At 58.9% G+C, this 68,093-nt stretch overlaps 3 protein-coding genes across 10 annotated transcripts; 2 read left to right on the forward strand and 1 right to left on the reverse strand.

Moving 5' to 3' along the window:
* Positions 1–8,803: 8,803 nt before the first annotated feature.
* PSCA (prostate stem cell antigen) lies at positions 8,804–10,378 on the reverse strand. Its single transcript, XM_061123906.1, has 3 exons — positions 10,336–10,378; positions 9,994–10,051; positions 8,804–9,756 (listed from the first exon to the last, which is right to left on the reverse strand). The coding sequence occupies exons 1-3, from the start codon at positions 10,376–10,378 to the stop codon at positions 9,462–9,464; spliced, it is 396 nt and encodes a 131-aa protein (XP_060979889.1). The 3' UTR covers positions 8,804–9,461.
* A 10,733-nt stretch (positions 10,379–21,111) lies between these two features.
* JRK (Jrk helix-turn-helix protein) lies at positions 21,112–32,145 on the forward strand. 8 transcript variants are annotated; one of them, XM_061123070.1, is made up of 3 exons: positions 21,115–21,163; positions 22,151–22,449; positions 23,298–32,145. In XM_061123070.1, exon 3 carries the CDS (start codon positions 23,659–23,661, stop codon positions 25,243–25,245), a length of 1,587 nt encoding a protein of 528 aa, XP_060979053.1. In that variant the 5' UTR covers positions 21,115–21,163; positions 22,151–22,449; positions 23,298–23,658; the 3' UTR covers positions 25,246–32,145. The 8 variants fall into 8 exon arrangements, 5 of the variants coding, with proteins under 5 accessions (XP_060979055.1, XP_060979053.1, XP_060979056.1 ...); XR_009689499.1 differs by lacking the exon at positions 21,115–21,163 and having other exon boundaries at positions 21,170–22,449; positions 23,298–31,602; positions 31,941–32,145; XR_009689498.1 differs by lacking the exon at positions 21,115–21,163 and having other exon boundaries at positions 21,170–22,449; positions 23,298–31,253; positions 31,471–32,145.
* Positions 32,146–42,052: 9,907 nt separating this feature from the next.
* Positions 42,053–44,636, forward strand: ARC (activity regulated cytoskeleton associated protein). Its single transcript, XM_061123077.1, has 3 exons — positions 42,053–43,868; positions 44,120–44,246; positions 44,445–44,636. Exon 1 carries the CDS (start codon positions 42,074–42,076, stop codon positions 43,241–43,243), a length of 1,170 nt encoding a protein of 389 aa, XP_060979060.1. The 5' UTR covers positions 42,053–42,073; the 3' UTR covers positions 43,244–43,868; positions 44,120–44,246; positions 44,445–44,636.
* Positions 44,637–68,093: the final 23,457 nt, after the last annotated feature.

Genomic DNA, 68,093 nt, shown 5'->3' on the forward strand with positions numbered 1-68,093 from the left:
AAGCCAAGTTAAAATCAAAATGGAAAGTCACATTATGTCCATAGTTACATCAGTCCATCCTAAGGTTGTTAGATGTCATCAGTTTAAGAAGAGGCATCACATGTGATTGTTGTTGAAGGTATTTGCAGACTTGGAGAAAGTCTTTTCCTTGAAGTGGAGATGCCCACCACAGGAAGCCTTCCACTGATGAAGAGGGGAGTGCTCTACAGACCCAGCAATTAGACTGATTATTAAATGCAGTGTAGGAGTGAGCCCAGGACAGGAAGGCATTGTCTTGAGAATCAAACAGCAGACTCAGGATCTTTGGAGTCAGTAGAAGTAGGCCCACATAGATTATCAGGCCCATCTGAAAAGTACAAAGTCAGAGCATAGAAAGTGAAGACAAAATGAAGTCACTTAGCTCTGGTCAGGGTGCCACCTCTTAACTCGAGTGTGATGCACCCACAAATCAATTCCTGGCACTTTGACAGGTGTGGGAGAAGAAAGAATAACCTGGTAAGGGCCTTCCCAGAGGGGCTCGAGGGATGGGCCCCCAGACCCCAGTGTTTTTATGAGGACCTCGGTTCCTGGCTCAAATAGAGGCTTGCTTGACTCAGAGCCTGGATCAGAAGTTGTCTCCCGGAGTTCTGTTAATGCCTGTTGAAAAGCTGAGAGCTGAGTTACATAATTAGTTAATTCCAAGGCTTCAGGATCTATAACAATGTCTGTGTGTAAGAAAGGCCTTCCATAAATACATTCAAAGAGGGACAGTCTCTCCTTTTTGGGGGCAGTTCGAGCCCTCATTAAAGGTATGGGTAGGACTTTAATCCAATTGTCTTGCGTCTCTTGAGTTAATTTGCGCAGATGTCTTTTGATAATGTCATTAGCTTTTTCAACCTTTCCTGAGGATTGGGGTCGCCAGGAACAGTGTAAGTGATACTCTATTCCTAGAGCTTTAGACACCCCCTGAGTTACAACATCTTTAAAGGCGGAGCCACTGTCACTCTGAAGGCTCTGTGGCAGTCCAAACCTGGGGATAATTTCATGGATTAAAATCTTTATAACCTCCTTAGCCTGTTCACTACAACACGGAAAAGCCTCAATCCATCCAGTAAAAGTATCCACCCAAACTTGTAAGCATGAATATCCATTAGCTTTTGGCATATGAGTAAAATCAATTTCCCAGTCCTCTCCAGGATACTTTCCACTTCGTTGTAATTCAGATTTTGCTAGCTTTTCAGTCTTTGGGTTATTTTTCTGACAAATCTCACACCTTTTGATAATGTTCTTTAAAGTTTTCATTACATTTTTACCTTCAAACTAACGAGAAGCCATCTGGTAAGTACTCTCTGCACTCAAATGAAAACTCTGCTGTAAACCCGTAAGAATTTTCCATTGAGTACTTTCAGGAATCCTCATTCCTCATCCATCCTCAGACTGTAACCATCCTTTATCAGTAATCTTTGCTCCTCTTTTCTCGTATCCTTCTAATTCTTCCTCAGTATATTGTGCTTTTTCCTGTTCCACAGGACCTGTCCAGATCAAAGGCGTCTGTAGTGAAGGGGTTTTGTAAAGTGCTGCTTTTCTGGCTTGACAGTCAGTCAGCTGATTACCTTCAGCTACTTTACTCCCATCCCTGTTGTGTCCTTTGCAATGCATAACAGCTACTTCTTTAGGACAATATATAGCAGTTAAAAGTCTCTCAATCTCCCTGAAATGTTTAATAGGTTCTCCTGTTGCTGTTTCAAACTGTCCTTCTTTCCATATTGCAGCATGAGCATGTAAAGTAAAATAAGCATACTTAGCATCAGGGTAAATATTTACCAGCCACCCTTTGCTTAACTCTAGGGCTTGGGTCAGAGCCACAAGCTCTGCTAACTGTGCACTGGTTCCCTGGGGGAGAGATTTTGCTTCTAAAACCTGTTCAGCAGTCACCATGGCATAACCTACTTTACGCTTTCCATCCCGAACAAAAGAACTGCCGTCTGTAAATATTTCCATGTCAGGATTGTCTAATGGGGTATCCATTAGATCTTCCCAAGCTGCATAGTTTAAAGTTAGGAATTGGGAACAATCGTGATCAGGTGTTTCACTTCCCTTGGAAAGTGGCAGGATTTAAATTTCCACAAACTTTAAGCTTAGTTACTGGTCCTTCTAACAACAATGACTGATATTTAAGAAGCCTACTGTCTGTCATCCAAATATTAACCTTAGAATTTAAGATTCCACTCACATCATGAGAAGTCAGTACAGTAAGGTTTCATCCATTAATTATTTTTAGAACTTCAGGTGCTAATAAAGTCGCTGCCCCAATTACTCTTAGGCAGTGGGGCCACCCACGTGAAATTACATCTAATTCTCTGCTTAGATAAGCAATAAGTTGCTGGTGAGGCCCTCGGGGTTGTGTCAAAACTCCCAAGGCCACACCTTTTCTTTCAGTGACAAACAAATTAAATTCTAACCCCGTGGGCAAGCTCAGAGCAGGATCTTGCAGGAGAGCAGTCTGAAGAACCTTAAAAGCCTTTTGAGTATCTGGAGACCAAACCAGTTCGTTGGTTTGAGCCTGCTGAGTTTCAGCTGTAAGTTTATAGAAAGGCCGGGCAAGTTCCCCATAACCCGGAATCCAAATGCGACAGTAGCCTGTGATTCCCCAAAATCCTCTCAATTGTCTTAAAATCATAGGTAGGGGATGATTTAGTATAGGTTTAATTCTCTCGGGGCCTATGGCCCTAGTCCCTTCTGATATGATTAGGCCCAGATATCTAACAGATTGTTGACAAAGCTGAGCCTTTTCTCTTGATGCCTTGTAACCGCAGCCTGCCAGAAAGTTTAAGAAGTCTTCTGAGGCTCGTGAACAAGCTTCCTCTGTCTCAGCACAGAGCAAAATATCATCTTCATATTGTAACACCACTGCTTCAGAGCTATTAAAGTTTTGTAGATCCCGTGACAAACTTTGCCCAAATAAGTGAGGACTGTCACGAAATCCCTGGGGCAAAACTGTCTAGGTTAACTGAGAAGCTGGCTGAGTAGGGTCTTCAAAGGCAAATAGAAATGGACTTTCCTCCGCCAAAGGCACTGAATAGAAGGCATCTTTTAAATCAATTACTGAGAAATATTTGGCTCGTTCAGGAATTTCAGACAATAGAGTATAAGGATTAGGCACCACGGGGTGTAAAGGAACCACAGCCTCATTTATTATTCATAAATCTTGAACTAGTCTCCATTTACCATTTGATTTCTTTATACCCAAAATAGGAGTGTTGCATGGACTGTTACAGGGAACTAATAGTCCCTGCTCCTTTAAATTCTCAATGATGGGTTTTAACCCTTCCTTAACCTCAAGTTTCAGTGGATACTGCTTCTTATGTGGGAATAAGTGTGGGTCTTTGAGCTTGACAGCTACAGGAATAGCATTTTGTGCTTGACCCACAGATTTTCCACCAGCCCATACTCTAGGATTCACATTTTGTTCAATTAAAGGGAGAGAAAGGGAGGGCTCCATATTCATGAAAACAGAGGCATGGACCTTGCTCAGTATATCCCTCCCCAAAAGGGGTGAGGGAGACTCTGGCACAATCAGAAACTCGTGTGAAAATAGCACAGAATCCCAGTCACAACTGACAGATACACTGAAGTAATACGTTTTGACTCGTCCAGACAGTCCCATTATGGAAGCAGGTCGGGAAGAAAGTGGGCCAGGGGCTTCAGTAAGCATGGAGTAAGTTGCCCCAGTATCTAAAAGGAAATCAATGGATTGGCCCCCCACAGTTATTAATACCCGGGGTTCCTCAGGTGTAATTAGGACGGGAGCTTGTGCGGGGACCCCCGGGCACCTTCAGTCCTGATTGTCTTGAGAGTCCAACCCCTGAAACCTATGCCTCTGGGGGCAGCCTCTCCTCCAGTGTGGTCCTTTGCAGACGGACACGGAGCCGGGAGCAGCTTAGATGCCTGAGGGCAATCCCGCTTGAGGTGCCCCTCCTTTCCACAGCAATAGCAAGCCCATCCCTTTTCACCTGGGTCCCTCTGGGCATTTTTCTCAGGCTGTTTAAGAACGGTTTTCATAGCCATTGTGAGGGCTTCTGCCTGTTCCTATGTCCTTTTCTGCCTTTATTTCGTTTCCTCATATTCCCTTCCATAATAGACTGAGCCAGTTGTAACAGATTATCTAAAGACTGATTTCATCCATACACCCGTTTTAATAGCTTACAGCAATATCTAGAGCTGAGTGAGTGAGAAATCTATCCTTTAAGATCACTTTTCCGTCTTCACTTTCGGGATCAATCTCAGTGAATTTGCGAAGGGCTTCTCTCAGTCTATCTAGGAATTTATCAGGAGCTTCCTTCTCCTCCTGTTCTATGTCTGCCAATTTGCCATAATTTAAAGGCTTAGCACATGCCTGCCTGAGTCCTTCAAGAATACATCTGACAAAATGACTCTGATCCCATCTTCCTTTAGCTGTGTTGTAGTCCCAGTCTGGTTCTGTAGTTGGGACCACCTGGTTCCCAGTGGGGAGGGCAGTTATCTCATCCTCCCTCTTCCCTACTGATTCATTACCAAACCATCTCCATAAGCAACCGCTTTTCCCAAAACTTGAGTCTTTGAGTCGGGAGTCAGCGTTTGTCCCAAGATATACATCACATCCTTCCAAGTAAGGTAATAAAGCAGAGTAACACCTTTAAAAGCTCTAATATATTTTTCTGGGTCCTCTAAATAGTCTCCAGATCCTCCTTGATTTTTTTTGTATTTCTTTATAAGAAAAAGGCTTATTAACTCTCACAGACTGATTATTTCTCCCGGTGGGTGCTTCATGAAGAGGCAACAGCTTGTGTGGCTGTTCCTCAGTCTCTCTGACTGCTCTGCGCATATGATCCCAGGGATAGATTGGAGAAACCTGCTTTTCTTTATCCCTTTGTCGCCTGTCCTCCATCTCATCTAGCAAAGTAGGAGGACAGGAGGGACCTGAATGTGTTACACCCAAATCTATACCCTTAAGACATAAGTCTGGCATATTTCGCAGAGAGAAAAAGGGCAACACATATGCTACTTCTACCCATTTTCCTTGTTTTCTAGAGAACCAGTCTAATTGTAAAGCAGTGTTATACTTAAGAGACCCTCCAACCGGCCACCGTTCACCGTCCTCCAATGGATACCGTGGCCATGCAGGATCACATAGGAAGAGCAGGTGTGTCTTCCTTAAGCCCTGGGGATCAAATCTTTCCCAGTTTTTCAGGATACAGTTCAAAGGAGTGAGGCTGGAATTGTTAGCTCCCATCTATAAGAGAGAAAAAAAGTGACCAGCTCCATCTTTCTACTGGAGGCATCCCTCCCTGCCCTAGAGCTCCCATCTATAAGAGAGAAAAAAAGTGACCAGCTCCATCTTTCTACTGGAGGCATCCCTCCCTGCCCTAGATGGGGGTGTAGACAGACTTTACACCAAAAGCTTTTCCTTCCTGGTTGGACTTAGTCTGTCCCTTACCAACACAGGCGACATACTGGCCCCTTCTGGTTCTACCACCAAGACGGGGTGGGGATGCACCAGGAGTAGACCTGATGGCATCCCTGACTGATGTCCAGCTCTTCACCATTACCTCTGATGCCACCCAGGGTGCAATCAGAGTAACCTTCCGGAATGCCTCCCAGGCCAAGACCGCTGGGGGAAACATTCGTCACCTGAGTGCCTGTGCACAACCCTGAGTATATTCCTGACCACAATAAGACAGATAAAAACATAAAACTGAAATGTTCCTTCCAAGCGTCACCACACCAGTATAAGAATCTCCTAAGCGTCACCACACCTGTATAAGAGTCTCCTCTGGTCCACTAAGAGCCAGCATTACCAAAGGGAAAAATAATCCCTTGTAGTTCCAATCTGAGTAACCTTTAACCTCAGAGATGCTCTTGGAGCTAGAACTCCATCTAGCTTCCAAACTTTCCATGCCTAGCAAGGCTAGGCACTTCCTGACTACCAATCCAAGTTTGGGATGTAAGTAACAGTACACAGTAACAGCATAGATCACAAGTCCCTTGACAGTCTATGATCCGACAGATTAGGTTAGTACTCCTAATTCCAAGGAGTTATGAAATGGTCAAAGAGAAGGAAAACTTTGACTGAGAAAGGAGAGTTCAGTCCACACGCTTTGCCCATTTCTGGTCAGTCCCTAAAGGAGACATGGGTGCCTCTTGGCATTGGCAGGTTGGTATAAACCCCCGACAGGTTTCTGCCATAAGCCTTATGAGATCACTGTGGAACCGCAGAGCAGGGCTCCTCACTTGCTTTGCGCAGGGCATGTCATTCATTAACACAAACACACCATAGAGTTAGTAAAGTACAGCAGAAAACGTGTTCGCTAGGAGAACAAAGAACTAGAGCTCCAAGCATCCTTACCTTGTCCTGAAGAATCCCAGATGAGCCCCCAAGATGAAAGGTTGTTGCTGAACCCACGAAAAGATGCTGGGATTCTTGGCCTCTGGAGGAGAAGAATTCAATCCAGGGCCAGAGACGAGGCTTGATCGCTCAGAGCTTTTGTGTAATAGAGTTTATTTAAGTATAAAAGGGATAGAGAAAGCTTCTGACATAGACATCAGAAGGGGCCAGAAAGAGTAACCCCTTGCTAGCATTAGTAATGGAGTTATATACTCTCAAATTAGTTATTACAGTGAATCAAAAGAATGTCTGGAGGTTGTAAAGACCTCACCAGACCTACTCCCATGATTTACATTTTGAGATAACAGAATTAGCCAGAAGGTTTTTTCCAGAGACTGTCCTCAAGCAGGATACATTATTGTTATATAATCTTAAGGAATGTAGAGGGGAAAAAAAGTTTGTCCTTTCTTCCTCCTTGATAATTCCAGACCCCTCTCTCCTTGGGGACCCCTAAACTTCCTATCAACCTGCCTAGGAAAGGACTCTCTCAACCCCGGCCCCACCTGGACCCCGCCCCTGGGTCCGGACCCCAGCAATTCCATGCGGGGGTCCTGGATCCCAGTGGCAGCAGCTCTGTGGGCACTTTTGGCCTAGCCAGTCCCAGTTTGGGGCTCACATGGATCCACACACGCCTTGGTCACCACATTGCCATGAGGAGGTAGCCTGCAGGCTGGACAGAACCACGGAGCAGACCTGTTTGTCTGCAGTGCCAGCTGGGCAGCCAGTCCGCTGTGGAGCAGGAATTCAGTTCTATAAAAATGGGGTGGTCGCCCTGGCAGAGGGCAGCTCTGTCAAAGTGCAGGGGTGGACCCTGGGAGACTCTGGGGGGACTGACCAGATTACTCCCAGGGCTGGAATTCTTTTCTGGGTGCTGTGTGCCCAGGCCCAGGCTGGGGGCAGAGACAGTCCCTGAGCATTCAGCAGCGAGCCGGTGACTCACCTGGGGGCTGACCCCCACAGCCTATGTGGGCCGGATGATGGGGTCTCCAGGGTGTGCTCTGCAGTCCTGGGGTACCTCAGGGGGCCCTTCCTGAGTCAGGAGAGACACCCACCGGGCGTGGGGAAGCACTGGGCATCTCTCCTGACTCAGGAAGGGCCCTTGAGGTGCCCCAGGACTGCAGAGCACTTCCCAGAGACCCACACTCCCTGCTGTCCAGCCTGCCTCCTTGAGCAGCTGGAGTCAAGTGGGAAGGGTGGGGATATCCCCAGGGAGTCAGACCAGTCATCAGCCTGCGGGGAGCCCACCAACCTCAGCCCTGCAAGGGCCAGACAGGTGGTCCAGTGCAGCCAGAGTCCTTGGAGGAGGATGGCCCGGGACTGAGTGTGGCTGGGAGCTGGGGCCAGAGCAGGAGATGCCCACTGGGGGGCCTGGTTTGCGGTGGGCAGGAGCCAGCTGTGTGACCTCAGGTCAGCTCCTTCACCTCTCTGAGCCTGTTTCTACTGGAGTTCGAATGTGCAGCCTTGCCAGTTCTAACTAGCTGACTGCGTGATCTCGGGCAAACTGCCTCACCTCCCTGCTTCAGGTTTCTCCTCTGTGCAGCCCCACCTCTAAGTAGGGAGGAATGAATGAATGATTGTGCGGGAGGTGGCCGAGAAGAGCCTGATGTGTGGTGAGGACTGTCATGTCTGCTGGGTCATCACCCGCTACTGGAGATGTGAGCGGATCAGACAGCATCTCCCCCGTGCAAGGTGCAAGGGTCATCTTAAAAACAGAAACACGCCGGTCCATGTGGAGGACCACTTTGGCCACTGCAGGGTTTCTATTCCTCACCAAGGAGAGACAGAGGGTAGAAACAAGAGTGGTTTCCCTGAGAAGTGTGAGCAGGTGTGTCAGCTCACAGAATGCGCCTCGTTCCTGCACAAGAACCAACACCATAAGGGTGAGATGGGGGCAGGTGTCGTCCTGGAGCTTGGGGACAGGGGTTTGCACTTCCTCTTTGCCCCTCCCCGTGGCCTCTGTGTGGGGACAGGGGGTGGGGGGCTGCCCCTGCAGGTGGCCCCGTGCTGCCCGCACCCTTGTGGGGGGCCGTCAGCGCCCTGTCCTGCAGGAGGGGAGACCTCTGCCTGGGGAGCCGGGCTGGGAGCAGAGCTGTCGTGGAGGCTCACGGCTGCGAGACCGCAGGGACGGCAGGAAGTGGGGCAGGACCCGGGTCGCAGGCATGGAGGGTGCAGCCAGGGCTCCCCTCTCACGCTCGCCTGCGGAGTCCAGAGCAGGGTTTGGGGGCCCTGAGCCTCGGCCCGGGGCGGAGCGACCCCCACGGGGAGGGGCTGACGCGCGGGCCCCGAGCCCGGAGCCCGGCTCAGTGGGCTGGCTGCTCTCAGCGCCGCAGTCCTTCCCTCTGGACCTTGGGTCCTTCAGAGGCTTTCCGGGCGCCAACGCTTGGGATCCTCATCCTTGGCTTTCTTTCTATGAGCTCTAAACGTGCTCCACGTTTCCATGTTTACACCCGCACACTGGGCCCCGACCCTGACCTCCTGACCTCCGCGTGGGGCAAGCAAGGACAGAGGCTCTCTGCCGCCAAGCCCACGGGCTTTATTAAGAGCCTACTGTGTTTATGGCGTTGCTGCCCCCCAACCCCCATGAACAAGCCTTGCCCTCCGAGCTTCCTCTCTTGGGGCTCTCAGGACCTCACACTGCTGACTCTAGGCCTACTCAGAGCACTTCCTCTCAGCCTTTGCAGGGCCCTCCTGAGAGCCTGCTCTGTGCTGGGTGTGGAGGACACTGCAGGCAGAACTTGGCTCAGCTTGTGGAGGGGCAGGCAGGGAAGGCTTCCTGGAGGAAGACATGCTTTAGCAAGGGTTAAGGGTGGGTCGGAATATTGGGCAGGGGTCTGGGGGCCATCTGCTGGCTGTTTCACATCATGAAGCCCAGCCTGCTGGGCAGTGGGAGCTGGGCAGGAGTCCTCGAGGGAGCCGCGGAGTGCTGGGAAGGGCAGGGGGCATCACCCGACCTGAGTGAGGTTCTCGGAGGGTCTGTGACGGGGCCAGGTGTGTCAGGAGTGACCCGGGCCCTGGACACCGCTGCCTGGCATGGGGCACAGCAGGGTCCTCCTGGATCCTACAGCTGGGCCCGGCCCCAGAGTGGCCGACAGCCGAGAGCAGCAAGCAGCGCCAGGGTGACGCCGGCCAGCTGCAGGGTGTGGGCCCCGCTGGCTTTGCTCAGGTTGGTGCAGCAGCACGCGTTTTTCTTGCTCCCGAAGGAATTCCTCGCGTCCTCCACACAATGCGAGCTGCAGCCTTTGCTGGTGACAGTCAGGAGACCGATGGCTTCTGGATGGGGCGGGGGCGTGGAGATGCTGGGCAGGGCTGGGCCCTGGGCACTCACCCACCTGCCCTGGCCCAGCTCCCGCGGCCTGCCTCATGTCCTGATTCTGACTGAAACTCCAGAGTCAGCTTGGGTCAACCCCAAGATGATGAGCCCTGTGAGGGTGGGGGCCTGGTCTCATCCATGTCCACATGCTCGGGCATCCAGACCCTCTGCCGGCACTGGAGATGCTGTGAATGAGTGGATATAGGATAGAGGGATGAGGGCCAACGGGTGCGCAGAGGGTGAGTGATGAAAGGGATGGGTTATGGGTGAGGAGACAGACGGATGGGTGGATAAGGGGTAGGGTGGGGGTGGACGGATGGGAAACGGAGTGCCCATATCTGTGCGGGGATGGGAGAACAAGAGGGCCGGTGGGCGGGTGGTCAGAAGGATAAACAGTCTAGTGTGGAGACCCAATCCCGGGACCTTGGAGCACCTGCCAATAGAGGGAAGGTGTGGGGCATCCGGGGGATGGAACGGGGTGGGGGGCAGGATGGTGTGTGGGGCAGGGTGTCCAGGGGATGGCGGGGGGTGGGGGCAGGACAGCATAGGGGCAGGGCATCTGGGGGATGGCGCGGGGGGCAGGGCAGGATGCAGAGAGGCCAGGGGAACATCGGCCACTCACCGATGCGCTTGGTCCAGCAATGGTTCTGCAGTTCTGCACTCATTGGCAGCCCTTGTTGTTGCCCTGGTCCTCACAGGAGTAACACTGGAGGGCGGTGCCTGTAGGGGGATGAGGGGTGGGGTGAAGGGCTGCCCCCTCTGCAGGGCAGGGGGACAGGAACCTCATTTCCTCCTCTCCTGCATGGAGTGGGGGGCACCGTCCAGTGCACAAGAGCCACAGACTAGGGGCCCCGCACATGGGGGCACCTTGCCCAGCCTCCCTAAGGCCCTGTCACGATGCCATGCTCCCGAGAGGGAGGGGCACCAGGCAGGGGGAGGGCAAGGTGGACAGGACCCTTCCCAAATGGCCTGCATCACTGGGCAAGATGCCTCTCAGTGGCCCCATCCCCGCAGTGATGAGCGGTGGGTGCATCCCTGGCCGGGCCGGCTCTGTCCCTGGGGCAAGGCTCCAGCTCCTGGTGATTCGTCTCCTCGGGCAGGACGGGTCGAAGCTGAGGTCCACACATCCCAGCGCCAACAGGCCGCACATGGCTTGCCTGCACGCAGGCTGCATCGGTGCCTCAAGCCCCTTCTCCCGTCTGCCTCCTCCCCGCTGCCTCCTCCCCCTTGGCCCCTCTTGCCTCCCTCATCATCCCACCCCCAGGGCCCTGCTCCCCCAGCTCTTCCCCGGGCCCACTCAAGCCTCACCTGGCTGCAAGGCCCAGTTAGCAGCGAGCAGGGGGAGGAGGAGAGCCTTCATGATGGTGGGCTCGGGCGAGCAGAGCCTGGGCGGCTTTAAGGGCTCTGCTGGCGGTGGGGGCGGGGTGTGGTGGTGGTGGTGGCAGCTGGCCACGGTCACCACTGACGGTCCAGGCCCCAGGGCAGGGCAGATCCGCAGCACCTGCCAAGCTGCACCCTCCCTGGCCTTCTCTCTTTCCAGAAGGCAGAGCCTGCCGGGGACAGGGGGCCATTGCTCAGCCACCCCGGGAGGAGGCCCGCAGGTGGCTTCCCCACCATCGCAGAGAGGGTGGTTCCATAAGGAGCCTAGAAAGGCTTCCACGCTCAAGACCTGAGGGTGGGAGGTTCGTCAGCAGGCCAGCTCTTTGGCCACACCCAGGCGCCACGGGAGCCATGGCAGTGACTGCGTCTGTTTCCCAGCCTTCTCCCATCACAGCAGCTCTGGCCAGCCTCTGGGAACCCGCCTGTATTGCCAAAAACTGTTTTAGGTTTGACAGATTTGTTAACAAAAGAAACTACTTGTTACACACAAGTAAACAATTTCAATATTTAACAGAGGACTATTTGACTTAATTCTAATATACAATCACTTAAAGAAAAGCAAAGAAAGAAACAGAACAGAGAGCAGTTAACAGCGTATTAAACATCACCAGCTTGGGCCAACTGCTTATCCAGACTTAAAAGCTCTGACATCACCAGCTTGGGCCAACTGCTTATCCAGACTTAAAAGCTCTGGGAAGACCCTCCAGCAATCTGGAGCCCTAATTGGGAAAGGGTCCCGAGCGGTGCGTTCACCCTATGGGTGAGACTTCCGATTGCGGTTTTGGGGGCTCCTGCTTATAAGCCCAGGCTGCAAACTGATACCATCATCAGCAAAAATGCAGCTCTGTTTTTTTAAAGTTTTACAATGCTGATCGCTTCACGTTGTGAGTTAGACCCTGGAGGTTGGCCAGACCAATCCCTTCAGGGGCTCAAGAATTCCAAGACCCTTTCTGATCTAAAGTGTTGCCTGACTTACTGTGCTTGCGAGCTTGCCAGAGGCCTGACCTCCTGCTTCCGAAGCCTGAACAAGACTTCTTCCATTTTAATTTCCCTAACGCAGCCCTTCCCGCATTCCTCCAAACCCAGCGGTGGGGGGTGGGAATGGTGGCTCCTGACCACTGTTGACCTGGGGGCCAGGAGTGATCCCTGCGGTCCTTTCACCTGACCTTTGTGAGCAGTCTTCCCGGGACCCCTTGGAGCTGACGGCCCAGGCCACGCCAAGTGTCTGCTGGTCACGACGTGAGCCCCTCCCTGCGGGGGAGAGTGCCTTTCCTTTCCTCAGATCTTCCTGGCCTTGCAGATGCCCTCAGGGAGCAGATGTTACTCCCCTCTTTTATTTACCCTGGAAAAGGGCCGGGGCATGTCACGGGTGGAGAGGACACTGCTGGAGGGTGAGCACTGCGGGGGATGCCCTGGGCCGTGGAGGCCTACCTGGAACTTTCTCTCTGAACCTCGTTCCCCCCCCCCCCCCCCCCGCCAGGCCATCATCCCCCACAGGCTCAGCTGCCTCACATGGAAAGCAAAATGCTTGTGCCTTTGCTGTTTCCACTGGGGCTGCCTGTCTGCACCCCACCCTCACTCCAGCTCACCAGGGCTGGGGCCTTTCTTTTCTGTCTTTGTATTCAAGGCATTCAGCACCTAGGACCAGCCTGGAAAACTCATTCTTCAAACACTGACCGTTGCCTCTGTGTTTGTTGATGTGATTTGATATGAAGTGGTCATTGTGAGGCAGTGGTTCTCAGATGGGGGCGTTATTTCTGTGGCCCAGGGGACCTTTGGCAGGGCCTGGAGACATTCTCGGTTGCCCTAATGGAGGTCTCCTGGGGTCCAGGGGCGCAGGTCGAGAGTGCTGCCCTTCAGTCACCGCAGTCCTTGGCTGATGCCAGGCAGGACCGGCTTTGCTGGCGCTGGGACCCGTCATCCTTTCTTCCCGTTTCTCCCTTAGCAGTGGATAGTTCTCAGTCTATCCCACTGCTGTATTTGGAGGCACAGAACTTGTCTGGCTTCACAGATTCACAGCTGGAGAGGAATCTGCCAGGATGAATCCTACCCAGACTCAGCCACGCGTGATGAGAGGAGATAGGGGGAGACTTTGGGCTCTAGGCGCTCGTGTTGGCCCTGTTAGGGCTTCTGAGGTCATCGGGATGGTGTGAGGGCACCGTGCGTATGAGAAGGACGTGAATTTTGAGGGGCCGGGGCTGGACGGTGTCCTCCCCAAATCCATGCGCTGAAGCCCAGTGTGATGGTTCTGAGACAAGGGCTGGACGGCTCAGGAGGTTGGGCATCCACCCTGTCTCTAACACGTGAGGATACAGGGCCAGGGGGCCACCTGCAGACCAGGAAGAGGCCCCAGCAGCTCCTGCCCATGAGGAGCGCTGCCCGCAGACTGCCGGCCTCCAGAACTGGAGAGCAGCAAATGGCCTTGTTTGTCACCCAGCCTGTGGCATTCTGTTATGGCGGCCCTAGCTGACCGAGATAGATGACTAACAGCCGCAGCTCGGATAGTGAAGACCTTGGCCCTGATGCTAAACGCCACTCCTTGATCACAGTTTGAGCTCAATCTTGGCCCTAAACTGAGCTCTCACTGGGGTCAAAATCTGAGCTCTGACGCTGCCACTCAGGCGTCCACTGAACCTGGACCGTCCGGTGGTCCCACTTCCTGGGAGGCCTGCCCAGCTCCCTGCAGCCCCTCCTGGGGTGGACGGGGTCAGGCAGCACCTTCGGCGTGATGTCCCCTGAGCCCCCTTTCCTCTGTAGCCTCCTCCTGGGACTCTAGAATTTCCTGTTCTTTGTTGGCCCTCCACCTACCCGCCCATGGGCCAAGCCAGTTCCCTGGAGATCCTGCCTGCTCACCTGGCTCAGGGGTCTTCTGGATCTTGCCAGGGTGACACCAGGCTGGCAGAACCGGCTGCGGGGCAGGACCCCACCTCACAGGGACCCTTGCCAACAGACCACCGCCCCCTCCTGGGGCTGCCACATGGCCCTCCACTTTAATGGACACTGTTTTCAGATTAATTCACTACTTTATGCAGAATTAAAAAAAATAAAGATGGGATATTATTGCAAAACCACAGCTGAGCTCTCTTCCACCTTTGTAGACATTTTCCTTTAGAAAAATCCATGTATAAGCAGGAGGGTAATTCATTCACTGCCACATCACTGACCGACTAGGGAGAGGGGCCGCTGGGCAGGCTCCCACTGTAGGTTCTCAAAACTAAGGCCGTGTCTTGTAGCTCTGAGTCTGTGAACACGTGTACCTGTGTGAGCAGTGTGTGTGGGGCATGTGTGGAGTGGGGGGGGGGCACTGAGACCCTGTCCACCTGACCAGCACCCGGACATGTCCATCCTGGGTTCGGGGGGGAATATTCAGTATTAAATACCTGATATTAATGTTTGTTGATCTAAATAATGTAGGCATGTCTAAGAGTAATGAACATTAAGCAGTGACAATTTCTAAAACCTTTGTTTTCTTAGAGAGAACATTTTAGGATGGCACCAAACATCATTTATTTTTAATCCTAAATCTCTTTAGTTTCTCTATAAGAGGTAGTGTTTAGTAGTAAATGTTTAAAATCCTTATTTTATTTGGAAATGACTTAGCTATTCAATAGACTTCCAACACTTAGTTTAGTACAACCCTTAGAAGTTCAAGTTACCCCAATCTGGATAGACTATTTTAGACAGACATTCCTAATAGAGTTCTCATTTCATTTACAGTTTTTTAGAAGTTTCTTCACTAAAGGTAATTTCCTTGCTGACAAATTTGTAACAGATATACTAATATTTAACTTATACTAAACCTAGGTACATCATCAAGTGTGAAACAGATCGCCAGTCCAGGTTGGATGCATGAGACAGGTGCTCGGGGCTGGTGCACTGGGATGACCCAGAGGGATGGGATGGGGAGGGAGGCGGAAGGGGGGATCAGGATGGGGAACACATGTAAATCCATGGCTGATTCATGTCAATGTATGGCAAAACCCACTACAATAAAGTAATTAGCCTCCAACTAATAAAAATAAATTTAAAAAAAATAATAAACCTAGGTACAATGAAAATATTCTGCTTAATATCAGGTATTTAATACTGAATATTTCCCAGTTCACATGAACCTGAAATTCATTTAGGTTACTTTCTCTTGTATTTAGAATTATTTGATTTGTAAGTGCTTACTTTTTTTAAGCCCAATTAGACTAGAGCTCATTTACAAACTGATCTCAGCAATCAGCAATTTTATCAAAAAAACAAAGACACACACTGAGATATACATACATCCAAATAGGCCCAAGAGATCTTATAGCTTTGCTTTCCAAACTTAGTTATGAATAAAAGAACATTTGGAGTAAGATTTTAAAAGGCTTTATTCCCCTTTTTGTTCCTTTTGTTTTCACTTGTCTAGATAAGTGATCCAGAGAGCTCTGGTCTAAAGGTATAGGAGGAGTTACTTCCTAAGGGCAAGAATTCTTAAAGAGATAACTTTTTTTTCAACTTTCCTCTTGAGTCTAAAGAATATTGTGACCACATTGTCAAAAATTGTAATTTTTTTGGTGACCATAGTTTTATAGACAAAATTTAGGCCAACTAGACCAAAATTTAGTACTCAACTTGGCCCTGAAAACAAAGGCAGATTGGTTCCAGAAGGGATTTTCCCTCTGGGGAAGTAGGTGTCTTAGTTTGATCAGTCCCAGGCTGTTGATTACAGGAGGAAGTACTGGACATAAGGGAACTTCAGTTCATTTTCCTATCCTTGTCAATAAAGATCTAATATTTTTAGGCCACTTTTCTTGTCATTGGATCATAGTTATAGATTAGCCAGTCATTTAAAAATTTTCCCAAGGAGTTCCCAGGTCAGGTGTGGAGGCTTAGAGTGAGCAATTCACATATTAGCTCAAACAGTTTGTACCAGATGTCCGTGCACTCAAACCAAACCGAACCAGAACTTCACCAGCCAGGAGTCACACTCCAGATGAAACAAAAGGCAAAGAGATGCCCAGAAGTCAAAAGCCAAGTGGCAAGAGTGCCCCAAAAAGATACTAAAGTGATGCCCAGAAGTCAAAAGCCAAATGGCATAAATGCCGAATGTGACTTCCCAGTTCCACTAGACCTGTGATCTCGCAAAGTCAGTGCGAGCAGCCTTTTTAGTTCTGATGGTTTCAAGCAATTTCTTGTTGATTTTCTGCAAAGAAGTTACTCTATCATTTCCTGCTTTAGAAGCTTCTAGATACCAGTCAAAGCACGGCAGGCTTTTTCTAACTGTGCACGCAAAAATATCAATTTTAGAATATCAAAAGAACCCCAATTTGGCCATTTTAGGTTCAGATCTCTTTTATTATAATTTTTCCAATTAACTAGGTACTTGCAAGTATGAGCCCCGTATGAGTGTTAGTCAGAGGCTGGCTTTCTGACATCCCTTTGTTTCTGTTTTTGAGAGATTCTGTATCCCACTTTAAGCTGAATTTGTCAGGGATAAAAGTCACTAGTCAACTTGTGTAGTGGGCCCATGTGCTGCTTGTGAGCTAACTCCTCCAGGAGTCACCCCAGAGCTGTTTCAGCTCATCTTACATGTCTCGGGTTCTGCCTCCAGCAATCTAAGACCACCGAGGCTGCTCAGGTCGCTGAATGGCAGTTCTTATGTGCGACCCCCGGATGAACAAGTATTTTAATTAATGACTGGGTTTCCCTATGGGACCACAGCACTGTATGAGGACTAGGCCTCCACCACTCCCGTAAATTTCTCAGTCACCTGAGAAAACTGAAACTGGCCGGGAGGAGTCTTGTCCCTTTTCTTCAGAGCAAAGCTCTCATGTATTTTCCTCACTTTTATCCTGACAAATTCTATAATGGCAGTCAAACTGGGGAAAAGTGTCAGAACAGCCAAGACTGTTCAGTTCCCTACAATGGAGGGACCTCGGCATCTTTCAGCCGAGCCTTGGGTATTCCTAGATTTTTTTCCCAGTCGAGCCCCCCTACCCAGTACCTTTCCGCTGGGTGGGCAATTCTCCTGGCACCTTTCAGCCAGACCCCCACCCAGTATCTTTTGACTGGGTGGGAATTCTTCAGTATCTTTCAACTGAGCCCCACTCAGTGTCTAGACCATGAGTGGGTATGCCCTGGATGTTTCACCCGGGCCCACCCCAGTATCTGTCCTACTAGGAGGGGGCAGGTCTGCTCCACCGCCAAATAAACTCAGAATCTCAGTCAATACGGGAGATTCAAGAACCAGGAGAGACTTACCCAAATTCATCTGCACTCCTCGAGGAGGCGGACGTGTGCAGGGGGCCGCTGCTGGTACCAAAGCTCCGGTTCCTCATTGAGTCCAGTCAAAGGAAGGAAGTCCACTCTGGGTTGCTTCGTTGGTCACCATAACTGTCAACTAAAGAAAGATGTACAACTTGAGAGTTGTGAGTTAAGTTTTATTTGGGGCAAAATGAGGACTGCAGCCTGGGAGGCAGCATCTCAGATAGCTGAGAGACTGCTCCAAAGTGGCAGTGGGGGAAAGTCAATATACAAGGTTTTGGTGAAGGCGGAGTTCAATACCATGAAGCACTCATTTTACAAAAGGTTTTTGTTAGTCATGAGGATCTGATGTCACCAGGAAGGGATTTAGTGCTTCTCTAGATATGAGGAGATACAAGGATTGAGATCACAAAATCTGTTCCTAAAAACATCCAACCATCTAAAGACCCATTCCACCAGGTTCCCTGGAGCACAGAGTGCCTCACTCCACCCTGAACTCCCTCAGGGGTTGTTGAAGGTCAACAGCTATAGCAGCATGGGGTTCAATCTCTGTAGAGGCGGATGGCAAAGGCCTTTGTTGTTCAGTCGTTGGCAAGGCTCTTGGTAAGTACCAATTTGTAGTTGACATTTACGATGAACAGTGTCAGATTCGTGATCTCTGAAGAAGATTTAGCTTCGGGACCAGGGACGAGGCTTTTGTGCAGCAGTTTTATTAAAGTGAGAAAGGGACAGACAATGCTTCTGACACAGACATCAGAAGGAGACGGAGAGTGCCCCCCTTGCTAGTGTTAGCAAGGGAGCTGTATACTTTTTAAATTAGCTATTACAATAAATCAAAAGAATGTCTCAAGGTTGTAAAAATTTTACCAGACCCATTCCCACAGTTTACATTTTAGGATGACAGGATTAGAATTTAACAATAGAAAGATCCTACCAGACCCACATTCTAAAATATCAGGATTAGTCAGAAGGTTTTCAGGAAGGAGAAACTGCCCTCATGCCAGATACATTGTTGTTATATAATCCCTCAGTTCAGTCAGTTCAGCTGCTCAGTCATCTCCGACTCTTTGCGACCCCATGAATCGCAGCACACCGGGCCTCCCTGTCCATCACCAACTCCCAGAGTTTACTCAAACTCATGTCCATCGAGTCAGTCATGCCATCCAACCATCTCATCCTCTGTCGTCCCCTTCTCCTCCTGCCCCCAATCCCTCCCAGGATCAGGGTCTTTTCCAATGAGTCAACTCTTCGCATGAGGTGGGCAAAGTATTGGAGTTTCAGCTTCAGCATCAGTCTTTCCAATGAACACCCAGGACTGATCTCCTTCAGGATGGACTGGTTGGATCTCCTTGCAGTCCAAGGGACTCTCAAGAGTCTTCTCCAACACCACAGTTCAAAAGCATCAATTTTTCAGCGCTCAGCTTTCCTCACAGTTCAACTCTCACATCCATACATGACCACTGGGAAAACCATAACCTTGACCAGACAGACCTTTGTTGGCAAAGTAATGTCTCTGCTTTTTAATATGCTATCTAGGTTGGTCATAACTTTCCTTTCAAGGAGTAAGCGTCTTTTAATTTCATGGCTGCAATCACCATCTGCAGTGATTTTGGAGCCCCCAAAAATGAAGTCTGACACTGTTTCCACTGTCTCCCCATCTATATATAATCCCTAGCACATAGTTTAAACTGAGTTGTTTGTTGTGTAATCATCAGTTCCGGGCTTAAAGAAAAACAAAACAAAACAAAACAAGTTTTATGCGACTAAAGCTAAGGAATGTAGAGAAAAAAAGTTTGTCCTTTCCTTCTCCTCGAGAACCCCAGACCCCTATCTCCTCCCCAGGGACGCTGGACTTATCAAACTGCCTAGGAACTGACTCTCTCAGTGACAGCTGGACCCAGCCAGGCCTGGTGGCCCAGGAGGACCTTTCTGGGGTGCACGGGATGCGGGGGCATCCACTCAGCCAGATCCTTTCCAAGACTTCTGGGCTGGGGACCATCTGGCATGGTTGGGGGCCAGACCCTGTGCACTGGGGGGATACTCAGGGGAGGGGGCCCTCCGCGCCAGGCTTCATGTGGCACCAGGGGATGGTCTTCCTCCTCCTGTCTCTTCCAGACCCCTTGCTCTCTGCCACAGTGGACTCAGTCCTGGAGACAAGGTCTGAGGTCTCAGTGAGCCCGGTGGGAGCTTCCACTGGAGCTCCACGCAGGTTCTGGGAGGCACAAGTGATCCTGTACCCACAGGTGGCAGCAGAGTGCCCCGCGGGGACAGAGTGGCCTGGACCAGAGACAGGGGCTGGCAGAGGCCTGGATGTGGAGGCCAGAGTGCGGGTGTTGGAGGAAGGGGGTGAGAAACAGAGGGCGGGGGTGGCTGGGTTTTTGGCCGGAGCGATGGAAACGTGGAGCTGCCACTCACTCCGGTGGGGAGTGTGAAGCTGAAGCTCGCGGGGAGGGAGGGGTGTGCACCCAGGTTTAGAGATGGCTGGTTCAAGGTGCGTTAGAAGGCTATGAGGGAACGCTGGGCGCTGGGTAGGGCACACGCGGCTAGAGCTTGTGGGCGGGGTCCTGGCAGGAGGCTTAGGTTTCAGCTGCCTGCTTTTGCTGGTAGGCATAGCGGGAGGCTGGAGGAGATCCCGGGAGCGGGCGTGGACAGAGAGGAGAGAGCCAGGGGTGAAGGTGGCCAGCTGGCAATTAGCAGGGGAGGGTGAGGAAGGAGGACCAGGGGTGGGAACATCCTGAGAGCCAAGGCAAGAAGCTATGAAAATCCGTCTAAGTTCCCTGCTGCTACAACAAGTGGCTGTAAACTTGGCTTCAAACAACACGTATTTATCATCTTGCAGTTCTGGAGGTCAGAAGTCTGACATGAGTCTTAGAGCTAAACTCAAGGTGTCCACAGAGCTGGTTCTTCTGCAGGCTCCAGTGAGAATGCCTCCTTTTATTTTCCGGCTCCTAGAATCTGCGTTCCTCGGCTTGCGGCCCCTTCCTCCGTCTTCCAGGTGCACACTTCCTCCTGTGTCTGGCCTCACATCTCCTTTTTTGGCTCTGCTCCCATGGTCCCATGGTTCTCCAGCCCTGTGCTTCCTTCCTCCCCTTCATGAGGAGCCTGTGACGGATGACACCTGGCCCATGGGATAACCGGAATAATCTCTCACCTCAAGAATCGTAACTCAGTAGCATCCACACAGTCACTGATAACAAGTGAGGTGACCCAGTCACACAGGGCTCTGGGCATTCGGGCTTGGACGTCCTCTGCCCCTCATGCAAATACATTCACCCCATCCCAAGGTCCCCAAATCTCAACTCATTACAGTGTCAAGGCTTCAAGTCTTATCATCCAAATCATCTCAATTAGGGGAGGATGAGGCTGTAGCTAGGAGACACGGGTTTGATCCCTGGGTCGGGAAGATCCCCTGGAGAAGGACATGCAACCCACTCCAGTACTCTTGCCTGGAGAATCCCACGGACAGAGGAGTCTGGTGGGCTACAGTCCATGGGGTCGCAAAGAGTCGGACACAACTGAGCGACTAACACACAGGAGGCTCTAGCGGAGGCTGGGGAGGAGAAAAACAGCGTTGGCCGTTGGGCTTCGCAAAGGGAGGGACTCAAGCACTGCTTTCTCCCACCCGCAGCCTCCTGCCACCCTCGCCCAGCGATGCACCCCACCGAACCCACAGCTACGGTTACCGCTCGGCCCGGGCAGCCAGCCGCAGGCTCCGGCCGCCCGCGAGACCACAGAGATGCCGAGTCCTCCGAGACGCCTAGAGCGCCCCGGAAGTGGCCGGGGGGCCGCGGGCGGGGCGCTTCCGGCCGGCGGCGGCGGCCAGGCGTCCGCAGGTGAGCGAGCTCTGGGCCGATGTGGCGGGTGAGGCGGGCGCAGGGATTCGGGGCCTGGCTGCTGGTGCGGAGCGCTCCTGGGTCCCTCGGAACCGAGCTGGTCCCTCCACAGCCTCGGGCCGGGTCCCGCCGGCCCGAGGCAGGACCGGCGCCCGAGTTCCCTTCACCCGGAAGGAGCCGTCCTGAGCCCTGGCCTCTTTCTTCTCTGTCTGGCTTTTGCCCTTCTGCCCCAGACGTGGTCCCCGAACTAGGAGCGTTCTCAGAACAGGCATTGTCTCTTAGCCGAGCCGGCCCCCTGCCTTAGGCTGCCCCAGGCCTGGGCCCCGCACCTGCGCCCACGACGGCCTCGCTTCCCCGCAGGGTGTGCCGACGTCCACTCCTGAGCGCGGACCCCTGCCCAGCCCCTCTTGCCTCTCAGGACTCCATCCATCCCTTCCTCGGGCCAGAACTTGTGTCTTGAGCACTTCTCCCGATAGTCAACCCCCCTCCCCCCGCCCCGACCTCACGCTGTTGGCTGCTCCCGAGGAAAGGGGCTTTCTCACATGCTCCCCCTGAATTCCTCAGGCCTTCTCTGAGGACGAGCCTACCCCCGCTCGCAAGAAGGGGCCGCATGCAGGTGGTGCCCCGCTGCTCGCTGTCTTGCCCACGGTCCGCCCCCTGCCCCCTCCTACCCTCCCCTATGGCACAGGAGGATGTCCACAGCAAGGCTGCAAACGGTCTTCATTGTTCTTGCCGTGTTATGTTACCTTTTAGCTTAAGTTGCTTCAGAAGTAAGATACCTGAATGTCACTTTTAAAGGAAGTTTCTGCCTCGTCAGCAGGACCCGTGTGTTTCCAGCTCCTGCTGCACACGCTTTGAGTCAGGCACACAGTGAGCAGTTTCTGGCACTGAGTCCCCTTCTCTGGCCCTTCCTCCTCCTTCCTGTTGTGCTTAGAGTCAGGCCCTCCGAAGTGACCGGGCCCCCTGTTTTCCTCCTGGTTTTTACAGTGGTTGTGCACTACACGTCTCCTTGAGGATGGATTATGGCCTTTCATCCCCTCTGCTCCGCATGGGGCCAGGCAGTGCACAGTCACGCTGTCACACAGCCATTAGGATGAAAACAGGTCCCAGAAGGACCAGCACCCCCACATTGCAGACCGGGAGGCTGACTCAGGGGGCTGAAAGGATGAACCTGGGGCTGGCTGCTGACAAGCCTAGGGTTTGTCTTTGGGAGTCTTGCTACATCTGAAAACACTTCACTTCTGTTGAGCTGTGGTCTCAAAGGGCTGCCTTTGTACATTCCACATGTGAGTAGTCCTCTGGCTTCACCCACAGCATGAAGTTGGGTGGGGCCACACGCGAGGGTTTGGGAGGGAGGTGAGGTGGGGGTCCCGCCTGGAAGAGCGGCTGCCACCGCTGCCTGCCTCTCCGCGGTGGGACGTGCTGGCTGTCCCTCCCGGGTCGGAGTGGGTGTGAGTGCTGTTTGCACGCTCATGTGTGACTGTGACCAGAGGTGTCCGAGGCTGTGGGCCCAGCAGTCGAGAGACTGGCCGCCCCTCCTGGCTCTGGGGGGAGCCTGAGGCCTGCCGAACTTGTCTTTCTAGAAGGAGTGTGGGGCCTGCTCTTGAAGAAAGTGCTTGAGGGACTTGTTTCTGAAGAGGCTTGCAGGCCCCCCAGCCCCAGAATCCTAGAGGAATCCCTGCCCGCTGCAGCACCTTTGCCCCTGTCTCAGCCGCTCTCGACGGAATGAGGGTTTTATGAAGGTTCTCATGTCAGGTGACCCAGTGAGCAGTTTTGGTGGGAAAGTTGAGTCTGGATGTGGGACGTGGCCCTCGGGTCCCAGTGCTTGGCAACATCCCAGCTTCATTCAGTAGCCTCACCCTTCATGTTTTCCTGGGAGGTCAGATTGCACCCGATAGCCACTTATAGTTTGGAGCCGTAGCGAGTGACTCCGAGGTTCCTGTGGAAGCTGAGAAGAGCCAGTAAGCCCGGTAGCCCCCAAGCCGGCCTCTTATGTCACCTGCTGGCAGCTCTGTTCATTGTCCCCCAGACCCTGCCAGTGGCTGCTTCAGTGTGGGTAGAGTGATGAGGACGTGCTTGTGAGGCCGAGGCACGTGCCCTAATGTTTCTCTTTCTTCCCCCTTTTGCTTTCCAGATGATAAAGTACCATGTGCACGAGAGAGGCCCCCACGGCTCAGGCAGTAAAACCTCTATTAGCTGGAAACCACCTCCCAGGGCCCCTCTACTCTCCGGTCCGTGTTTGAGGGGAGTCGCGGCCACCGTCCCTGCAGAGAAGGCCAGAGGTCCAGCCGTGGGGGCGCCCAGGGTGGCTGACGCTGGTCCCCCTGCAGAGAGGGTCGGGAAGCTGCTGGAGCTGGAGAGAGGAGCTGAGAAGGGGCCCTGGCTTGTGCTGGCCCTGCGTCAGCTCTGGCAGGTGAGGGTTGGGGAGGAAGAGGCGGGAAGGCCACCAGCCCCTGCCCAGGTGCGACCCCCTCGGCTGGGACGAGCCCCTCCTCATGGCCTCCAAGCCGGTTGCCGGGCGGGGCCCTGGGGAGAAGCGCAAGAGGGTGGTGCTGACCCTGAAGGAGAAGATGGACATCTGCCGGCGCCTGGAGAAGGGCGAGAGCAGGCGGGCACTGATGCAGGAGTACAACGTGGGCATGTCCACCCTGTACGACATCAGGGCCCACAAGGCCCAGCTGCTCCGCTTCTTTGCCAGCTCTGATTCGGACAAGGCGCTGGCGCAGCGCCGCACCCTGCACACGCCCAAGCTCGAGCACCTGGACCGCGTGCTCTACGAGTGGTTCCTGGTGAAGCGGTCCGAGGGCGTGCCCGTCTCCGGCCCCATGCTCATCGAAAAGGCCAAGGACTTCTATGAGCAGATGCAGCTGACTGAGCCCTGCGTGTTTTCTGGCGGCTGGCTCTGGCGCTTTAAGGCCAGACATGGCATCAAGAAGCTGGATGCATCCAGCGAGAAGCAGGCGGCCGACCAGCAGGCGGCCGAGCAGTTCTGCGGGTTCTTCCGGAGCTTAACCGCGGAGCATGGCCTGTCCCCCGAGCAGGTCTACAACGCTGATGAGACTGGTCTCTTCTGGCGCTGCTCCCACAGCCCTAACCCTGAGGGTGGGCCGGCGCCCGGCCCCACGCAGAGCAAGGACCGGCTGACTGTCCTCATGTGCGCCAACGCCACAGGCTCCCACAGGATCAAGCCCTTGGTGGTCGGGAAATGGGGTGGCCCCAAGGCGGTGCAGGGCCTCCAGCACCTGCCTGTCGCGTACAAGGCCCAAGGCAGCGCCTGGGTGGACAAGGAGATTTTTGCTGACTGGTTCCATCACATCTTCGTGCCCGCAGTGAAGGAGCACTTCCGAGCCGTGGCCCTGCCAGAGGGCAGCAAGGCCATCCTCCTCCTGGATGGCTCCCGGGCGCACCCGCACGAGGCTGAGCTAGCCTCGGAGAACGTCTTCACCATCTTCCTGCCTGCCAGTGTCACTGCCCTGCTCCAGCCCATGGACCAGGGCATTCGGAGGGACTTCATGAGGAACTTCGTCACGCCCCGCGGCAGGCTGCAGGCCTTGGCTCCCCGCTGCAGCGTGCACGATGCCGTGCTTGATGTGGCCTGTGCCTGGGATGCGGTGCCGGGCACCGTCCTCAGCCGGGCCTGGAGGAAGCTGTGGCCTGAGGCTGCACTCGTGGAGGGCTCATCCTCCGAGGAGGAGCCGGAGCGGCTCAGGACTAAGCCCCCCGACCAGGCCTTTGCGCACACCCCCGGGCTCGCAGCAGGTGCCCCGGCCCACCTCGGGAGCGCGGCCTCAGGGAGCCCGGAGCTGGCGGAGGCTGGAGGGGCAGACAGGGCGGCCTGGGAGCAGGCGGCGGTGTCCTTCGATGCCGTGGTGCGCTTCGCGGAGGCGCAGCCCTGCTTCTCGGCGCAGGAGCTGGGCCAGCTGCGCTCGCTGCGCTCTGTGTTCAGCAGGCGGTGGCAGGCGCAGCGATGTGGGGCCCCCGCAGCCGCGGTCAAGCTTGAGGCACCCTGGGAACGGCCTGGGCCTTGCGGCACCCAGCCTCGCTCCCCGCTGCCCAGCTCGTCCACGGCCGGCGAGGCCTGAGGCGGTGAGGTCTGACCTGCGGTCTCGGGGTCATGTTCGTCAGGACAGCCTGCCCCGTTGAGGTTTTGCCGTGTGGTCTGTCCTGCCACCCGAGCACAAGGAGGTCTTCCTGAAGGGCCCACCCAGACCCGAAATGTCCCAGAACCTCCAGGGGCCGCCGCCCAGCTTGTATTCGCTGCCTGAACCTTGCTGTGTACAAGGGTAGGGACGTCTGTCTGTCCAGGCGGGGACAAGCCACCTTCAGCCGACTGACCGTGGTCCCCGCTGCTGCTTGATGGGGCTGACACTTGCCGAGGGCCCCCGCTCGCCCCCTGGGGCTGTCTGCAGGTCTGGGGCCGGCCCTGGATCAGGCAGGTCACTGAGGGTGGGACTCGATTGTGAGTGAGAGTCTGCGTGGCCCCTGCCTGTGGCCTTGCAGGCCCTGTGTCCCCACGTCGGTCGTCAGCTCTCCTAGCAGAGTGAGCCTCACTTCATGTTGCCCTCGGGCTTGGGCCCCAGGATGCAGTGGGCTGCATGCCCACTTGACGTGGTAGCATTGTTTTTAGAGCCAGCAGGAGCGGGCCACTGGGGAGCCCATTGCCCCAGTGTGGGACCCCAGGTCGCTGCCAGTGTTTTGAGCATCTTGGCTCCAAGTCCTGTATGTGGTCCACAGTCCCTCAATCCCCAGAACTTTGCATTTACAGCCTCCGCATTAGTAAACCTGGACCAGAAATTTGGAAGTTAGTCTGAGGTGATGTAACAAAAACAGTAAAAGGAGCTACTTAGATGCCTAGCAGCGTTGGAACTCTTATTTTGAGCTGTTGGCCCCATAGTGATTGACGTGGGGAAAGCTGACTGTGTGGGCCGCTCTTGTAAAGACCCGTACCAGGAGACTTGTGCTCCCTGCGTCGCTGCTGGTGCCTCCGCTCTGCATCGCTCGTCACCAGATGGAGCGCCTCTGGCCAGCCTGGTCCCTTGTCACCAGACAGAGAGCCCCTGGTCACTTACGACCAGACGGAGTGCCCCGGGCGGCCTGGTTGCCCTCTTTGAATGAACCAGATATGGGCGTCCTTTTCTGGGCTCTTCACCATTTGCCTTCAGTTCCACCGCTTCTTGGGCAGCTGAATCAGCCCACAGTTTTCATTCCTGTGTTTATTGCACTGAGACCCCTCTGTTCCCAAGAGCCAAGGGGAGGCGAGGGTTCGGCTTGTGGTCGTTTCTCTGGTATATCTTTGCGTCCTTCCAAACACTGAGGTGACAGTCTCGGCTGGCCTGCCACTGCTCTGTGAGCCGTGTGTTTCCTGCTGAAAACGTGTGTGAAGATTGTGAAACAAGCACAGGTCATTTTCAAAGTGTCCTTGCTGATTTTTTGGGCCAGACTGCCTCCTGCTGAGCCGTCACGTCGGCTTCCCTCACGTGTGGGGGCGACAGCTGTGCAGCGTGCCCTCTCTCACCACTTTTGGACTCGTGTGTCCCCTGTGCTGCAGGCGTGTGGCAGGGTCAGGTGTCGGGGTGGCAGCCTGGACGTGGATGGACACATGGAGACGCTCCCTCCCCACGGCCAGCCCCAGTCCAGCGGCCTGGAGCGGCAGGACGGTGCTGGGGGTGGGCAGGCCTCCTAGGCCCCCTGTGAGTGCTCGGTCCCTAGCAGACATAGCCCCCAGGCTGGATTCTTGTCCTGCCAACACAGCCTGCTCCCCTCCCCGCTGTGTCGTGGCTGATCAGTAAGCAGCCGTCACCGCTGGGAGGGAGCCTGTCCTTGGCACTTCTCGAACTGCTGCTTCCCCTGTTGCATTGGGTCTCAGGGGTCTGGTTAGACCCTCAGTGTGGGAGGCCCCGGAGGCTGTGCAGTTGGAGAAGGCCGATCAGGCCTGCAGGGTCGAGGTGAACCGCCCACCTCACCTGCATTTCCTGTTGGGGGTGGGAAGCAGGAGGCCCTGCCCTGCGCACTCACACCTCTGATGGCCGGGGTGGTGAGGGCAGGGGTGTTGATGGATGGGTGGGTGCAGGACAGAAAGGCAGGCGGTTGTAGCTCCTGCCTGGACCTATCAGCCAGGCTTCCCTGGGGTGGAGCCAGAGCCCCTTGGAGGCAGCTCGGGGCCATAGTAGCCAGATGTTTCTGGAGGGATGGAGGTTGGAGGCAGGGACTCGCACTGCTTCTGTTCCTGGGAGGCCGTGGCACAGGGCAAGCAGGACCCACCCCCGAGGGCCTGCCCAGCAGCTGCACAGACACCAGCTGCAGTGGGTTTCCTTAAATGTGCTTCTAGCACAGGGCGTAGCATTCCTGAGTACCTGCTGTGTGCTGGGCATCGAGCTCATCTGGAGGCCCAAGGGTGGTCAGACAGCCCCTGACCTGTTTCCAGGGAGCACATGTCTCCCAAGAAGGGCTTCTGGGGGGCTGCGCTGTCCATGAGTCACATTCTCCACCGCTGTCTCCACAAAGACGCGGGCAGACTGCCAAGGTGCCCGGGGTGAGCCGTGTGGCGGCTACACGCTGAGGGTCCAGCCCCGGAGGCCTGGACAGCTGCCCCCTCCTCCCAGCACTCACCTGTCACTCACCGCCAGCAGTAAGCAGTGCTCAGAGGTTTTCACCAGGGGAGAAGCAGGCTAGTCCTGCAGGAGCGCACCTAGTGCCGCTGCTAAGGAGCTGACCATGTTTCCTGCAGAACGCGGCGGAGCCCAGCCCAGGGTGCTCTCAAGAGACGGACGTCGTGGAGAGAGGTTGATGCAGGCTGGACCGCTGTCTCCCTGTGGTCAGGGACCGGGTTCACTGGTGACGCAGGCTGGACTGCAGGCACCCTGTGGTCAGTGGAATCCCCAGCACTGACCTCAGTATCTTCTTCAGAGGAACCAGGTGTAATGGGATTGGTCTGAGAAGCAGCTTCTGCCCAGGGCATTATTGAAAACAGCAGTCGGCCAGCTGTGAGTTGGAGTTTAACCGCTGGGTGCGGGCAGGGACCACACAGTCAGAGCTTTGCCAAAACCACTGCCACGGGGTGGGGGTACCGTGGGCCTTCCTGAGGCCGTGCCCCTGGGAAGGAGCATCAGAGCCTCTGCCAGGGACAGAGGGGTGCCCCTAAGATGACCCAGCCAGTAAGACACGAAGCAGAGAAGAAGGTAAGTCCCAGTCTGGGGTGACCAGTACCCAGAGCTGGTATGATACATGACCTAAAAGGACCAGTTTTCAATCCGAAATTACAAACATACAAAGAAACAGAGAAATACAACCACATACCATATTGTTCCTAAAACACAGGTGACGGAGTGAGATGTTGGATTTAACAGGGAAAGACTTCAAATTGACCATTACAGATACAGTCAGAGAACTAGAGGAAACCATGATTAAAGAAGTTAAGGGGGGAAAGGAAGATATTAAGTAGAGAAAATCAGTAAAAAGATGATAAATAAAAAGCTGTTTTTAAAAACATGGAAATTAAACAATGGAGTTGAAAAGTACTGTAAGATGACGGATTTGCCGGAGGGCTCAGCAGTAGATGTGAACTCGTGGGAGAAAGTTTGTGATCTTGATAGCACTTGAGAGATGATGCTGTTCAAAGAACAGGGTGAAAAGAAGGAAGACGCTGGGTGGTCTCAGAGTGGTGTGGGACGGTCTCATCCACCGCCCGGAACAGGAGGCCGGCGGAGCAGCAGCCTGGGCCTCCATCTCGGCTGGAGTGTCTGCCACCTCCCACCCACCCGGGCTTGCTGGGCGCACGGCCCTCAAAGGTGGAGAAGGCCAGTCCAGGTGGGAGGACGGTCCCCACGACGGCCCCATTTCACGGAGGTATCCTGAGGCCCACTGCTGGCCATGGGCTTCCCAGTCAGTGTGCCCACCTCTGTGGGCTTGGGGCAGGAGGGGCTCCTTGAGCAGTGCCAGGAGGGAAGGCTGGAGACAACAGGTTCGGTGGAGGGTGGCCGCATCACTCTGGCAGTGTTAGCAGGCGCACAAGCCCAGCAAGAGGGCCCAGGTCTGGGACTAGCCTGCAGGCCAGGGGTCCTGGGTGGCCGTTGGGTCTGGGCATCACTGGCTGCCCCTGCCCTCCCACAGGCCCAGCTGTGAGGTTGGTCACCCCTCTGCCACATCCTCTCAAGAGACGGTTTCCTGGGCTGGGGACAAAATGTGTGTGGATGTGGAAGCTGCCAGGAGTTGCAACAGACCCACAGACCCTTTCAGACAAGGGGCTGGCTTTGTTCTGTCTCTGGGGGCCGTGCGGTGCCTTCTGGGGGACTTGAGAGAGTGCAGGCGGCCCCAGGCTAGAACCTTGAAGGAGCTGGAGGGTTCCTGAGCAGCCAGGGGTCTGCTGTGCGTGGCCTGGGTGAACCCTGACGCTGGTCCCTCACTGAGCCCCAGTCCTTGGACCCACTCCTGCGTCCTGACCCTGGTCGCGGGCTGAGCCCCCACTCTGGCCCGTGTGCGCTCTCAGCTCCCAAGGAGGGCAAGACCAGGGAGTCTGGAACACGTGTGGGACTCAATTGTACCCTGGGGGAAGGCGAGAGCCTTTGTGATCTCACCCCTTCTCCCCCATGTGTGACGTGGCACTCTCTGTGACCACACACGCGCCCCCACCCCCCACCGCCTCTACCCTGGCTCCAGGCCCTGCTGACAGTGGTCCCGGGGGCGGAGAGTGACTGTGTGACTGACTCACAGCAGGTGGGAGAGGTGTGAATGTCAGAGCTGGGCTTCCCCCAGTGCAGACCCCCGCGCATTCAGGCAGCTCCTGGGGGCGCCTCAGGGCTGTGCCAGGCCCCCCTGTGTCACCTGTGGGCAGGCACACACCCGAGCCAGCGCCAGGGCCCCTCCAGACCAGCCCCATTCTCCGAGCCCATGGGGATTGGGGGCCCGGCAGCTGCCTGCCCTGCCTCTGCCCACCCCTTGCCGGGGTCCTGGGCTCTTCCCAGTCCAGCTGAGGCCAGTCGTCTCTGGCTGCAGGAGTCAGGAGGCTGTAGGTCCTGGGGTGGGAGGAGCCCAGAGAACCTGCTGGGGGCATCCTTCAAGGGCCGGAGACTTCCCTGTCCAGCCTGGCGCTGTGCTCGCTCCGGGGCCTGCAGCCAGCTAGCCCTGTCCAGACAGACAGCCTGGAGCCCAGGGCCTGGGGGAGCTCCCCAGAGTGGGGCACTGGGAGGACAGAAGAGACCTGGAGAGCAAAAGCTGGCGTCCTGGAGGAGGGGGACCATGGTGCCCAGGGCAGGATGGGACTCACCTGTGGGGTCCCTCTGCAGGCTCTGGTACCCTGACTTTGAGGGTGGGGCCCAGGGGAGAGGCATGAGGAGCGAGGGACTGGGGAGCAGGCGATGGGCAGGCTTTGTGCCCTTGTCCCCCAAGGCTGCAGCGTGAGCTCAGGCCTCCAGGTGCTGAGACACTGGCCACCACGAGGGCAGGTGGGGCTCCCTGTGTTGGAGACGCTGTGTTCTGTGTCTGGACCTGGCAGGGTGGAAGCCTGTGTCAACTTGCCCATATCTCTGTGGCTCCCCAGTAAGCCTTGGAGGAGGCCTGGCTCCCCATTTCAGATCAGGATCCCTGGAGCACAGGTGAGGTAGTTTGGGTGCAGGTTCTGGCCCCGGGTCCCAGGCTCACTCTCCACCTCCCCCCATCCTGAGCAGCGGGCCTGCAGCAGGGCCAGCAGCTTGTCAAGAGCTGAGGCCCCTCCTGCAGCGAAAGGGTCAGGGGCAGCCAGAGGGTCTAAGGAGGCATCTGTTAGCTCAGGAAGCAGCGTGGGCCCGAGGGTTCTCCTCAGAGGAGGCTCAGCTGCAGTCTCCAGTGAGTGGGCGTCTGTCCCCCATTTATTAATAAAGCAGAGTAGTGATGTCACTGGCGCGCTCAGCGAGCCTGCCGCACCGCTAGCCGACGCTTCCTAATTAGGAAACGGAGTCCAGCTGTCCTTGGGAGGCTCTGTAGTGGATGGCATCAGGCCTTGAGTGGCTGCCGTCTGCTGGCCTCAGGTGTCTGATCTGCCCCACCATCCCGTAAGGGGGTCCGGCCAGGAGGTGTGGTGCCCCTTGGCAGTGAGGCTCCGGAGATGGTGATGCTGGTGAGGATGATGGAGGTTATGGGGGTGGTTGTGGCAGAGATGACCAGTTGTGGTGCTGGATGAAGACGCTGGTGATGGGGTTGCTGTGGTCTGGATGTTTGTATACTCCTCCAGATTTAACTGTTGAAATCCTAAGCCCCAAGCTGACAGTGTTGGGAGGCGGGGGCTTTGAGAGGTGGTCAGGTGGAGCCTTGAACTGGATTAACACCCATAACAGAGACCCCAGAAGGCCCCACGCCTCTTGCATCATATGAGGACGCAGCAAGGTCTGCCGTCCACAGCCAGGAGGGCTTTCACCAGAACCCAGCCACTCCGGCACCCTGACCTGGGATTTCCAGCCTCCGCAATGGTGAGGAATACATTTCTGCAGCTTGCGAGCCACCCTGTCTGTGGTATAGTTAGAGCACCCCGGATGGAAGAAGGCAGGGATGAAGTAGCATGGAGGCAAAGGCACTGGTGGTGGTGCACGGGGCAGTGAGGAACACACGGCGTCAGTGGTGTGGTGGTTGGCGAGGTGGTGGTTTTCATGGTGGTGGCAATGTTGAGGATGGCGGGTGATGTGAACTGATCTGTGTCCCTCCCCCATTCATATGATGAAGCCCCCAGCATGACAGTGTTTGGAGGTAGGGCTTTCAGGAGGTAATTGAAGTTAGATGAGGTCATAAGAGTGGGGCCCTTTTCCAATAGGACTAATGCCTATACCAGAAGAGGATGATGGCTTTCAATTCCCCTCTTTCTCACAAACCAAGAAAAGGCCTTGTGAGAACACTTCAAGAAGATAGCCGTCTACCAGCCAAGAGAACTCTCACTAGAAACCTGATCGACTGACACCCTGATCTTGGACTTGCCAACCTCCAGAATTGTGAGAAAGAAATAAATGTCTGTTGTTTCAGTTGCCCAGTCAGTGGTGTTCTGTTACAGGGGCCTGAACTGACTGACACTGGGAATGGTGAGGGTGGTGGTGGTGATGATGAAGGTGGTGGTGATGATGGTGGTGATGACGGTGATGACAGTGGTGGCAGAGATGGTGATGATGGTGGTGATGATGAGTGCTGATGGTGGTGGTGATGGTGATGGTGGTGGTAGAGATGGTGATGATGGGATTGGTGATGGTGGTGATGGTGATGGTGGTTGTGGTAGAGATGGTGATGATGGGATTGGTGATGATGGTGGTGATGGTGGTTGTGGTAGAGATGGTGATGATGGGATTGGTGATGATGATGGTGGTGATGGTGGTGGTGGTCGAGATGGTGATGATGGGATTGGTGATGATGATGGTGGTGGTGGTAGAGATGGTGATGATGGGATTGGTGATGATGGTGTTGATGGTGATGGTAGTGGTGGTGATGGTTGTGATGGTGATGATGATGGTTATGATGGGATTGGTGATGGTGGTGATGGTGGTGGTAGTAGAGATGGTGATGATGGGATTGGTAATGACAGTGATGGTGGTGCTGGTGGTGGTGCTGGCCATAGAGGAAGTGGTGTGACAATGGTCACACAGCTTATAAGTGGGACACTTAGAATTCAGAGCTTGGACTGTGGGCCGTGGATCTTAAATGAGTGCCTCCTGCTGAGGGTGGCACCAGGGACCACATGTGGTGGGTAAGCCTGCAGGCCTGTCTGGGTTGGCTCTCCAGGAAGCTACCTCCTGCCTCCCCAGGCTCCCTCTCATATTGCCAGGGGAGACACTGAGATCCTGTGGGCTCCTGACATGGCGTTTTATGTTCATCTAGGAAAGTGTGCCTGCCCAGTTCAGGGAGCACAGCTCCTCGGGCGGTGCTTAGATGGTAGATGGAGGGCCTGCTTCCTCCCAGCTCCCCTGGGCAGGGGCTGGGGCGGTGGGAGATGGACGGCTCCCCACACTGCTCTTGCCCGTGGACACGGGCGGTGGGCAGTAAGTTGCCGGGCAGATGAGTACGCTCTGGTGATGGGCTGGCTCGGATGGGTCCCAGGCTGAGCTGGGTGGGGAGCAGGGCCTGGGAGGGAGGGCTGCACTTGGGGGTCCTGACCCTGCAGGGGTGGGGCTGCCATCTGGCTCCCCAGGTCCCCAGTCTCTGCCCCAACCCTGAGGGAGTCAAGCCCCTGAGACACCCCCGTGGGGGCACACGGGGCCCCAGGACAGCCTGGTTCTGGGGTGGGTGGTGCTGTCGGGGCCAAGGGCAGGGGGCTGGTGCAGACCCCCGCCAGGAGGTGGTCTGTTCAGGGCCCTTAGAGGAGTGGCCCTTGGGCCTGCTGCGGGGGCCAGGGATCTGTGGAAAAGCCCCTGTCTCTCAGCTCAGACGGGCTATGTCTGTGGACATGGGGCATTGAGGCTGGAGAGGGTGGGGGCAACCTCAGGGCCCTGGACCCTATCCTAACCTTGGGTTGGGGGATGGACCACTGCCCCCAGAGGCTATACCTGGGCCCTCCTGCTCCCCTCCTCTCCAGTCCCCCCAGGGTTCATCCCCAGCCCCAGCCCAGGCGCCCCCAGGAGGGCTGGCCTCCTTCGAGGTGGACGAGAACGCGCCAACAATGACCACTGTCTGCAGGAGGCCTGAGTGGCTGGGCCAGTGGGCGCCGCACAGAGGTGGGGGTGGTGGGAGGTGCTGGTGGCCCTGGCGGGGCAGGGAGAGCCTCCACCCCCCAAGACCTGAGGGGCCCCAGGGCTCCCCCCCGCAGGGAGCACCCCATCCACAGGGCGGTCGTTGGCCGGGGGCCAGCACGCGGGTGGGTGGGAACAGGCTTGCTCCCAGAGCTGGTGGGCAGCACCCAGCCCAGGACGGCTGGCCCAGCCTGGCGTGCCCACAGGCCCCAGCCCCAGGCCCAGCCCCTCTCTCAGGGCCCATCCTCTGATGTGCTGCCAACCCCCAGCGGGGCCCTGACTCCCAGGCAGTGCAGCCAGGCTGGGGCAAGTGTGTGTTGAGAATCCATGCAGTGGGGGGAGGGTGGGGACGCCCGTGATGGTCTGGGCTGTGCACTCCTCGACCATCCTGGGCAATTCCTGACCCTCGGGGCGTCACCGTCTCCCAGGCTGGCCCGGTGGTGGGCATCCCGCTGGAGCTCAGCCAGGAGAGGGAGGGAGGGAGGGAGGGAGGGAGGGAGGGGGGCGCTGTGCCAGGGCGGGGGGGAGCTGAGGGGTCCAGGATCTACCCTGGTCTGTGGGGATCAGACCAGTGTCCCCAGGCCAGGAGGCAGCCAGTGCCGTGTGCAGGTCACGGATGTCACCAGCCCCTCCCCTGAGCACCCCGCCTCCTGCTGCTGCGGCCCCCACACCCTCGGGAGTATCTCCAGATCTGCACACAGAACTCAGGGCCAAGAACGCAGAAGACGGGCCGTGCGTTGGATGTCCTGCCGATCAGCCCCTTACCCTGAACCTCTGAGGGGCCACCTGCCCATCAGCTGAAGAAACTGACGCTCAGAGGGCGTCCAGGGTAGCCTGACCCTGCACCTGGCCAGTGGCGGCAGACGGCAGGATGGGGATTGGCCTCAGGGCCAGGAGACTCGGTCATTTGCTCACCAGCTGGTTCCCCAAGCTCATCCCCTACCCTCCCTGCACCTCAAGCTCCCCGTCTGTAAAATGGTTGACAGTGACCACCCATCTGTTCCAAGGAGCAGGGAGATGCTTGGCACGTGCTGAGGCTGTCTCCCACACTCCTTCCATGTCGACCCTCTTTCCAGATAGACCCCCGAACCAGGATGGGGGCCCTGGCAGGTGGGACTGGCTGTGCAGCGGGTGGGGTCCATGGCAGAACAGAAGCACAGACCCTTTATTCAGAATTGGTAAGATCTGCCTGGCAGCGAAGGCCAGGCACAGACCCAGAGGGCGTGGACGGCGCCCCAGAAACAGAGGCCCAGGGAGGCGCTACTGAGCGGCTGCCAGTGGATGTGTCGAGTGGAGATCAGGGCCAGAGGTCATCGCGGCCGTGCCTGGCATCTGAGAGGCCGGCAGCAGACAGGGAGGCACCACACCCCAGGGCAGAGAGTGGGGGGATGCCAGCCTGGGGGGGGCGAGGGGCCTGCAGCTGCGCCAGGCGTGCTGCTGTGGATCAGGAGCCCAGGAGAGGCCTCGGCCGGACTGGGGGGCGTGGATGAGACGCGCATGGGCCGGGTGGCTTCAAGGGCAGAGGGCTCAGGCCCCAGCCCCAGGGGCAGGGAAGGAGAGGCGAGAGGGAGAATGGAGGCGGGACCTTGGACCCCCGCAGCCGCAGCAGCGCTGGCCGCTGCCGTTTCCCGTGCGCGGGGGCGGAGCTGGGACAGAGCCTGCCTTCCGCCTGCCTGCTTGCTGGCGGCACCGCCTGCACCTGCGTGGGGAAGCTCCCCGCGTCACAGCAAGCTATTCTCAGTCCTGCTCCTTTTATGGCCCCGGAAGTGAGTGGTGGAGGCTGGCGCACTGCGCTGGCTCGAGATGTAAATGGGAACGCAGAGCACGGCAGAGCAGTGGCCACCACCCCCTCCCTGGCACGGGCATCTGGGGACGTCTCCCTGCGCCGGTTGGCAGCGCACCCCACATCCTGGCCACCTTCGGGGTTTCTGCTGCATGACTGGACCCCCGGGGATCCAGGGAGGTGGTGGGGGCCGTGTGCAGCCCTCCTGGGCCGCAGTGGGCAGAGAGGAGGGGGCGGCTGCCCGATTCCAACTACCCCCACCCGACCCTGGGAGCCGGCTCTGCTGTTATCCCCACCCTCTAAACGAGCTCTCAGAGCGGCCCTCCCGCCTTCCCCGCACCCACGTCGCCCTGCTCACCCTCCACGGTCCCCGCCCAGCAGGGCAGCACGTGGGGGTGTGGGCACACCTCTGAGCAGGCAGAGTCTCTTGGGTTAGCGTGCAGGACGTTTTGTCCACTCCGTGTGTCCAGAGCGAGCTCAGGGCCTGGCTGTCGGCCAGCAGGAGCACGCCTCGGCCAGAGAGATCAGGAAGCACATGCACTCTGACACGCTGACACAGTCTCACACGCTAACGCTCGCTCACACACACCTACAAACGGCACAGGTGGGAGGATGCTGTGCTCAGGGGCTCCGAGGGGGGCGGGGGTGGAAGAGGCTCCCACGCACCGGGAGGCCGGGGGGCCTTCCTGGAGGCAGTGACCCTGGGCTCGGATGAGACGCCCCATGAGCCTGGCTGAGCTTTCGTGCCGAGGTTCTGACGCTGGGCAGACCTACATCAGTTAAACAAGGTGGTGTGGTGGGCAGCAGGCTGGCCAGGGCCTCATGTGGACCAGCGCGCTCAGCGGGCCAGCGCCCTCCTCGTCACCACCCGCCACAGCTGTCCACCCCCCGGTGCGCCAAGGATGGCGGGGCCAGCGGGGTCAAGGGATCCGCAGGACGCCACCCCGAGACGCCTCGAGAAGTGGGGGTGGGGCGTGGCAAGGGGTTGCCTGGCTCCCGACCAGGGCGCCTGCCCAGCTGAGGGGACACTTGGCTCCAGCTGCCGTGGGGGTGGTCGGCCAGCAAGCGGCATGCATAGGGGTGTCCCTGCCCCACGCCCCTGCCTCCTGGCCCCCCTCTCCAGCCCCCACTAGCAAAGCTGCACAGCCTCGCTCACCCAGTCCCACCTGTCCGACTCCCCGGCAAGCACCCTGGATGCTGCGGCTGCTCCTTGAAGGGCCTGACCCTCTGAGTGGAGGTGCCGCCAGCTGGCGGCCCAGTGCCAAGGGCAGCGGCTCCATGGGCAGCATGCCTAAGGCCACACACAGCCCGGTGTCCTCCGGGGACTGTGTGGGGGTCACAGCGGTGGCCCTATTTCATGGGTGACTTGCACCTTCCCACCATCCCATCTTGCTCAGTGCCGGCCAAGCCGGGCTCCGGAAGTGCCGCTTGATTGACTGCCTCACCTCACAGCTGAACAGGGCAGCGATGGCTGGACCCACTCTGCGGGTGAGGAAACTGAGGCCGGGGGTGCAGAGGGGGCCCACCCCCAGTCTCGCAGGATGTGCACCGTGTTCCCGGCGCCTCGGAGAACCAGCAGACCATCCCCTCGCCCTCTCACCAGCCAGTCCCGGCTCTGGCTTCCCTGCAGAGGGGCCTGGAGCAGCCCTGGACCCTCTCGCTGGGGGCTTTGCCTTCCCTTCTTCAATGGCTGGGGGGTGGCGAGGAAAGAGTGTCCCTTGAGGACGGGCCCTGCCCTGCCCTACCCATGGCCCCTGCTTGGGCCCTGGCCTGGAGGGTGCAGGGAGGCCCTGCCATGCCAGAATCGGTAGGAAAATGCAGAACTTTCCTTGGTGCGGAGGGAGGAGGGTCTGGTGTGTGAGGCTGCCTGTTCCGGGGACAGGACGCAGCACATACCCTGCCAACCGCAGAGGAGAGGAGAGGAAGCCCGGGAGCAGGGGCGGGACAGGAAAGAAAACGCTCCCGCAGCTCCAGGAGCTCAGCCCACCCCCGCCCCCATAGTCCAGCGCCCCTGCCTCCCTGGCCCCCAGGCTGAGCCCAGCCCCTGCTCAGGGTCACTCCCGTCTGGAGTCAGCATGTGCCCAACCCCCCAGGGTCCCGCCCTGGCCTCCTGGGCCCTCCCAGAGGCTCCGCTGCAGCAGGCCCCGCAGGCACGCGGGGTGGAGGGGCCCCAGCCGTGCCACCTGCCGGTTCAGGGCCTGGGAAGGGCCCCCGCCTTGCAGGGCCTCCGTGAGATGAGGGAGAACGTCTCCCCAGGCAGGAGACCACCAGCCCCAGCGGCTCGCCCTCCTCTGTACCTCCGTTTCCCAGCTTGATGCTCTCCTCCTGGGCTCAGCTCTCCCACCATGTCCACGGCCCCCGCCTGCCTGTCCCGGCCTCTCCGTGGCCCAGCCCCCCACAGCTGGGCTCAGGAGCATGGCTGGACCGGCAGTGCCCTCCGGGCTGACTGGGCTCGAGCCCCAGGCCATGCAGCCAGCCGTCCCCAGGGCCTCTGTTCAGCCTCATCACTGGAGCCCAGGCACGGGTTCTGGCCCCACCACTGCCTTGGGGGCAAGGGGGCTCCCCCCAGGGGCCACAGGGAGGGGTCCCGACCACCTCCCACCTCCCAGATCCTGGAAGTGATGCTCCGACGGGAGGCTCTTGGCAGGACGAGGGGGGCGTCCTCAGGCGGGGACGAGGTCAGGCAAGAGGACCAGCACTCGGCCTCGCTGGACCCCAGGCCCTGGCACCGTCAGCCCAGTTGACAGACGGACAGTTAAGGCTCACGTGGGCAACCCGCCAACTGTCTCCCAACCAGAAAAGGAGGGAGAAGGGCCCACTATCTCGCCCGTTCCACGACTCATTGCGCGTGCACGCTCTGTGCCAGGCCGGCTTCGGGCTCCGTGGCTCAGCTGTGAGGGTGCGGACGCCGTCCTGGGGCTGCTGTCACACCCAGCTCTCGGCTCTAAGTGCTTGGCTGAGCAAGAGGGAAGCAGCAACCACGGGAGACCTGGGTTCGGGACTGGTTCAGGGCGAAGGGCAGGCAGCAGCGCTGGCCAGGGTGGGCAGATCCTCGGCACCAGGACAGCCAGGCCGGGAAATGCCAAACGGATGGCAGGCAGGCACAGGAGGCACGAGGAGGCCACAGACCTCAGAGGGCCCCACCGGGTGGCAGGATGGGCAGCGGGCACACGTGGAGGGTGGGCACCTGGACCCCAGGCCAAAGCCGGGCAGGTAGGGCCAGGTGAGAGTGGGTGGCTGACGGCTGCTCTGGGCAACACCCCGGCTTTCCCTCCATAGTCCCCCTCCCTGCCGCAGGAGGCAGTGACCTGGGCCTGGGGGGTCCATGACAGCGTGAGCTCTGCCTGCAGGTGCTTGTGCCATGCTGGGGGTAGATGAGAGGCTGCGAGTCTGCAGGGCGGTGGCTGGGGCCCTGCTGGAGAGGCAGGCCAAGCCTGGCTCCCAGAACGCACCCCAGACCCCGGAAGAGGGATGAGGAGGGAGGTTCCTGGGGATGGAACCTGGTCAACCTGATCACGGAGCAGCCTTGGGAAGGCAGGCGCTGCGGGGAGCGGGGGGGGGGGGGGGGGGGGGGGGCTGGCAGGAGAGGTTGGGGAGACCTGGGGCTGAAACAAGGGTCTCAGCATCAGGAGAGCAGCCCCTGGGGGCTGGGAGCCCCGAGCCCTGGGGGCGGAGCGTTAGAACCTGGAGGGGCTGGAATGGGGGCCGCCCGGACCCTCACGCTGGGCAGACCCAGCCTCTCCTGCTCACCCGCTTCCATCTGGGGCAGGCGAGGCCTCAGGAACTGCCAGACCTGAGGAGCAGCAGCCCAACCAGGCTCTGAGTGCTGGGGGTGGGGGGCTGGGACCCTGCTCCGTCCTTGCACAGCCCTGCTGCCCACTGCACCCGCCCCTCCTCAGCCTGAGCCGGCCTGCTCTAGGTGGGCTGGGGCTGGAGGCCTTCAGCCCCCCGGGCAAGGGGAGGTGGGGGCAGCCCCCACAGGCACGGAGCTGGCCAGGCCTCCTCTCCGGAGGTGGAGGCGGCAGGAGAATGGAGCCTGAGGCTGCAGTGTGGGGGTGTGCTGAGGGCTTCTGGGGCGATAATTGGGCAGCGATTAAGTGTTCCCAGAGCAGCGGCTGCGGCCCATCACCTGTCACAGCGGCCTCGTGAGCGCAGCCTCTATGCAGCGCCCTCCGCACCCACAGCAGGCCAGGCTGGCCGGGCAGAGGGGCCACCGAGGGCCGGTGTCAAGGCCAGCCCACCTGCCAGGCTGCCCTGAGACCTGCTCTCCCGCCCACAGAGGGGATGCCCACCTCCAGTCTCCTGCCCCAGCCGGCCCATGGCTCAGGGGCCACAGGGCCTCTGTAAACCGAGGGGTGACCAGCCATCCCTACTGGTCACTCAGGTGCTGGCTCTGGCACCCCCGCCACATGCAGGTGCGCACACACACACACACACACACACACACACACACGTGCACATAGGTGCACACGTGCGGTCCCTGCCTGGCTGGCTCGCCGCGGCCTCTCCTGACCAGGGCCCTCAGACATGGTCGCGGGCTTGCGGTGACCAGCCCCGCTCACGCACACAGACACCCTACTGCCTCCGGCCCTGGGATTCCTGTTCTGGCAGCAGCTGGCCCACTCTCCACCCTGCTCCCTCTCTGCTCACCCACTCGCCTTTAATTAGAAATGCCAGGAGTGCGATTCGGGAGGAGTTTCTGCCAGGGAGACGTTCCTCCCAGCTAAGGGTGGAAGCTTAGAGCAGGAAAGGAGGTGGCAGCTTGGCTCTGAGGGGTGCTCCCAGGACAGAAGGGGGCTCCGGGGGGGCCCAGAGTGAGGATTGCAGCGTGGGCGCCCGTGTGCCCTCGCGCGTGTGAGCAAGACACTGGGGGCGGGTGGGCCTGGCATGAGGGGGTAGGTGTGGACAGGGATGACTGGGTCGGGGGAGGATGGACGGGTGTGGGGTATGAGTGTCTATGTTGGGGAGGGGTGAGTGTGCAGTGTGTGTGTGTGAGGGCGCTGGCCGCAGGGAAGGCGTCTGGACGGGCAGTGGTGCGTGGCTGCGGGGAGTGTGTGCCACCTGTGCCCGCAGAACTGCAGAGGACCTGGGACCACAGCCATCTGTCACGGGCATCCAGGGGGACGTCCCTTCCCCACACTGTTGCCAGGGAGGCAGAAGGGACCTCCCTCCCGAGGGAATCTCAGCTTCCGGAGCCCCGTTCCTTATATGGTGCTTTGCTTCTCTGCCTCTAACCGCATCAAGCTGCCAGCACCCTCCCCCCTCCCCCCACCTCCATCCTCCTAGAAGTCTTGGAGCTTCTGACCAGTTCTGGTGCTCTAGGGGTTCAGGGGTCACAGCCTGCGGCGGGAGGCAGGACCCCTCCATCTCCCCCACCCTCCGCCCCTTGAAAGCAGCCTCCAGGTGTCCCTGGGGGCACCGAGTGAAAAAGTCCTGGCCTCAGCAAAGACCTGGGAGTGGGGTGCCAGGTGGTCGTGCCCAGTTACTGCCAGCCAGGCACACACGCACCCACTCCATGGCCAAGGGAGCTGGGGGAGCCAAGCCCTGGGTGCGTGTCCCCCTCACACAGGGCGCAGAGCCAGCCCCAGGCCTGGATTCAGGGGCTCCCGGGCAGGGACAGAGGGGTCAGGCCACGTCGGGGACTCACACCTGACACCTGGGGGTGTGTGTGCACATGAACATGCCTCGAGGTCTTCAGATCAAGGGAAGAGGGTCCGAGTACCGCGGTGGTGGCCAGGTCTCACCTGTGGCTGAACGTCCTGCATACCGAGGCTGGGCAAGGCTGCGCCGGTGGCCCAGGGGCGCAACGTCCAGCACTCCCTCCCACCCCCCAACCCCCCGCAGGCAGGAGGTGGCAGCCACAGGAGGAAGCAAGCCGGGAGGGGCCCAGGAGAGGGGGCTTCCTCCTTACCTCCGGGTGGGGGGCCCCCGGGGCGCTCACCTGGCCTCCCTGCCTCGCGCTGGCTGAGGGGGCTTCGTGGTCCGTGCCCAGCTCCATCCCTGGGTCCCCGAGGGCTGAATGGGTCGGGGAGGGGGCGGCGCGAGCGAGTGCATTAGTCACCCCGGGCCGCCGGGTGTGCAGGGGGTGGGTCCTCCCTCCGCCGGGAGCGCGCGTGGGCGCGGGAAGGCGGGCCGGCAAGCTGGGGGCGCGGGCGGGGAGCCGGCGCCCGGGCCAATGGGAGCCGAGGCTCGGCGACGGGGCCGCCCACGGGCCGCGCTGGCGGCATAAAGAGCCGGCGGCCGAGCTCCAGCGCAGAGCTCGGGCGCTGAGTCCTCCCGCTCCGCCGCCGCCGCCGCGACCAGCCGGGACCGGCAGCTCCTCTGCGGGACCCGCCCGCCGCGCCTCGCAGCTCCGCGCAGCCGGCCCCCAGCAGCCCCTCGCCGTCCCCAAGAGGACTTTGCAGCCTCCCTCTCTCGGCTGTCCTAGCGAGCCCCGCCGCAACCCTCGAGCCGATGGAGTTGGACCACAGGACGACCGGCGGCCTCCACGCCTACCCCGCGCCCCGCGGCGGGCCGGCCGCCAAGCCCAACGTGATCCTGCAGATCGGTAAGTGCCGGGCGGAGATGCTCGAGCACGTGCGGAGGACCCACCGGCACCTGCTCACCGAGGTGTCCAAGCAAGTGGAGCGGGAGCTGAAGGGGCTGCACCGGTCCGTGGGCAAGCTGGAGAGCAACCTGGACGGGTACGTGCCCACCGGCGACTCGCAGCGCTGGAAGAAGTCCATCAAGGCCTGCCTGAGCCGCTGCCAGGAGACCATCGCCAACCTGGAGCGCTGGGTCAAGCGGGAGATGCACGTGTGGCGGGAGGTCTTCTACCGGCTGGAGAGGTGGGCCGACCGCCTGGAGTCCGCGGGCGGCAAGTACCCGGTGGGCAGCGACCCAGCGCGCCACACCGTCTCCGTGGGCGTAGGGGGTCCCGAGAGCTACTGCCAGGAGGCGGACAACTACGACTACACTGTCAGCCCCTATGCCATCACTCCCCCGCCGGCCACCGGCCAGCTGCCGGGGGAGGAAGTGGAAGCCCAGCAGTACCCGCCCTGGGCTCCGGGGGAGGACGGGCAGCTGAGCCCCGGCGTGGACACGCAGGTCTTCGAGGACCCGCGGGAGTTCCTCCGCCACCTGGAGGACTATCTGCGCCAGGTGGGCGGCTCCGAGGAGTACTGGCTGTCTCAGATCCAGAACCACATGAACGGGCCGGCCAAGAAGTGGTGGGAGTACAAGCAGGGCTCCGTGAAGAACTGGGTGGAGTTCAAGAAGGAGTTCCTGCAGTACAGTGAAGGCACGCTGTCCCGGGAGGCTATCCAGAGGGAGCTGGACCTGCCGCAGAAGCAGGGCGAGCCGCTGGACCAGTTCCTGTGGCGCAAACGGGACCTGTACCAGACGCTGTACGTGGACGCCGAGGAGGAGGAGATCATCCAGTACGTGGTGGGCACGCTGCAGCCCAAGCTCAAGCGCTTCCTGCGGCCCCCGCTGCCCAAGACCCTGGAGCAGCTCATCCAGAAGGGCATGGAGGTGCAGGATGGCCTGGAGCAGGCAGCCGAGCCCGCCGCGGAGGAGGCCGAGGCCCTCACGCCTGCCCTCACCAACGAGTCTGTAGCCAGTGACCGGACTCAGCCCGAGTAGAGGGTGCCGGCCCCGCCTGCCCGCCTGTGGCCCTCACCCACCGGGACTTTTGAGTGGGCCCGCCCCTGCAGGGGAGCCCTTAGTCTCCTCGTGCAGCCGGACGCTCACCTCGGCCTCCTAGCCTGACTCCAACAGACACGCGTGACCCAGATGCGGGCAGTGTCCCCCAGACAGCCAAGGGGCGCCCCTTCCTCGCAGACCCAGCCCTCACCCTCCCTGCGTCTGTCTTCCCCGCTGGTGGACTGGCCTGAGTCAGCAACCCCGCCCTCCATCCTCTCAGGCCATAACAGTTTCCTTATCCTGCTCAATGCCTGGGCCCTCTGGGCACTCAGAAACCCAGTGTCCAAATGGCACGGGCCGGCGCGCACCCAGCTCAAGGAACACCCCAGAGCAGAAGCTCAGGGGCCGCTGGTGCCCCCGCAGCCTGGGCTTCAGGGAAGCTACTTCTCCCGGCAGTCGCCGTGACCGGCTGGCACCCCTGCCGCCCCCCCGGGGCAGCTGGCCAGCCTCGGGCAATGTGGCTCCCTCCCCCTGGAGGAGAGCCCAAGCTCAAGACGCAGCAGCAGCAGCAGTAGCCGCAATGGCAGCAACAGACCTGGCGACCTGGTGCCTCCTGGCCACTCAGGTGAGCCCCTGCCCCTTGGCACCACCGCCAGGGGGCACCATAGGGCTGGGAGGGCCCAGGGCCAAGCCCACCCTGCCAGACGAGCTGGAGGTTCAGAGCCCCTGGCGTTCCCAAAAATCAGCTGCTGGGATGGGGTTGGGGTGGTGTGGAGGGGAGACCCCAGGGGTCAGGGAGGGGGCTGGAGTGGGGGCAGGGCTGGCGGAGGTTGCTGACCCAGCTCTCACTGGGCCCTGTGTTTTCTCTCCCCGCAGCACCAGTGGAGAGGGACAGAGCCCCACGATGACTCACCCACAGCAGGTGGCAGGTCCCCTGGGGCCTGAGTCCTCCAGCCCGGCTGAGGCAGCAGCCGGCCCTCAGAGCCAGGAGAGTTGACGACAGGTACACAGGGGACCCCGCCCCCGGCTGTCCTCACCAGGGGCCCCCCAGCTCCCCCCAGCCCCTGGCCTCAGGCCCCCAGTCTTCTGGGCCAGCTGAGAAACAGCCCCCCGGGACCCCAGGGCCTCGCTCTCTGAAAGGGCGGCCCCGCCCTGCCCTGGCCGCCCGAGTCCCTGACACCCGTGTCTTCCTTCCTTTCAGGTCTCCAGGCTCCCACAGAGCCTTTGCTGCTGTGCCCGGCACTGTCCCTTCTCCTCTCCCCCTGCAAGCTGCCTGCACGAGAGGAGAAACCTGAGACCAGAGGAGGGGGCCCAGCAGAGAGCTGGTGGTGAAGAGGGGCCAGCGCGAGGGCCGGGGCCTGCCGCTATGCCCGCCCCGCTGGCTGCCCGCTGCCCGCCCGCCCCCAGGGCCGCTGCCTTCCCGGGCCTGGCCTGGCTCCCACCCCGGAGCCCCTGCCCGCTGCGCGGCCACCCTCTGCCGTTAGAGCTTCCGCCACGGCCGCCCCGCCCGGCGGCCCCAGGCCCAGCCCCAGGAGGCCCGGAAGCCTGTGCCCCTGGGGCTCACTCAGGCTCCCTGCCAGGCCCTGCCGCGGCCCTGGCCCGGACCCCCACTGCCCCAGCCACCAACTCCCTGGTGCTGGCCGGCCACCTGTGTCTGCAGCCCAAGCAGGCCTGGTTGGGGGCTCCCAGACTCGGGAGACCAGCTCCCGCAGGAAACTCTGCCTGCCCCTCCATCCCGTGTCCTGCCAGCGCCGCCCCCCGCCCCAGATTTTATTTTTGCACATAAGCCATAACCTGCCCTCCTCGGCTGGCGCAGGCTACGGGGAGGCCCCAAGGTCCTCAGGGGGGTGTGGTCAAGTCCCTGCCCCCTGTGGATCAAGCCTTGAATGTCAGGCCAGGTCATGTCCACCCTGCCACCTCACCTGAAGACAGACGCTTTTTCTAAGACTTTGTTAATAAAACACTGAAACTTACTGGCGTGTGTGTGCTGCTGTTTCTCTGCTGGCTGGAGGGGGCCTGCAGAGGGAGGCCGTTCAGGGTGGCGGGACCCTGGAACTCAGGGGTAGGACTGACCATCTCAGAACACCGGAGCCACTGCCGTTCATGCTGAGTGGACGACAAGGTGTGGGACGCGCTGGGGGCAGGGGGGCTGGCGGGGGTGCCAGGCACGCGTCTGCTGCCAGGCCTCCACCTGCCCAGAGGCCTGTGGGCCCAGAGGGGATTCTCGGGGTTTGGACCGGTGAGAGCTGGTTAAGGTCCCTGCTGCGGGAAGACCTTGGTGAGTCCTGGCTGTAGGGTCTTAAACTCGGTCTTTCTGAGCCTCACATTGTTCAGTCACTCAGGTGTGTCCGACTCTGCGGCCCCATGGACTGCAGCACGCCAGGCTCCCCTGTCTTTCACTACCTCCCGAGGTGGTGATGCTCTCTAGCCATCTCATCCTCTGCCGCCTCCTCCTCCTGCCCTCAATCTTTCCCAGCGTCAGGGTCTTTTCCAATGAGTCAGCTCTTCGCATCAGGTGGGCAAAGGATTGGGAATTCAACATCAGTCTTTCCAGTGAATACTGGAAAGTGAAGAACCTCACATTCCTCATCTGCAGACAGAGAAGCCATCACTGAAACCATTGCGGGCTCGAGACCTTAGACAGGAGACGATCCAGACTGTGCACATAACCCGTAACACACCTGCCTTCGTGGAGGATGCCAGGTTGTTACAGGAGATGGGCAGGTGGCCTGTGGGTGGGGGTGGCTCGGACCTGTCCACCAGGCAGCGTGGAGTGAGAAGCAGGCCTGGGGAGGTGGACACGGAGGGGTCTGTGTCGGGGAGTTGGCTCACGGGATGGTGGGACGGCAGGGCCAGCCCCGAGTCTGCAGGGCAGGGGGCCCCTTGGGCATGGGACGTCTCCTTTGGTGAAGGCTCAACTCTGCTCTTCAGGTCTTTCAACTGATGGACCCTGACCCACCCAGATTATCTCCCTTGATCTTTACTTCCAGTCGTCTGATACAGAAAGTCTGTCACACTCATACAGACCCTCAGGACCTCTCGTGGGTGAGGGTCTGATGGAACGCCTCGTACAGGCGTTCAGGCACAGGTGTATAGGTAAGCCCTGGCCAGGCTGGTGGTAAAAGCCCCCCCAGCGCCTCCCAGCCGCCATGGTTGGCGGCGGGCACTTATGGCCTGCCGGGGCCGGCCCTGCCCTCAGAAGGGGCTGCTCTGCTGGGTGGGGTGAGGGCCGGACGTGGCTGCCCCTGCTGAGAGGATGGTGCCTACCGGGATGCAGGAAGCGCCCAGGAAGGCCGGAAACACACGGGAGCAGCGAGAACCACCTGCTGCCAGGAACACCGTCACTGTGCACGCAGAACCAAGCCGGCGCCCGGTGTGACACTCTCGGTGAAGGCCGCCTCCTCCCTGCTCTCCTCCTTTATTCCTTTCAAACACTCAGAGTGCTGACAAGAATGGGGAAGGAAGTCGGCAGGAACAGGAGGCTGGGCACCATGGTGATGCCTGAGAGTCAGTCATTTCTCCAGGAGACCTACTCCTGCTCACATCAAAAGCTGGGTGTTCTGGGTGCTTTTTCCTTTTAATATGAATTTCCTGTCTGTAATTGGATGATTGTAGAACCGGCAAGCTGAACACTCACAGTAATCTGAGATGCAGCTCTGTGTCTTTGTGTCCCAAGAAAAGAGGCGGGAGGGCGGAGTGGAGTGGGCTGGCGCGGGCGGGGGAGCCAGACCTCCAGCTGCCGTGGAGAGTCCCCCAACCCAGGGTCCCCGACAGGGTGCTCCCTGCCCACACCCCACCGTCTCGCCCATCCAGACCCCTCAGGCCCCGGTCTCATCTCCTCCCTCCCGGGCAGGGAAGTTGGAGCTGGGAGGGCAGAGATGGGACTGGGGGGCGGGGCTGCCCCAGGGGCTCACCCTGCACACCCAGCTTGGTGGGGGGCTTCTAAGCCGGATGGGCTGGGGCTCAAGTTCCAGGGCCTCTCTTTCTAGAAAATTGAGTCCACCTGCAGAGCTGATGTGAGGATGTGGGGCAGGGTGCCGTCCGGGGTATGCTCAGCACATTGGGTGCGGCTGTCCCCAGGCCCAGCCAAGCTCGGCCCCCAGGCTTGTGCCCAGGTGGGCTTTCATGGGCCTGCAGTGTAGGTTTTGTTGCCTGTGACTTCGCTGGCTGCCCAAGGGTGTCACAGACTCTCCATGCCCTGGGGTAGGGGGTGCACAGCCAATAGCTCATCCACCTGAGAATTCCAGAGGCCCACCTCACTGCAGGGGGAGCCGGGGGGGACAGTGACTCTGGGTCCAAGGCGTGAAGTATGCTCCAGGCCTCCCCCGATCCAAGGCTCGGGGGTGCCGGGACCCACCCAGGACTCCCTGTCTTTCAGGCCTACCTCCTGGAAGATGCTCAAAGTAATGACTTTCTTGAAGGGATGCTCCTGACCTCAAGATTCAAGCTGGTTCGGCCGCTAGGGCTGCTGCTATAAAGCCTTCTCCTCTTCCTGCTGAGGGTCAGAGGACTGTCCTCTACGGGAGGACAGTGTGCTTTCTGGCCCCACTGACCCTGACCCCACTGTCCCCTCCCCTTGGCCCACTCATGACCCCTACTTCTGACCAGTCACTGCCCCCTGGCCCTGGCTGCCCACCGGCCCAAATTATGAGACTCCTCTCCTGCCTGTTCCCCTTTTCTGGTTCCCCTCCAGCGAGGGGCCCCCACAGACCTGCCAGATGGCCTAGGGGCTCTCCCACGCTGCCTGCCGAGCGCCCAGCTGGTGCCCCCCTTCCGCAGCAGCTGGGACGCGTGGAATACATCCGCCTGTTTCCTCCAGGAAGGAGGCTGGGCAGCCCAGCACCCAGCCCTCCGCGCCAGTGGGCAGCAGCTGCGGGGGCTCCTCTGGCCCTCCACCCCCACTCCTCTCTGAGATGGCCTCTCCACAGGTGGGGAAGCTGAGGCCCAGCAGAAGCCGGGGTCCGCACTTTCTCCTGATGGCCTCCTTCGCATCTCTGCCAGCCCAGATCAGGCAGCCAGGGTCCCTGCTCTGTGCCCCTCCACTGGGTCCCTCTGCCCTCTGTCAGCCTGAACCAGCATCACGCTGCCCGTCCACTAGCCGTCCTGTCTTAGCCACTCCGGACCCCTGCCGAGGACCCCAGAGCCCCAGGGTTGCCCCCAGGCCACTTCGGGGGCCCCAGAAGAGCAATGTGGGCTGCAGCAGGAGCTGGAGCCAGACCCCAGGGCTGTGGAGTGGCCGGCGGGGCGGCCTTTCTGGAAGTGGGAAGCTGTGGGCAGGGCAGGGGTGCCCTCTCCCAGCCCCCCAGCCTGGCTGGCCGCTCTTGCTATTCTCTCTGCACCCACATGTCCACCTGGAGGTGCGTGTCTGTCCCCAGCCCGGGCCTCGCAGCCTCATGACGACCCCGTCCCCGTGGGGACCCCAGGAGAGGCCTGGGCTCCCCTGACCCACTGCACCGGGCCCAGCCCGCCCACGGCAGCTCTCCCGGGCAAGCTGGCTGGGGCTCCGTGTCTCCTCCACAGAGAACGAGTCATCCTGCTGGCTTCCAGCGTCCTGGGTGACCCGTCCCTGAGCGGCAGCCCCCGCCCCTCCCCAGGAGGCCAGCGTGCCTTCCCTGCTAACTTTGTGTTGCATGCTCAGTTAGCTGGACCTGGCATCCTCCAGGCTAGAAGACTAATTTTCCTCCTTCTATGATGTTTAGCTTCTTCCTGGAATTTCAAATAGCTTCTCTCGTTGCGTTTGCCATCACCACATACGTGCTTTCCCCCGGAGGTGCTGTGGTATGAGACGCTGGAGCTTGCGTTTGCGTTTGGTTTGCGTTGTTCTGGAACCCCCTCCCTGAGCAAAACGGTCTGCAAAGAATAAAATCACTACCGGGAAGGCCCTGAGCCCGATCTCTAAGCATCTCCGCAGCCTCTGGGTGAAGCCCCGATTCCAGGCCAGCCTCTAGGGCCCTGCGGTGGAAAGTGACGCCAACTCCCCAGCCCCGCTTCCGCAGCTGCTCCCAGCCTCCGTGTCCACTCCTCTCCGCCCGCCCCTCAGCCGCTGCCGCACTCCCTCCAGCCCTCCGGCCCCTCCCCACCCTGCTGGGCTCTGTCCTTACAGAATCCCTGAGAAGCAGACCTCCTCCACCTTTCCTCCCCGAGGCCCCCCGCCTGCTGCCGGGTTCTCATTAGCTGTTTCCTCCCGCCTGGCTCTGCGGCAGGGTGCGTCCTCCCGCTGACCCGCTCTCCTTGCAGGAGCCCAGGACGTTGGGCACGGCTGCGCCTCAGGCACCTCCAAGCACAACCTCCTCAGCTCAGCCCCAGAGAGGGTCAGGGCTGTGTGGTGCCCTTCACTGAGGCCCTCCCCATGTCCTGGCTGAGCCCCAGGCTTGGCTCTGACCCGAGGAAGGAGCACGGCGGCTGCTGGGGCTCAGCTGTAAAGGACGCACGTGGAGCGCGCCGGGCTCAGGTTTGGGGTGCCCACGGGAACCCCGCACAGAGTACTCCGGGGTCAGGCTTGGGGTGCCCATGAGAACTCTGCAAGCAGCATGCCAGGCCCAGCTCGGGCCGCCCACAGGAACCCCTTGCAGAGCGCGCCAGGCCTGGGCTCAGAGTACCTGGGGACTGGAGTCTGGCTTAGAGGCTGTTCCCCAAAGACAGAGGCTTCCTGAGGGGGAAGCGAGCCCACACACCAAGGGTCACCAGATGGCTCCAACCTGTGGCCTTGGAGGCCCCCTCTGACACCACCCTTTCCCACCTTTCTGACTGTTCCACTAGGAGCCGTGAAGCAGCCCACAGTGCCCCCACCTCCACCCCTCTGCAGGGAACTGTCACTTTCTGCCAAACTCCTATTTACCCTACAAAGCCCTGCTCTTGTCGTCCTCTTGCAGAAGCCCCCCACCCCCCACCTTGATATCAGCTTGGATCCTCCCTGTCCCTCCTGGCCCTGGCAGTTGTTGCCTGAGCACGGACGTCCCCATGCCGCCCTGCACCCTCTCCTCGCTGGCGGGCATGCCAGGGGTCCACCGCCTCGGCAGCCCTGGTCTGGCTCCTGTGCTGGCTCGTCTGGCTTCTCCTGTGCCAGGAGTCTGGGCTGCGAAGGAGGCTATTTTTAGTCTCTGTTATCCCCGTTAATTATCTTGTCTCTGTTTTGCCCTGGTGCTCAGTACATTTCTGCTGGAAAATGTTAGTCTGTGTCTCCGCACTCAGGAGAAACGGGGACGAGGGCGCCTGCCCTGGGGGAGGGCGTCCGTGTTGTGGTCAGAGACCCTCCTCTGTCAGTTCCTTCTGTCCACTGTGGGAGCTGTTGGCTAGGGGGGCCTGACCGGAAGTCCTGACACCTCCCAGTAGAGGGGTCCAGGTGTCCCAGACTATGAGCCCCCCATTCGTCCTCGGCCTCAGAAACAGCCTGGTGAGGGGGGGCACTGGACCTGGCAAGGATTCCCGCCTGGCCTCCGGGAGCACAGACACCGCTCTCCTCTGACCCCTGGCTGGAGCAAGCTCTCGAGGTCCACCCAGACCCCTATGCCTCCTGGAGCCGCGTCCCTGGTGAGAAGGAAAGCCGTGTTCCTGCCGGGACCCTGCCTGGTGTTTGTTCCTTTCAGCTCCTGCTGGAAAACCCCTTGCCGTGTGGGCTTCCCTACCAAGAACAGATGGGCCGTGGGCGCCCACATTGTGGGCTGGGCTGGGAGTCCACGTCCTTCCTCGGGCTTGAGGGAGACATCTCAGAAGGAGGCTTCTCAGACGGGGTGGGGTTGGGGAGGCCAGGGACACTCCTCCGGATGGGGCCCGGACCCACCCAGGACTCCAGTTTGTGACCCTCAGATCTGACTCCTGAGGTTGTCTGTTGCCCCGGCACCCTCCTTGACTCCCCCAGCAGGCATTCAAGGCCCTTTGGGTGCCCCTCCACACCCCTACCCGTGCAGCCCACACTGGAGGCTGACACACTGCCCCGCCCTCTGCCTGGTCACCCCCTCTCACAGCCGCTCCCTGCAGATCCTATCCTCCCTTCCTCTGCACACTGCCTCCTGGGCAGCCTCCTCCAGTTGCTTGCTCCCATCCAGGGGTGCCTGAGCGTAAGTCACCCCAGACAAGCCACCCACACCTCAGCCCTGCTCCAGTCCTGGCCTTCCGCTGGACAGCAGAATCCCCCTCCCCCAGGACGCTCCTCCCACACACCAGGCCTGGCCACCCCCACGATGGACTCAGGGACGCTGCGTGGGCCTGTCCTCTGCTGGCAGAGCCGTTCTGCAGTCAGCGCTGGCCAGTGCATTTGTGTGAGGGATGGGCAATGGTACCTTCAGCCCAGGGCTGGGCTGCCCCTCAAGGTTATTTCTCCCTGAATGCTCATTTTTGTAAGTTGTTGTTCTTGATTGAGTGTTTCTCTGCATTGCCACTATTCTCCCCTCCCTCACCATCTATGCGTTGCTATGGGAACTAGGCTGTGGTACCCACAGCATCCTTGATGGATGGATTTCAGGGGCACCTGTGTGTGTGTGTGTGTGTGTGTGTGTGTGTGAGATATGGTGGGTGAGGCTTGAGAGAGGCCCCTGGGGTTTCAAGATCAGGATGGGAGGCCCAGGGAGGGGGAGGGGTTATTAGAAACCACCTACTTCTGACTTTTCCAGTGTCCCCACCAAGGGCACCCCCCTGTCACTGCCACTCTCCCTTTGCCCGCAACCCTCTCCTCCTGGGTGTCACCACCCTGGCCCTCACTGTCTGGGAAGGCCACGGCAGCCCTCGTCCTGCGCCCACGCCCTTGCAGAAGTCCCTCCCCGCTCACTTCACCTCTGGCCTCAGGGTGGGTGGCGCTGGCTGATTCCCCTCTCTCCCTTTCCCGACTTCGCGATGGTGCTGGGCCTGTCTTCCCTGCAACACACGAGGTGACCGCAGCTGCAGGCCATGGTCACGATCAGGTTCACTGCCCAGTGCTGGGATGCTGGCCTGGCTCCTCATGGACTCACTCAGGAACTGTCCCCCCGGGCCCCTTGGCTCCCCTCCTCCCTCCTGGCACCCCACGGCAGCCCTGGGGGCGGTGGCGGGGGCAGGAGCTTTGTAAAATCGCTAGAGCCCTTCACGTTGACTTGGGACACAGGCCACTGGATGCAGTGGAGGTGAGGGGGAGGGGCTCCCAGCCAGCATGGTGGCCACAGGAGGCACCTGCTTGGGGCCCCCGCAGCGCTGACAGCAGCCCCCACCTGTCATGCAGCCTCCTGCCCACCCAGGAGCTCCGTGCCTGGAGTCCCGATGCTGCGTGGGTTGGAGAGGGGAGCCGGCAGTGGGGGGAGGGCCTGCCTCCCTGCGCCCCACACCCTGGGCCAGTGGGTGGGTGATGGGGAGGGGGTGCAGGCCTCAGGGCCGGTGGGGTGGGGAACGGGGATGCAGAGCCAGGCAGTGGCCGGGGTTTCATCCCAGGGCCCCAGGGCAGGGCCGTGCCTCCCCATCCACGTTCCCCCACCAGCTCTGCACACCGACGGGGCCGTCCCTGCTGTCCGCCTTGCCCAGAGCCCGCGGGACGAGGGCCACCACTGGGGCTGAGCTTCCCTCCAAAGAGGGGGGTGGGTGAGGGGCAGGCCACTCGGGGAGGCCTCAGGGCTGTGGGGGTGCCTGGTGTGCTGGTCCCGATCACCCTGGGGGAGGGCTGAGTACCGGGGGCCCCTGGAGTTCTTCCTTCCCCTCCTGTCAACCTGGGGGCCCCAGAGGGCTCATGCTCTGGGTGAGGCCCTGCCCTGCCTCTGAGGCGGCCACAGTCTCAGCGGTGGTGCCCTTTCGGAGCCCTGAGCGGTCACTGCAGTGAGCTATTGAGGACACCCTAGGGCCCGCCGGCAGCCAGGCCACGCCCTCTCCTGGCTCCCAGCGCCTGAGGCCAGCCCCACACTACCAGCCCAGACCCTGACGGGGTGTGGGGCTGGAGGGATGCCTGGTGCCCAGCCGGTGCCCTCCTGCCCTCTGGATTCTGACCGGCCTCCCTGGCAGCCCCTCCCCACTCAGGGCTCCACTCCCCCAGGGGTCATTTTCCCCAACCTGAGGGGCTCCCAGCCACGGGGAGGGGTTTCTGGCCCCAAACATCCGGGGGCTCTCGTCATGAGATTTCAGTCCCAGAGCCTGGGTTCAAGACTCAGGTCTCGAGGCTTGCTAGGCTGGTTCCACAGGACGTTTGGGCAGAAGAGAAGCATTTGGGAAGCAGGCTGCCCTCGCCCGCCACAGGGAGGAAACCCCACGCCCCCATGCCTCTGGCCTGGGCCCTCTGATGGGACAGTCCTGGTCAGCTTCTCTCCTGGGGCTCCTCTTGCCCCAGGCCTCCCCCTGGAGGGCCAGGAGGGGAGCCTGTAGCTTCAGCCTGGATGACGCCCCCTTGGTCCAACAGGAGGGATCAGTCATGGGACCGTATACTCCTCAGTTCTTGTCTTGTCACAACAATGATTTGGCGTGACAGACATTAAAGCCCTCAGCGGGTCACAGCTCTCGGGTCTTGGACAAATTGTGTCATAGCTCTTAGACAAATCAGTGTTATAGCTCTATTTTATTTAGAAGATAGCAGGAGAATCCATCCTCGAAGAAAAGAAGAGTGGAGGAGCAGGCCAGCGCGCGGGGTGGGGGGGGCGTGTGTAGAGAGAGAGCACACGCATCATGCCTGGCTCCTCCTTTTATATGTTTTCTTCCCCCTGGACCTGCCCTATGCAAATTGGGCTCAGCCAGGAGTGCTGTTTGTTCTACCTGAGGTCCTCACTCTGGTCCTCGGACCTTCCTTTGTTCTATTTTCACGGGCTTTTCCCTTCCTTGTCTTTTAGCCACCGCCATTTTGGACTCCTTTTCCCAATTCTAACTGCCTAACATTCACCCCTCAAGAGATGGGAGGCCCAATTCTTTGGGAATAGGGGCTTCGAGGTCTTTCTGGCTGCTTCCTGCTGAATTGGGACGTCGAGGGGCATTGGGCCTCCCCCTCTTGCTAGTCTCAAGCCTCAGAGTCCTCAAAGCAGTGTCCATCTAAGGGTGAGTGATCTTTTCCGTGGTCAGCTGTAGTTTTGTATCTTTGTTGAACTGACATCACATGTTGTAGCTTGTTGACCTGAGCAGAGACCAACAGGTTAGACAATTGATACTGCATGGAACAATCATAAGCAGCATCAGTATGGTGTAACAAGGACTAGTAGGAGCATTAGCCAATTCTAAATTCCCATCGCCAGGATGGCTCAAGTCCTTCCTTGTTCAGGGATCAGATTTATCTCCTGCCTGTTTTGGAGTACAGTCCCTACCAAGCTGTGTTGGCTCTTTAGAGCTATCTTGGGAAATCTTATCCCCAGAAATCAGATTTTGGGGTTGTTCATTAGAATGGCACTCATTTGCAGTTCTGAATAGGTATCTGAGATCTCCCAGGGGCTCACAGGTGTATTGAGTGTCCTCTTCTGTTTTCTTCCACGGCTTGACTCGTGAGTAGTGAATCCAGGAGCCATGTCCTGGCACTCTGACTGCTGTGGGAGTAGACAGTATTACAGGGTAGGGGCCCTTCCATGTGGGCTGGAGTTGAGTCTTTGGGGACCCATCTTTCCAGACTTTAATTAGGACTTGAGTCCCTGGAGCATATAGTGGTGACTCCTTAGAATCTTTTGGGTCCTGGTTCATATCCCACAAGCCTATATCCTGTTGGAACTGCCCAATGGCCATGGTATAAGACTGGAGGGTCTGAACCTCTGGATCTAGGAAGCGGTCACTGACATAAACAAAAGGTCTCCCATATACAATCTCATAAGGACTAAAACCAACCTGTTCCTTAGGGACAATACGGGTGCGGGAGAGAGCTATTGGTAAAACCTCCTTCCATCCCAGGGAGGTCTCCTGGGTTATCTTTTTTATCACTGATTTTAAGAATTGGTTGGTTCTTTCTACTTTTCCTGAAGACTGAGGCCTCCAGGCACAATGGAGATAATAAGTAATGCCCAATGCTTTAGAGACCCGTTGGGTGACCTTAGAAGTAAATGATGCCCCATTGTCACTTTGTAATGACCTGGGCAGACCAAATCTTGGAATGATCTCATGGAGTCGTTTTTTTTTAACCACCTCCTCAGCTTTCTCCATCTGGGTGGGAAAGCCTCCAATCTATCCTGTGAATGTATCTCTCATGACTAATAGGTATTTAAACCCTTGAGAAACTGACATCTGGGTGAAGTCCATGTGTTAGTCCTCCCCTGGGTAGGCCTCATGTTGTTGGATGTGCTGGGCCACCTGGGGTCTTCGAGCTCCTTGGGGGTTGTTTAATTGGCAAGTGGGACAAGAGGAGACCACTTGCCTTATAGTTGTTTGGAGGCCTGTTCCTCTGAAAGACCTTTCTAGTCATCTTTGGAGGGCCTTTTCTCCTAAATGAGTGGTGGCATGTAAGGAGTTAACCAACTTCCATTGGAGGTTCCCAGGCAGAAAAAGGAGCCCCTCCTTTTGGAACCACCCCATATGATCTTCTTGAAAGCCCTCACTCTTAGCTTTAAGAGTCTCATCTTCAGTGAGAAGGAGTTTCTGGCAAATTAGTCTGTGGAACTCAGGTGGCAACCCCTATTAGGCCATGGTTCTGTAACGCTGCTCTCTTAGCTGCCTGGTCAGCTGCTTGGTTCCCTTGTGCCACTTCTGTGCTCCCTTTTTGTGTCCTTTATAGTGGGAGACTGAAGCCTCAGTTGGCAGATGGACTGCCTCCAAGAGTCTAAGGATTTGATCACCACATTTGATTGGGGACCCTCAGGTGGTCAAGTGGCCCCTTTCTTTCCAAATAGCATCATGTGCCCACTTGATGCACCAGAAAGGCATACTTGGAGTCAGTGTAAATGGCTATTCTTTTTCCTTTTCCCAGCTCTAAAGCTTGAGTCAGGGCTATGAGCTCAGCTAATTGGGCTGAAGTACCTGGTGGCAGAGGCTTAGCCTCTATGGTCTCAAAATCGGAGACCACTGCATCCCAGGCTCTTCTTTTTCCATCCAAGACAAAGCTGCTTCCATCAGTGTACCAGATTTCCTCAGGATTGGTCAGAGGATCTTCTAAGAAATCCCTGTCAGGGTTTTGTCCGGTGGTCCAAGGTTTCTAGACAAGTGAAAGGGGAGAGAGCCCTTGGGGGTAGGCAGGAGGGTGGCTGGGTTAAGAACCTCACAAGGGGATATAGTGAGGCCTGGATTTTCCATCAGCATTACTTGATATCTGAGGATTCTCTGATCAGACATCCACAAATGGCCTCTTCCATTTAGGAGTTGTTTTACTTGGTGGTTGGTAAAAGTAATTTGCCCCCTAAGGAGAGTTTTAAAGCATCTTCTATCATAATTGCAATAGCTGCAAGATTTTGAAGGCAGGGGGGGCCAGCCTTGGACAGTTGGATCAAGTCTCTTGGGTAAGTAAGCTACAGGCTGGGGCTCAGATCCCAACCTTTACTCCCAAGGCTATTCCCTCTCTTTCATGGACGTAAAGTTGGAATGCTTTTTCTGTAGCACCCAAAATGGTACAGGTTTGGGAGGAGAAGGCTCCGGAGTAGGAGATCAAGACAGAGTAGGTAGCCCCTGTGTCAACCAAGAAATTCTCAGACCTACCTGCCACATCCAGCTGCACCCTTGGCTCCAGCCCCGTGATGGTATCTGTGACAGGCGGGCTGGCTGGAGCAGGCCGCTTCAGTCCTCTTGAACCATTGTGAGGGAAGGCTTGGCACTTGACCTTGAGGCTCTTGGGTCCTGAGGGCAGAGTGCCACCCAATGTCCCAGTTGATGGCATTTGTGGCAAGCCATTCTAGGAGACTTGTCACGGTTTGGACACTCTTTGGCCCAATGCCCCGCTTGTCTACAGATTACACATCTGCCTCATGCCTTGTTCTTTAAGGAATCGGGGTGTGCCATAGGGCTTCTCTGGAGGGCGGCCAGCATCTGGGCAAGCCTTGTCTCTTTTCATCTCTCCCTCTCCTGGGCCTTGGCCTCCTTCTCCTGTTCTCTGTTATAAAAGGTATTGGTGGCTCTCTGGACCATCTCATCTAAAGAGGCAGCAGGGTCCTGCTGCTGTAGCTGTTGTAACTTAATTCTGATATCTGATGCACACTGGGACAGGAATTTGTCCTTTAAAATCACCTGTCCCTCGTAAGAGTCTAAGTCCAGACTGGTAACCTTTGGGAAGACCTCTTTTAGCCTTTCCAGAAAGGCAATGGGGTTCTCATTGGGCTCCTGAGTTATTGCTGAGACTGGGCACAGTCCCACAAGTAATAGGCTTCTTTCTGTTTCCATGGGTGGACTTTCTCAGGGCTGAGTCTTTCTGAAGCTTCTCCTACCCAGAAGTGTTGCAACCTGAGAGCCAGGCGTCCCCGGGTCAGAGTGCATATCCCCAGGCAGGTCGAGGCATGACAACCTCCCGAGAATTGGGTCCCTGGGCAGGTTGAGGCATGACCACCTTTCGAGGACCAGATCCCTAGGCAGGTCAAGGTGTGATGACCTCCTGGGACCCCCAGACTGGAGTTGGGCATCCCCAAGATCTCCAGTGTGACCAGTGCTAGGTAGGATTAAGGGGTTGGATATTATACAGTATTTCCCTCCCAAGTCCAGCTATTTTCTGATTGTCCCTCTAGAACATTGTAGAGGCAACACTGTGGGCCAGGATGGGGCTGAGGAAAGGAGCATGAGACAGGAGGGAAGGAGGTAGGTAGAGCACAACCTTTGAAAGAATGACATAGCACAAGAGCATAAAGGAAACCAATTAAAATCAGTTGGGTCCAAGAAGACAAGTCAAATTCAAGTAAACCTTAATCCCCAATCTATAAACCACAGACACGCCCAGAGGTGGCAGGACAGCTCCAAGGCACTGTCAAAGAGGGAGGAGTGGGTGGCTCCCCCAGGGCTGGGATGATCGTCCCACTCATTAGCATATGAATTCACTCGCAAAACCTATCCAGACCACATTGCCCTAGGCAATGGCCCACACCCTGAAGGTTCCCTCTGAATCCTAACAAATCCACCTCTTACCTTTGGCTTTGTCTCTCACTGAATTTTTGCAAAAAGACCTCAGAGCCTGAGTTTTATTAGGTCCTGAAACCAGACATTCTGGGTTTTGGCTGGGCTGGAGTCCCAGGAGAGAGCTGAAGGACAGGAGGAAAAAGCAGTGGGAAAAACGTGCCAAGGGATCCCCTTCATAGCCTGCTGGAAAATCTGCTAAATACCAGACCTGTGCTCACAGTTTTCATTGGCCTGATCCTTGGCACAGAGAAGAGCAAGGACAGAAGAACCCCCACCGGCTTGGGTAACCGCTACTGGGGCCCAGCAGATAGCGCCTTTGGGACATACCAAAGAGTAGCCTCTCCAGAGCCCCTCAATTGCGCCCATTGCTGCCCGCCTGTTTGCAGGGAGTTCGAGGAAACAAGAAACGAGAGACTGTAAAGGAATTAAGATTTCATTAGGCATGTTCCTCCAGCCACAGGAGCGAAGACCTATCTTAACCAGAGGTCTTCTGGAACCTGAGGCTGAGCTGCGTGGGCTTTCTGCCGAGTTCGTTTTTCGCTGTCCCGGTTTCCAGCACGAAGGACCTTCCCCTGCGCTGGGCTTTCTTCGCGTTCCAGGTTTTACCGCGGGAGCTTCGCTGAGTTGGGCTCCTGCTGTGCCTGGCCTCTTCTGTGTGGAGGTTGTCTCTGCCAGGTTAAATCCGAGTCACGGCACCATAGATGTCAGGTGAGGGGATGCTCCTAGGTTCTTGTTTCTTCACAACAATGATTTGGCGCCATGGACATTAAAGCCCTCGGCCGGTCACAGCTCTTGGGTCTGGACAAACCATGTCATAGCTCTTAGACAAATCAGTGTTACAGCTCTATTTTAGTTAGAAGATAGAAGGAGAATCCATCCTCGAAGGAGAAGAGAGTGGAGGAGTGCGCCAGTGTAGGGTGGTGGGGTGTGGAAAGAAAGAGAGAGAGAGAGAGAGAGAGAGAGCATACCCATGTGGGGGGGAGAGAGAGAGAAGGAGCAAATGCACATGGTGGGGTGGGGGGAGAGTGAGAGAGAGAGAAGGAGCAAACGCCTGTGGTGGGGTGGCGGCTGGGGAGAGAGAGAGAGTACGCGCCCTGGCTCCTCCTTTTATATTTTTTCTTCCCCGCCCCGGGCCTGCCCTGTGCAAATTGGGCTCAGCCAGGAGTGCTGTTCTACCCGACGTCCTCACTCCAGTCCTCGGATCTTTCCTTGACCTTCCTTTGTCCTATTTTCGCAGGGTTTTCCCTTCCTTGTCTGTTAGCCACCACCAGTTTGGACTCCTTTTCCCTATTCTAACTACTTAACAGATCCAACCGGAAGACGGGGTCCTGGCAGGGATCTCTGGGCCCGACCTACACAGGGGACCCTTGCTTATGGCCCCCTCCGCCCAGGGCCTTGGACTCCAGGCCTGGTGTGGAGGCTCTGCCTCCCGTCCTTTGGGGGATTTCCAGGTCCAGACGGCTGCCTCCAAAACGCCAGCTGCTCACAAACCCCAGCCTTGGCTGCCCCGCCCCTGTGCCCAGGACCCCACCCCGCCCCCCTCTGCAGGACTGGAGCGGGCAGCACTCCGCCCCGGGTGGCTCTGTCTCCCCTGACCTGGAGCTGCTTACGGTTCAGTGGCTGTAGGCGACCACCGTCCCAGGGATGGGCCCCGGCCTCGGGAGGCACGGGACTCCTGCTGCGTCTGTTTCGGTTCACTGTAGCTTGTCTTCCTCCCCGTTTCTGTGCATTCCCTGGATTTACCTCTGAACTGGTCGAAACGTTTTCCTGGGTCCCTCCTCGGCGAGGGAAATAATGACTCTGACATGTGTGCATTTTACTGTTGGGCAGAGAACCGAGGCTGCGTGCCCTTCGGTCCCAACCTCTGCCCCACCAGGGCACCCTGTTTTCTGAGAAGCAGCACCCAGCTAGTGGAACACAGGGCCGGCCGCGGTGGCCCCAGGGGCCAGCTTTAGAGCAGAAACCTGGTGGGGCTCTCTCCAGTGGACTGGGGTCAAGCGAGGCCCAAGGAGGGGTCCAGGTGGACGCCACCCTTCTCCATCTGACACCCACTTATGCCTTGCTTCTCCTCTCCCAGCTTGGCCTGAATGCCGCTTTTTCCTACGATGCTTCTGTCGGCCGGCCTGTGTGGGGTCCCGCTGGGACCTGCAGGTGGGAGGGGGAGGCAAGAACAGGCTGGCCCTCTGGTCCGTCCTCAGGGCCTCCTCAGCAGCACAGCCGCAGGTCAGCGGGCTCCGTGGGCTGTGGCTGATTTGACCTCTCCCAGGTCTGGGAGGCTGGCTGTAGAGGCAGGCGATGGTGACTGCAGGGGGCAGGCTGTCCTGGACTGTTTGACAGCTAGACCCGGAGCCTCTCAAGTCAGTGTTCCTCCCTCATTGTGCTTGGCGGGGGCGGGGGGGGGGGGTACCCCAGCACCTGGCCTGTGTTGGGCACTCATTTGATGTTTATCAAGTGAAGGGAGGGAGGGAGACAGGAGCGGATGAGGGGAAAGCCTTCTCCAGAGCCAACCTCACTCTGGCCAGGCGGCTCCCCTGCACAGACCTCACTGCATCCTCCCGAACCGGGGCTGGGGCTTGGCGTGGCTTCTGGGAGGCCCCAGGCCCCCAGGCCCCCAGGGCTCTGCTCCGGGCCCTGCAACCTGGGCTTGGCCTGCTCCTTCCTCGTCCCAAACACCACCATCCCGGACCCTGTTCCCCATTTATCCAACCCAAGGACAGGGCCTGCGTCTTGCCCAGCTCCTCCCTCCCTCCTTCCTCACTGCCAAACCTGAAGTGGCTCAGGGCTATGTTCATCTTCCGGTTTCCTATTTCTATCCTACTTCTGTCTCTGGCATTTCTGGGCCCTGGCTGTCGCAGGACTTGGTTAATCTTCATAACGACTATAGGCGGCAGGTGCCGTTTTACAGGTGGGGAAACAGAGGCCCAGACTGGCTCAGTGATCTGCCCAAGGCCACACAGCGCTCTGCGGAGCTCAGAGCAGGGGGGCCCGTGGGACTGGCCACTGTCAGGCTGGCCACAGGAGGAGCAGCCTGGGCCTGGGGCCGCCCGGCCGTGAGCACCTTGCTGTCCCCGCTCCCCCGTCCCATGCCCCTTCCCGGCATCCACAGGAGTGTCCCTGCCAGCCCAGCCTCTCCTCCCAGCCCCACGCCTGCCTTTGGGCGTCTGGGAGGAGAGTCAGGAGGAAAGGGATGGGAAGGAGGGAGACAGCAGGAGGTGCGTGGGGTGGGGAGGCGCTTCTGTTTGGGGGGCTCTGAGGAGACAGCCGCAGGAGCAGCTGGGGCCGGTGCGGGCAGGAGCCAAGGCGGAGGAAGCCTGCTAGGAGCACAGCCTGAGAGGTGGCAGGGCCTGGGAGCCTGGCAGGGCCCCTGGACGCCTCGTGTTCTCTGCTGGCCTCGGCCACCTGGATGCTCGGAGTGGAAGGACTCAAGGGGGCCCAGAAGCTCCTGTCTGGCCTGACCCCGGTCTCGCCTCCCATTGGCTGGCCTCCCCCGTGCGGCTGGCCCTTGTTTGGACCATGTGACCTTCCTCAAACCCAAGCCCCTCCCACTGCCATGGGGGCCACGTGCCCCCACAGCACCTCCGTGCAGACACCTTCCACCTCCAGACTGGCCGTTCCCCCTCTCTCACTTGCCCTGAGACTGGCGGCTTCCCAGCTCCACACCTCTGCGTGTCAGTCCGTCCGCTGGGACACCTCTTCTTTGCTCCATGTCCGGCAAACTCCTATCTATGTGCCAAGCCCCAACTCCTATGCCCCTTCCTCTGCAAGGCCTGACTGAATACCGCAGGTGGAAATGGGCTGTTGCCACTGGGCACCTGTCTTCTCAAGTGGCTGTCCATTTATGACCGTCTCCCTGCCAGGCTGTGAGCCCCAGGGGCACAGACTGCCTCATGGTCGTTCAGTCACTCGGTCATGCCGACTGTTTACGACCCCATGGATCGCAGCAGGCCGCCTTCCATGTCCTTCACCATCTCCGGGAGTCTGCTCATGTCCACTGAGTCAGCATGCCATCCAGCTGCCTCGGTCACATCTTTCTCTCCCTTTCTCAAGCTAATGGGGGACAGTACATTCTGGGTGCTCGGTTATCATATGCTGAATAAATGAATGAGTCAGATGGAGACAGCCTGTCATGGGGAGGGGGGCGTGGGCTGCACAGGATTCAGGAGTCCATGTCGTTCCATCCTGTCTTCCCAGCAAGACAGGCTCCAGCAGAAACTCGACTTCCGTGCAGCCTCCACCATCCTGCCTGGCCCCGGGCCCCTCCCCACGTGACCGTGGGCAGCAGGAGGCCAAGGAGTCACGCAGAGCAGCGTGAGCCTTGGGCAGAGCCGGCCCCTTGAGAGGGGCGCCCTGTGGACCCGCAGGCGCCCGGCCCCTGTGCGGGTGGCCGTGCCCCGAGCTGGGCTCCACAGCAGTCGTCTCAATCTACCTGCTTGACTCCGGGTTTTCCAGCTCTGGGGGTGACAGGTGCATGCCCAGGGGTCAGAGCCGGGTCCAGGGAGCACCGCACACAGCGGGCAAAGCCCCTCTGTCCCCGCACCCTGAAGCCTGCCTTCTCCCCTCCGCGGGCCTGCCGCCACACCGCGGTGCCCCGCGGAGGAGCCGCTTCCGCAGGCACAGTCGGGCCACCCCAGCTTTGCTCTGACAGGGGTGCCCGTGCCTCCTGCCTGGGTCGCTCATGAGTGCTTGGATTTAGGCAGCCACAGCGGGGCTGTCCCCTCCTCGGCCTACTCGTCCCGCTGCTGCCGTGTCCATCCCTGGGTTCTGCCAGTGCAGCCTGCATGCTACCTACCCCCTCCGCCCCGAGCCCACTGCCCCCCATCCAGCCCCACCCTCTGGCCACTCCCATAGCCCCTCTCACACCATTTCCCCAAGAGCACCCAGGGTCCTCCGTCCCTCTGCTGCCTCCCCAGGAAGCCCTCCCAGGCTGCGCCAGCCCCGTGGCAAGGGCCACCCCAGCTTGCCTGTACCTCTGGACCCTTCATCTTTGGTCCCCACACCAGAGCACACAGGCAATACCACAGGTACTGAGCTCTTCACTAAGCCCTGGGCACCCTGTAGTGTCTGACCCTAATGGTGACAGATCCGGCCCCCTCCACTCCAAAGTCCCTGAGCCTCCATTTCCCACTACGCAAGCCTCTGCATCCCAGCCCCCCCCCCCCCCCGGGACCCATCTCTGCAGGCTGGTTTGGTGCATGCGGCAGAGGTGTCTGGGGGAGGGCAGGTGCAGCCTTCTCTCTGGCCTGGAGCAGGAGGGGGCCTTCCAAAGGGATGGCCGGGCAGGGGCCGCTTCCTGATTCTCCTCCGGGAAGGGCTGTACTGCTTTTGTCCCAATAACCCCTGGACTCAGCATTAAGGCTGCCCCCCTTGATGGGCAACCCTGGCTCTGATCCGGCCCCTGGGAAACTTGCTTTGTCCTAGAAGGGGCTGCCCCCATTCCCACCTGCCATCGCCTCCATAGCTTCGAAGCAGAGGCTTTGGTGCCCACGTATGGCCCGGTCCTCAGCTCAGCCCCTCCCCAAGCGGCCTCGTCGCCATGGAAATGGCACCAGCCTCCAGGAGCCCCCGGGACGGAGGCACTGATTCAGATCTGGGGTCTCCGAGGACCATGCGTCCTCCAGGGTCAGTGCCCTCCATGTGGCCAGGGGCTCAGCGCTCCCCCATGGGTCCTGAGGGCTATCAGGGTGCTCACAAGCCCCCCTGTGACACATCCCCAGGGCCCATTCTGGTGCTTCGTCCAGTAGCAAACAGTTCTGCTGAAAGTCTGAAGGGTTGGCAGGGACAGCGAGACCCCTGTGTGTCCCTCCAGCCCCAGAGCCTGGCCTGGGCTCCGTCAGGGTCATCTGTCCCCCCGAATAAGCAGAGGTCAGAGGCCCCACAGGCCCTGGTTGGGAGCAGCGGGCACGAGTGGAGAGAGTGGACAGAGGACACGGCCCATCCCCCAGGGTTGCAGCCTTCCCCACTCGGGGAGCCGCGTCCTGGGGGGCTGCTCCTCTAGCCCGGCTCTCTGGGCTAGGAGACTAGCCCACAGATTGAGGTCTGGGGCCAGCTGCACACAACTCCCTCCCCTCCCCGCAAGCCCCGGGGCCCACCTCTCCAGGGTGCTGTTGGCTGGGGGACACGCGGTAGAAAACCCCCAAGTGACCGCCCTGTGGGGTTACCCCCGAGTTCCTCACGGCCCTTGCGGGCACCTGCAGGGCTCCAAGGGCCCGGATCACTCTTCCCGGTGCGCTTATTCACCCTCCTGCTTCCCCCAGCCTTAAGCCACCTGCAGGCCTGCCCAGCCCAGCCCTCTATCCATTGCGGGGCAGGGTGCGCAGCTCTGAGCTTCCCTCAGCCCCAAGAATTGGAGCCACGCTGCTGGGCAGCGATTCCCTCCAAAGCCTCCCAAATGCCCCCTGGAAGCCTGCGATGCCCTCTCTGAATGGGCAGAGGGCCCCCGGGGGAGCGAGCCCCTTAGACTGTCACAGCAGACCCTGTTGCGGAGCTGCCCTGTCCTGGCGTGCAGGGCAGGGTAGGGGCTTCCACCAGTCTTCCAACCTCTGAAGGGGCTGGGGACACAGGCAGGGGGAACAGGCTGCTCCCGGAGGCCCCGGCCACGCCCCGGAGGCGGCAGTTGGTGTGGTCATGCCCCCAGCTGCCCTCCTGGTGTGACCAGTGGAGATGCCACTAGTATTGAGAGGGGGCCCCGACCTGGGCCTGGATGGGTTCCTGCTCTCTTGGGGGCTGAGAGCCAAGGCCGAGGGTTGGGGAGGTGAGGGAGGGACTGCACGTTCTGGAACGAACCAGCGAGCCCAAACCCATGGAATGAATGCAGTTGGGCAGCACCCAGTGCCGGCAATGGGGATGGGCACCCAGTCCTGTCTGCAGCCAGTGTGAGAGGGCACAGGGCTCCAGGAAGAGGCACCCAGGGGTGGCAGGGCCTGTCCTGGGTTCGCCACCATCTCCAGGACCTGTCCATGTCTGGATCAGGTCCTCCTGGTCCCCAGAGAAGCAAACTCAGGGCCATGGAAGTCCCCTAACTGCCACTGGCAGCAGTTGGAAGACGGAATTGTTAGGTGGGGTGGCTGTTGGGGAAGAAGGAACTGTGGCTTTGGGAGCCCTGGGACAGGACTGGACTCAGAGGCATCTCTCAGGAGGTACCCACCCACCCACGCCAGCCCTACCCGTCCCCTTTGGGGCTCCCAGCATTGCCGGGCCTCCCACTGCCTGCTGTCCTTTGGGCTGTTTTGCTCAGAGAGTGATGCCCGCCTGCCAGCAGGGGCGATGTGCACAGTGACCCCACGTTGACTGTCCTCGGTGGGCCCTCCAGACCTCCGGACAACCTGGAGGCCCTGCACGCACTGCTCCTGGCTGGGGCTGGTGGGTCCTGCGGTCATGTGGCCAGGCTCTGCCCCCACCCTGTGAATTCATAAAGTCCTCAAGCCCTTAGCAAACACGTTCCTCACTGCTCTGCCAGCCACCAGCAGGTGGAAGTCCGGACCACGTGGACCCAGGCTGCCCTGCGGGGTCCTGACTGACCGTGGGCACCACCTCTGCCCCTCAGACGTCCACAGGGTGGGCAGCGAGTTTGTCCCCAGCCAGCCCCCATCGAGGCCTGAGGCCTGAGTCCTCCGTCGTGTTCTCAGGGAGCTCCGGGAGGTCAAGCCCCTGGACCCCTAGAGCTGGCCAAGTCCCTCCTCCAGTGGTAACGTCCACTGACTCGTCTTTTTCTTTTATTCTTAAACCTCAAGTCACCTTTGGTTTTAAATAGGCACTCTTTTTTTTTTTTTTTTCATAAGGGTAATCATTCTCATTGCAGACAAGTCGGAATTTGAAGAGTACAGGGAAAAACCACCCAAAATCCAACACCCAGAGGTAATGGTTAATTTTAAATTAGAATCATACGGCTTTTTCACTGCACACGGGACCCTGAGCAATTTCTCACGTCATTAAATCGTCTTCAGAAAGATGATTTTTAATCACTGCCTGTGTTTTTAATCACTTCCTGTGTTTTTGAACATGTGTGGCTATTTTAAATGGGAGAAGATTCCTTGAGTAGAGAATTTGCTATGCATTTCTCATTCATTCCATTGATTAAACTCCCAGAAATGGGATCCTCTGTGTGCTCCTGGGGTCTTATCAGAGACTCCCCTCTCGGGGGCTGTCATCAAAGTTTCAAGTGATCTCTCCGTGTGAATAGCAGCTTCTGGATGCTATTCCATTGGCTGCCGGGAGCTCATATCTGAGCCCAGGGTGGGGTCCTCCCCGCACCTGACCCTGTGTGTTTGGGGAGGCTCTTCTCTTCCAGGAACCTAAAGCACTGGGGAGACAGATTGAAGGCAGATCGGAACAGGGAAGAAAGGGAGGCCCAGGCTTGGAGATGGGGAGGGCAGAGGGGTGAGGGAGTGGGAACACAGGGCTGGGGGGCAGGAATGCCCCAGGCAGCAGCGCCCTTGTAAAAACTTGGGTGGCAGTGCTGTGACGGGGCCAGGAACTGCCCTGGCCTTTGTGGCCCTTTGGGGGAGGGCGCTGGGGGCCCGCAGTGGACAAGGTGGCAAAGAGGGGCGTAATCCTGCCCTCTGGCCAAATTGTCCCCTCTGGGGCTAGTCACCCTGGGCCCTCTAGCTTTACCTCCTTGGGGCACTGCCCGTTCACTGACTTTGTTCTGGTCTTACCTCCCCAGGAGGCCCCAGACTCTCTCCCAGTGTCACTTCCTACATGGAAGGGGCCACAGTGGCCTTTCCATCCTCCATGAAAGTGGTTTGGGGGACCAGCTTGCAGATGAGGGGTTCAATCGCCCAGAGAAAACTGTCTCCTCTAAACAGCAACAGCCCCCCCAGCCCAGCCAAAGCCATAGCTGGTGTGCTGGTCAGGAGGGTCTTTGTGCAGCAAGCGCTTCTGCGGGGGAGGGGGGCTGAGGGGGAACACTAAGGGTCACAGGAGAGCAGTGACTGCTGGACCACTAGGGAGGGGGCCCTGAAGGGCATGGCTGGGGCGCAGGGGAGTGGGGACAGGGCCCAGCCCATGGGGGCCTCGGGGGAGTGACCCGTGAGGGGATGGGGCCAGGAGGGTCTGGACTGGAAGGGCGAGTCAGGTGTGGTTCCTGGCGGGGGGCTGGGATGGAGGGTGGGCTGGAACGGGGGAGAGGTGGGAGGCAGAGGAGACCCTGAGGCTGGCAGGAGGAGGTCCTGAGCCGCAGGCCAGGTGCAGCAAACTGCAGGCCCTGGGAATCAGGGCTGCCCGCGCCCATCCCAGGGGCTGGGTGGGGGGGTCGGGGGCTAGATGCCAGGCGTTCTGCTGGGAGCCCGGTTGCAGCCCCCACCTCTGTGACCAGGGAGGGGGTTGGGTCGTGGTCCTTGGGAAAACATCTGAGCCGCCCCCAAGCCCGCCCCGTGCTGTGGGGACGAGCTGGTGGGCGGAGACCGAGTTGGTGGAAGGCTGGGAAATGTGGGGACGGGAGCTGGTGGGCGGGATGGAGCTGGTGGGCGGGGACGGAGCTGGTAGGAGGCTGGGGAGAGGGGCGGGGGGCGGCCAGAGCCGGAGGTCAGGCCACGAATAGTAGAGGGGCATCAGGATGTGCGAAAGGGCTGGGCGCCTGGGGACAGAGGAGCCAGGGACACTTTGGGGGAGTCCTTAGGAAAGAGGCTGGAGGCGAAGGGAGCAGGGGCCTGGTGGGGTGCTGGTCACGGAGGTCTCGCCTCCCAGGGCGGGGCTACACATTTGGAGGGAGGAACACCCGCCCACTCTGCAGTCACTGCCTGGGTCCAGGCCAGTGGGGGCCCCGGGGGCGCCTCCAGGAGGCCACGAGCCAAGGTGGCAGCCTGTGGTTAGAGACGGAGGCGCGTCAGAAACGCAGATTCTGCTGTCCTAGCGTCCACAGGCCCTGGCTGCCCCTCACGCTGGGCGCCCCTGGAAGTTCAGGCAGGGATGG

Source organism: Dama dama, chromosome 21 (assembly GCF_033118175.1).
Source record: "Dama dama isolate Ldn47 chromosome 21, ASM3311817v1, whole genome shotgun sequence".
NCBI lineage: Eukaryota > Metazoa > Chordata > Mammalia > Artiodactyla > Cervidae > Dama > Dama dama.

What these genes read in the sequence shown, in the direction of transcription:
- PSCA (XM_061123906.1), bottom strand. Translation starts at nt 10,378, where the DNA reads ATGAGTGCAGAACTGCAGAACCATTGCTGGACCAAGCGCATCG. An exon ending in TTGCTGGACCAAGCGCATCG is followed by an intron (nt 10,052 to 10,335) that starts GTGAGTGGCCGA and finishes ATCCCCGCACAG; the next exon opens with ATATGGGCACTCCGTTTCCC. An exon ending in TACCCCTTATCCACCCATCC is followed by an intron (nt 9,757 to 9,993) that starts GTCTGTCTCCTC and finishes GACATGAGGCAG; the next exon opens with GCCGCGGGAGCTGGGCCAGG.
- JRK (XM_061123072.1), top strand. Translation starts at nt 23,659, where the DNA reads ATGGCCTCCAAGCCGGTTGCCGGGCGGGGCCCTGGGGAGAAGCGCAAG.
- ARC (XM_061123077.1), top strand. Translation starts at nt 42,074, where the DNA reads ATGGAGTTGGACCACAGGACGACCGGCGGCCTCCACGCCTACCCCGCG.